The following is a 72,089-nucleotide window of genomic DNA, read 5'->3' as shown; positions in this document are numbered from 1 at the left end:
GGAGGGGAAGGGGACAGGAGGAGGGGAAGGGGACAGGAGCAGGAGGAGGGGAAGGGGACAGGAGGAGGGGAAGGGGACAGGAGCAGGAAGAGGGGAAGGGGACAGGAGCAGGAGGAGGGGAAGGGGCAGGAGGAGGGGACAGGAGCAGGGGACAGGAGCAGGGGACAGGAGCAGGGGACAGGAGCAGGGGACAGGAGGAGGGGAAGGGGACAGGAGAGCTGCCGCGGTGGGAAGTAGGGAGCCATGTGGGGACCAGAGGGATCTCAGGGAAGGAGCAGAGGGGCCGCAGCATGGAGAGTACTTACCCTCCAACAAATCTCTGGGCAAAAAGAATGGCCGTTCGTTGGGGGCGGGCTCATATAGAGCCTGGCCACGCGCCCACAAAGCCTGGGAGCGCGCGCCAATCAGCTGTCAGGTAGGGGGAGTTTTTTTTTTTTTAGCGCGAGCAGGGAAATTTCAGCGTGAACCGGGGAATTAAAAAAAAAATACGTGTGCTGCTTGGGCCAATATTTACTCGCCTGGGGGTTAAATCCACCCGCTCCGGGCGTGTAAATGTATAGGATTGTCGAACACTGATTATTGGAGTCCTTGATTTGCTCCCCATGACCATGTGAATGATGAGGGTTGTCAGTGCGCACACTACAAAATTCTATCCCCCTTGAGAGAAAATCACTCCTGGAAGAAGCCTTGATTGGCAAAAAGGCCATCGCAGTGTCTACAGCGGGGATTCAGCCTCTCCTACTGAATCTTCTCTCTCTTCTTTGTGAGCAGTTTAGCAAGTAGACCAGGCTGCTCTGCGGATCGAGGAGCGGACAATTTTGGGTGATATGGATACATTATTTTTCCTCTCTCCTACCTGCCATATGACCTAAGTGATATACACCTCTCACTCCTTGTGACATATCCAAGACTTATATCTCAGCACAAAGCCGTTTAGTTGTGTTACTTCAGACATCAGTGGGGCACCGCCCTCTTGCATATAGTTCTTCATACTTTATATGTTATCAGCGATTACAGGTGGGGATATACTGCTTTTTACATACTGCTTTGTATCTCTCATGGACATCTTATGTCATTATTACTTACGGATTATATATTCTATTCAGCAGTCTCCAGAGTTCAGTTATGTTTAAAATTTGTTTGCTCTCTTTACATCTGTAGGATTCAATTATCATGCTGTGGATCCTGACTTTATGTATGCACCTTACCAGCTTGTTATTTCTGTTCATTGGAGCATAGGTGTGTTTTATTCCATCAAGTCATACAAGAAGAGATAGCTTCTGCTCAGCCTATATATTGTGTATTATATGAGTGGTGCATCTAGGGATAAATTTTAAAGGCAAAAGAAGAAGTATTCCCAGATACAGATGCACTCAACCACTCAAATAAAGGAGTCAATAATCATAAACCTGAATGAGATGGAAATCTGTCTCCACTAATATATAAAATAATAGTGTATTAATTATTTGAAAGCAAAAGAATAGTTAAACCTAAAATGCTTTTAGCGCTTCAAGACAAATAACTAAGTTTAGAAAATGTTTTCTTGATATACTTATATGTCTTGTTACTGAACTTCAAAATAAAATACTTAATCCACTGTCTACTAAATGCCTGTATATATTGGGGTAATCCCATTGACATAAAAATGTAAATAAGTGCATAAATATAGTAACGTGATAGTGAAGGTCCTATGCACTATCCCTGGTATGATAAAGGGAATAAAGGGAATTTAACCCCTTAGTTGCATAGGAAATTATAACCCTTTATTCCCTTTACCACACCAGGGATAGTGCATAGGAACTTCACTATCACTCCTGGTGAAGGACGCAGTTCCGAAACGTGCAGAGGTTACATAGGGGTCACCTGACGTGCATACCCACTGGCTCGAGCGGGGTAGCAGAGGAGTACTGGCATAGATACCATCATCATAAGTGGATACAGTCCGGACTGATTTTTCAATATCTACATATGGTAAACCTGCCTGTCTCTTGGTTTTTTCCTGCTCCCCTCAGTGTTAGCTTAAGTTAGGTCTCGTGCCTGCATGACACTCACTGCAGATAGGGAGTAGATTTACTTTGATTGTGACAATCTTGGTCTAGTGCATTTGCACTTATTCAATGTTTGTATGTGTCTAATCACTGGGAAGGAAGGGCTCTCCATTGTATGGAGAGTGTGTTTTTCAAATTCCCAGTGGTGCATACCATTTTAATTTTATGGGGTCAATTGACATCATATTTAGTGATTTTATTATTAGCATACTCTATATAGTGAGCCCATGCACTAATCCCTGGTGCGCCTCGTGTACATTCTGTTTTTTTGTTTTTTTTTTCCGTTTTTCTGAGACTCCCCGTATAAGGGCAGTCTCACATATATAGAAAATAGCTAAATAGGTGTACTTCATAGACAAAGTGCACTACAGAATCCCTAATAGTGGCGCACTGCAGAACTATATAATAAAATAACAAGGTCAGACAATGACTAAATATTGTAACAGTTAAAAACATACATTTTATTAATTAACGGCTATCAATTTTCAATCAGTAGTACTGTACTGCGCACATCCCGCAGCACACCGTATAGCTCCGCCAGATCTAAATACGTTATAAATTCACAGATTACAGATATCGTGGATGTTGACTAAGAGGTGAACTAATGCAGAGTTTAACAGTCTTGTCGGCTAAAGACCCAACGTATGTTTCGTCGCGCTTTGCGACTTCTTCCGGGGTGGGAGTTGCCGCGTCTATGTCGGCCCCTTTATAAATTCTTTATACATATAAAGGAGCCAATATAGACGCGGCAACGCCCACCCCGGAAGAAGTCGCAAAGCGCGACGAAACGTACGTTGGGTCTTTAGCCGACAAGACTGTTAAACTCTGCATTAGTTCACCTCTTAGTCAACATCCACGATATCTGTAATCTGTGAATTTATAATGTATTTAGATCTGGCGGAGCTATACGGTGTGCTGCGGGATGTGCGCAGTACAGTACTACTGATTGAAAATTGATAGCCGTTATAACATGGGTTAGCTCCCACTTCTAATACCGATATACACGAAGATGCATTGTGCACTGATTGTGTCCCTTAGGGTGATGATGTGAATCTACACCTATATTAATAGCAGTGATCCCGTTTAAATGTCAACGGGTTTCACCTATATAACTACTGTAATTCACTCTGTATCCTTGTAGAAATCTATCTATATAAGAACTACATAAAACTCTAATGAAATATGAGACGTAACTAATAAATACTAAGGAATTGTTATGTAGGTTTCAAGATAGAAAAATATAAATGCACGTGTACAATATATATATTCACGGATGAGAAAAACTATAAGCTCTTACTCTGCTGATACTTACCATCGAGAGATCTTTCAGTAAGCTGGCTGTTTTCCCTTTACAAACGGCATCAGGGAATACACAAACGGTCACACAAGACACTGCACACGGAACATAATGCGCATGCGCAGTAATCACAAAGCACCGATCCGTAGCAAGCATTAGTTTATGGCTTTTCACTTTATGCACGACCTTACTAATAGCAGCGGATATGTTGTATATCAGTATACTCACTGCTTAGTCACTTCATTTTACGCTACTATACTATAGTTCTGAATTTAATACTACTATTCACGCATTTAGAATACCTTTACCTATAGCCACCGCTCTGTTAAGATCTTTGGTATTTACCATCTACTTTATGTGGATTTAGACATAGAGGGACTTTGTATATAGCTATACATCCCTTTCTTTTGGATTTATATCTATTTTTAGTATTAGTTTAAAAATATTAATAAAATGTATGTTTTTAATTGTTACAATATTTAGTCATTGTCTGACCTTGTTATTTTATTATATAGGTCTGCAGTGCGCCACTATTATTGATTCTGTAGTGAACTTTGTCTATGAAGTAAAGCTATTTAGTTAATAGTCTCACATATAGGAGCGCTTGGGGAGGCGCTCCGCACACAGCAGCAAGGGGATTGCAGTGTTTAAAGAAAAACGAAAAAAAGTATTACGGAAAGTATGAGCGCAATTCCTTGTTGCAATTGGGTAAACTAAACAACTAAACAACATATTCTCACCTTCCTTGTCTCTGTTTTAACACCCTTCCAGTGCCTCTCTGCTCTTTCTTTTAATTTTTTATTTTTTCCCAATCCCTGTCTAAGTCGAAGAAACCTTTGTATATCCGTATTGCTTGAACTGAGGAAGACAGGAAAACTCTCGAAAGTGTGTCTTATGACATACATTTTTAGTCCAAATAAAAAGGTATCACCTAATACTGAAGTGGCTAATAAATGCACATATACAGTAGGGTTTAAAACCATCTGCTAATCATATTGCAGTTGCTCAAACATTTAATTGCCTTCTTTCCTATCCGGTAATTGAAAATATACATTGTAAATCTAATATCCAAGAGTATAAAAAGATCTTGCCTCACAAAATATATTGGTGTTGCAGAAAGTTAAATTATTTTGACATGTACAGAACATATTTTTTATCATTTAAAAAGTTTAGATATTACAATGTCCCACATAGTATAAAACAAAAAATATAAACAATGAGCCTCCTTCAAAATCACCTTTAAAATAAGAACAATAACTTTTTGGGAAGAATTGAAGTTCCCCTTTTTAATGGAAAGTATGTAATTTTCTGTCATATCTAACAGTTATGGTCTTCTACCCCTGGCTGTTCAGATAACGACGACATTATAAATATATCCAAAGAGGAACAAAGGGAATGTGTGGAAAACTAACACTATCCCATAAAAAAAAAAGACGAATAAAGATTATAACTGTCCAATAAATCTGGCTACAAGATGAAAAAATTCTAAATATATAAAACAAGATAATTAAAAAATATATAACCAAGTATCAGCAGATAATGAAGGCAACTATTTAGACTTTGAAACATGAATTGAAACACAGTAATACTGCTTGAAACACAGTAATACTGCTTGAGTCTCTTCTACTTTCTTTTTCTCCCACTGTTTCCTTTCATTATTTCTACTTCCTGCACCCATGTATTGCACATATGGATTACAGTTTTAATACAGTGACAGCTGTTGCTGCTAATGTGAATGTGGGTCATGCAGGGAAATTAATTAACACTATAAAGTTTCCTACTGTATCATTCAACATCTTGCTGTGGCATGACATAAGAATCATTATGCGAGTCTGGGCCGTACAGCTTGTGACTACTGTATCCGTTTTTCAGCATTATGACTCTGCCTGTTGGAATACCTGGTGATCTTCCATGTTATCGCATTAACATATTTACCACTACATTTCTAATTTCTTGCTATTTTTCAAGAATTTAACTAGCAATAGGAAATTTACCAGAACTTCTCTTAACTATTGACAGTGTTTCTAGTTTCAGACTACGTAAACCAAGTTATACTGTACGAAGCTGTATAAAAGCAAATGTAGTTTCCAATAAGGATGAAGTATTCATAAAAATAAAATTGTGATTTATGTATGTTCTTTAACATGCCATGACAGTGGCCTCCATTCACTTAATGACAGTGTTTTTATTTACATTATAATACTAGTGTACGGAGCAGGGGGTCTCCGGAGCTGAATCGCATTGATTTCAGCCACAGGGACCCCCTGAACACCGAAATACAGGCCCCGTTATGGGGTCTAGGTGTCATGGGAGACCAGGTTATTTATACCTTAAGACTGAGACCAATCATTACGCAAAACAAGGTAATTAAATAAATTATCATTTACTCGGCATAAATTCGCTTACATACAATAATACACAGAAAACAGACAAAAAGACACACTTACTTTGGAACAGGGGTTGAAAACTAGACTTTCCTAGGTGCAGGGAACACTATAGAAGAGTTTTACCCTGACTGGGACAAAGCCCGGAGACTCCTGGAGCCCAAATCGGCATGAAATTCCACACACCACCGGTACGTTCACTTCTGAGAACTTGGTCCTTCCTGACTGCGAGTTACTCCAAATCTCCTGGTACTCAAATCGGCATAAAATCCCAGCTGCGTCCGCTACGATCGCTTCTGAGAACTTGGGTGCAAAAGTCGGGACTTAGACTCTGGCGGGCAGACTTCTCAGGCTTGAAATTGAAGCCGGTTGCTCTGATATTCGCGCAGAAGCAACTTTGAAAAGCCCGCCCACGCTCTTATTATGGGGGACTCACAATCTGATTGGCTCACAGATTCTTATAGTATTCTGAGTTTCATTCACAAAACTCAGCAGCCAATCAACGCGTGGGAACTTTCCCAAGCAACCTATCAGAGCCAAGCCGGCTAGATAAGCCAGGTCAGCGTGAAATCCGAAATAGCCAAGAGACATGCACAAGCCTGTCACATTTCCACCTTGCTATCTCAATGTCATCCACTGGAACAGGCTCCACCAAGTCTGGTAGAGCAAGTGGCATTCTGGAGGATTGTCATTGATCTCCAGACCTGGTACTCCGCCTTTCCCAGCTGACCAAATGCTATTCACACTTCTGGGCATCCTCTGTTGCTTTGAACTCCGATGTCTAGCAGACTCACCAGCGCCATGGGTTATTTCGGGCAGCCTGTTTGGACATCGGTTCCAAATGTAAAAAGCACATTACATAACATTAAAGTATATTTGTATACACTTCTGAGTCTCTGGGTATAGGGAATAGAAAAGGTTAAATGTTGTACATGTATTTCTATTTGCCTTATTCCCCACACACTTTACCTTGGACTCAGCTTGGACTCTCAGAGTCCCTCCCCTCCAACCTTATATACAATTGGGGCACCCCTATACGGGTTTTGGGTCACCTTGGCACTAGCTAGGGTACTCCCCTTAACGTAGGGATTACCTCAGCTACAGGAATACAGTATATGTTTTATCCCTGTGCCTCATTCTCCTTTCTGGGCTTTGCTGAAGCAGGGTACCCTAATGGTGAGTCATGTTGCATTTTCAAGGAGTGGTATTTCCGGGACAATGTGCTTACATGTATTCGAGAATCAGGCATGATTCCCGGGTACATTATAGGGGAACTGACAACTCCGGACCCCAACCTCCTAGGCATATTCTGACAACGATTCCTCCTCAAACCCCCCCTTGAAACTCATACCCTAGCAATCCCTGCTTAATTGCATACCTGGAAAGGGAAAAACGCACAAAAATATTTTATTACACTCAGTATAACAGAATGGTACATTGTTACTGAGCCCAAGAGGTAACTCTCTTAGACCCTTATAGACGGATCAGGGGTAACCAAAATTGGCTTAGCCTTTATTTGAGAAGCTGGATACCCCATACAGTCACAGCCGGTTTATCCATTGCATTTAAATGTCCGGTCACATGGTGTGTTAGATTTAAACATTGCTCCTGGGATACCTGTACCCCATACCGGGGACTGGAACTCAGGAACCCTGCTCCCTCACACTAGTATTCAAATTTAAATAAAAACAGCTTCATTACCTTAGCGGCTAGTTAAACCTGAGTACCCTGTTTATCGGGTTTATCGATGAAAAGAGTAGTTGCCCCCGGGGTGGGTTGTTAGGCCTGCCAGGAAGGTTGTGGGAAGAGTTTACCCCTTTACTACCATAGTGGTGTTAACCACTATGGTAATTAATTGGTTAATCACTCCTGCTACCCACCCGAGAGGCCTAACCACCCACCCTTGGGGCAACAACCCCCTTCACCCAATCCCTCTACCTCAAAGAAACATTAAAAAAAAAACAACAACCTTACTACGCACCTCCTCTAACCCCAACAACCCTCCTCAACAAATACAGTACAATAATGGGCAAAAATACTATTATCCAAATCTAGATAATAGCTAATTGTCCATTAAAAATAAAACATTATCCAGCCAGCATAAATTAAATAAAAGTTTTACTTACCCCTGTCAGGATGAAGGCCATCTTCATCACCATCCCCAACATCCATGTCCTCCGTGGTCACCAAGAGGACATTAAAATTTCAAACTAATGGCCACTAACCCCTTAATCACTTTAGTGATTAGTAACCGCTATAGTTATTTAGGGGCTAACCGCCCTCCACTGCTACCCACCCGGGTGGCCTAACCACCCTCCCTTATATTTGAAACAATCTCTGCTTGCTAGCACTTCTGGAAAGGCAAAATCACAAAAATACTGTATTGTCGTATAATTTACAGTCACAGCAATGCATAGAGCTGACACTCTAGGACCTTAAAACACGGATCAGGGGTAACCAAGTGGGCTTAACCTTAGTTATTGAGCCTGGTTACCCACTCATCGTCACATGGGCAAATGAGCTATTATCCAGATCTGGATTATAGTAATTTTGTCCATTATTGTACTGCATGTGTTGGGGGTAGAAAGGGTGCCCATTAATTCCCATTGGGGCTATCTTTGCTCTAATTGAGGGTGTAGGTAACCACACTACCAATGAATTTGTGTATTGGCTAGTATTGTGTTTTAATGTTTATTGTGGGTAGCGGAAGTGGGTGAAGGTGGTGTTTGTAAGGTAGATTCAGAACGGTAAACACAAAAAACAAAACTGTGCGCTACTACCTAACTACCTATAAAGTTAAAATGTATAAATATATACAGTGCAGTGACTATACCATCAATTTAGTGATAAAAAATTAATAAAAAATTAAACCACAACTCCCACAGTGAGATAATTATACATTAAATAATAAGTGCCACATAACCGTGTTGTGGATAATGGCGTCTGCAGCTGTAAACGCAGGGGTGGCTCAGCACCCCACACACACTAAGAGAATGGAAACAAAAGAAAACAGCGCACAACGCCAAATAGTGAAGCAAATTCAACAATATATTATAGAATTAAAAGGGGGTAATATATCTGCGTACATGAAAAAAGTTGGGAAAAGGCATGTAGTGTGTATCACACTGTTTACCACTCGGCAGCTGTTAGCTGTAGATTCAGGTGCTTGCTTCCCTCTGCTGCTGCAGCTCAGTTGATTCTGGGGCAGGACGTCAGTCTTTTCACTCCCAAGGGGATTTCCCTTCATGCAGCCAGGTTCAGCAGCTGGTACTGGGGCTCGGTGAAATCGCTCCTGCTTCCTGGCCGATATGAAGCTGCTCCTGTACCTCGGCAGGTGTATCCTCTGCACAGAGGTTAAAACGCAGCTTGCTGGGGTGCCCTCAGCGTGCCACGATGCCGCTCCGTCGCGGGACGCTGTGTAATGACGTCACTGTCTACACAGCAGTGGTGGATTCAATAGGGAAGTTTGAACAGTCTTACAAAGTCTCTCACAAGTGTCCAAAACAGCACACAGGATGAAATAAAAACAGGACAGGCCAATACATAGACAAAGGCCAATGTAAGCAGATATAAGGCAATAGAATGTTACATCCAACTAGTTTCGTAGAATTAACTACTTCCCTGAAGGTGAGGGCACCCCAGCAAGCTGCGTTTTAACCTCTGTGCAGAGGATACACCTGCCGAGGTACAGGAGCAGCTTCATATCGGCCAGGAAGCAGGAGCGATTTCACCGAGCCCCAGTACCAGCTGCTGAACCTGGCTGCATGAAGGGAAATCCCCTTGGGAGTGAAAAGACTGACGTCCTGCCCCAGAATCAACTGAGCTGCAGCAGCAGAGGGAAGCAAGCACCTGAATCTACAGCTAACAGCTGCCGAGATTCAGAACGGACCTACGAGCCCTGAAGAAGCGTTCATTCGTGAAACGCGCGCGTCGGCCACATACCTACTCCTGACACGCGGGAAGCCCTTTCATTTGAATGCAGCATTGACTGATATGTTCCTAGCTGCGATACTGCTGGCGCCTCGTGTGCTGTCTATATACTTTGTTCCTCTGTGTTATTAGCACACAGTAGGATCTTGTTTAACATAGGTCCGTTCTGAATCTACCTTACAAGTTAGGCTTGCCCTCGAGCACATCAGCGCTGATATATTCATGATCAGCGCTGATGTAGGGGGCAAAGCATGGCCAGATATCACTGTGCTGCCTGCCTGTATGTTTAAAAATGTTTTACTTACCTGCTCGCTAGGAGGTTCGTGTGGGCTCTGAGTAAACCTGACCACCTGACATCTGCCTCCATCGGGGCCCTTCTTCAAACAGCTGTTACATCCCGGCTGGGTAAGGAGCATGAACAGAGCTGTCGACAGGTTTATTGATCCTGCCGTGATACTTCACGGATGAGCCACTCAGCAGTGCTTCATATAGTACACCGCCTGCCTAAACCTACTGACTAGGTGGACATTTGGGTTATTTTGCACTTATGTTATATACCCACCGAGTGTCAATATATACTGCAGCTTTTATCCTGCGCAGAGGCTATACACTATTAGATGCCTAGGACTCTATGGAGACTCTCTCTCATTATTAACACAGCTCCTAGTACCCTCTATGGGTGTGTGCATTAACCCCTACAGACACCCTAGACTTTGTTCATTGAGGGCTCCATGGAGTGCAATCACTAAGTGCCTTCTCCAGTTCTAGGACAAGCAGCTCTGAATGTGGGTATGTAAGCATACAGCAGTTATAGGTGGATACACACAGCAATTGCTGTGTCTGGCATAGTTATTACCTCTCACTAGTTATATGTCACCACAGATTCAGAGCACATACAGTACTAGCTCTGAGATATACTTTTATATGTGGATGGACATTTAGTTTATGGTGGTTACTCTACGGACGTATTTCCAAAAACAAGGAGGCTATATATATAGCCACAGATCCTGAATATCCATAAAGGATCTCCATATGTATACATCACTTAACTACCCTTGGTAAAGTTACCAATGATTACAGTCACGTGCTGTTTAACACATTCTCTGATTTTAAAGCCCATTTTTTTATTCATTGTTTATTAATAAAATTATTTTAATTATGTCACTATACATTCAGTTTGATAGAGTGCTGGTATATTAGGTTTCCTCTTGTGTATCCTTCTTACTCCAGGCTACTGCAGTAATTGTTGCAAAAAATGAAGAAAAATATGTATTTACTCGGGGGGCCCTTTTAAAATCCAAGGGCCACCTCTAGCTTTTGATATGAGAAATTTTGGGGGGAAAATAGTGTAGGCTTTTATTCAGCTGTTTTCAGCAACATCAAGTATAGACTTTTCCTAGGCCATGTTCCCCAACATACAGTAAAGTATAGAAATTTTATTGGCGAAAGTTCAGCTCTTTCAGGTATTAAAGTCCATATACGTCTATAGATGTTGTGTGTGTGTGATATATATATATATATATATATATACACACACACACCCTTGGCATCAAGCACACTAAGATACTGTATGGCTGTATGGTCTGTTGACCCTAGGAGTCATGGACACGCACATATAGTCTGTATGAAGACCACGGAAAGACAGAGAAACAGTTCCTTTGCTAGATTCAGATGGGATCATTAGTAATCCTGCCTTCCTAAAGATAAGGATTAACCACTGCCTGACTACAGTGTTCCAAACAGGTTCCATAGTACACACACATTTTATCGTACCACACGTTCCACACAGTGTAATTCATGTATCTATTTCTTCTTAATTATTAATAAATAAGAAGATTGTATTATTGTTAGAAGATTGCCTTTTTATAAGATTGAAAAACATTGTATTATTTTGCAAAGTCTTTTCTTTTTCTCTAAACTGTCATTTACTGTACTATAATTAAAACATTTCATACTTTAAAAATACTATTTATTCATCAGATGTTTTTATGGGAATAAGTGGTGGGTTTCATAGAAATTAATGGGATATCATAATGTACAACATGAATGGGAATAAGGGATAGGTTACATCACATTTAGATTAAAGACACATACTAGCACACTTCAACTACCTATCATTACTGCAGAGTAGTACGGCCGCCGCAAAATATTTGAGCCTGAGGAAGCCTATACGTCGGCGAAACGCATTGCTCTAAGTCACCAGCTGAATTTGACCCAAGAAGGCTTCCGTAGCCAGATCGCAGAGCAGCCTTTGCAGCCCAGCAGGACAGGTTTTTCTCCCTGCATCCCGGACGCGGGACGGGCGCAAACAGCTGCTGACACTCGATCCTGGACTACGTGAGGAGGCCAGGGGTCCATCCTTTATGTATGTGAGTCCCGTTGCTGTTTTTAATTAATTAATAAATGCAATTTTCTTTGATCACTAAACTGAAACCGTGCCTCACTTATTTTCCCACCCCCCCACGTATCACAACACTTGGGGGAGAGCCTGGCTGACGCCTGGGATTAGGGATTGAGTCCTTTGCTGACCCGAAAACTGAGGAAAGCCCCCATTGCGTGGCAAACAGATGTGGATGGGTTAAATTTAACCCCAAATTAACCAAACCCATGCAAAAGCTCACACTGGGCCGTATGAGTACAGCTATATATATATTTATTTATTTCCCTTTACCCTATCAATATACATCCACTATTGCTGGTAGAGGCGGAGCTCGCCTTCAGAAAGCTACCACTAATTGTGGTTGCTTACACATGGCCGTGTAAGTACTATATATACTACTTACCCCCATCTCACCTAACCATTGGAACTACTGTCAACATTCATTGTTATTGTATATGCCTGTCTAACCCCATGCTCCCCCATTGCTTGTTTGTTTCGATAAAAATTATCGCCAGGATATTTAAAATGACGTTTTTTTGGGTGTTGCTATCACGGTATTCAGAAAGCTCGATTACCTGTGATAGCAAAATTCCCAAAACGGGCGAGTTGCTGCCAGCGAGATCATCGAGCCTCTGAAAAGGCCTAAAATGGCAATTCATTTCTGCTGTAGAGAAAGCGGCTCCGAGAGACCCGCCTCTCACAGCTGAAATGTCGCCCGAAATATATTTATTTAAATATACATTTCTTTCATAGTGTATATGTGCAGGCGGTCTCCGGAGCTGAAACGCGTTGGTTTCAGGTCCAGGGACCCCCTGTTTCCCGAGATACAGGCACCTTTATGGAGTGCCGGTATCTCCTATGCAAGTAAAAGTCCCAGTCACGTGACGCGGGACATTTCAATGCAGAGGGATACTGGCACCCCATAAAGTTGCCTGTATCTTGGGAAGCATGGGGGTCCCCGGACATAAAACCAATGTCGTTCCGCTCCGGAGACCCCCTGCACATCTACACTATGAAAGAAATTTATATTAATAATTATTTTAATAAACATCAATACACGCCCCCCCCCCCTCCGCCCAAACCCATACAGTACAGTAATGGGCAAAATAACTATTATCCAGATATGGATAATAGATTATTTGCCCATTATTAAACACTGCATTAGCATACAAAAATAAAGTAAATAAATACAGTTATACTTACCACAACATCAGGTCCCTCTGTCATCTTTAGCAAGAAAGCATATACAGTATACAGTACATAATAAAGACATTCTAATGGCCCCTAACCCTTTAATCACCTTAGCGGTTACTAACCGTTATAGTCATTAAGGGGTTAACCCACCCTGACCCGATACAAACCCGGGAGGCCTAAGCACCCAACCCTGACTGACTATACCCACACTGTACCCATTGAGTAGTATAGTGGTACATCATACCCATATAATAATAATATGGGCATGATAAGCCACTATAGCACTCAATGGGCATCCTAATTACAATACATTAATACACAAGACACACAATAATAAAACATAACTAAACTCCAAAAAAACACACTTCACTAAATAAAAACAGTAGCCAGCTAATCCAATCAATACAAGCAATAACAACATCAACAATGAATTAATTAAACCATAAACCAATAAAACCAATTAATTCCTAAACCAACTCAAAATGAATAGTAACACTAACCAATCAAAACAATTAATTACTACAACATTAATACATGTAAACAGTAAAATAGAAAGAAAGAAATTCTAACAATATCTGAAATAAACATAAAATGCATTAGCTAACATAATACAACATTAACTACAAACGAACACCAATCGCAAACCTTTTAATAGCATTAAGCATGAAAAAAATATATATCACATCCACATTATAAATTGAAATGAAAAAAAGCAACAGCAATACAAAGCCAGATATGCCCCCCAAATATTGTCATAATAATGTATTAATCTGTACCCTAAAGTGGTACAGATTAATATATTATCAGTCCATGTGCATCCCCCAAAAAATCTAAAAACACATCCAATGAATAAACCTGTAAAAAGAGACATTTACAAAAATTCAATATATTACTTACCATTAGAAGCGGTAGCCCTCCGACTCCCGGGGTAACAGGAAGCTCACGTACCTTGAAGCCCTCTAACAGCATCCGATGCCATCTGCCATGAAGATCTGGATCAGGTACCCCAATCTTCTTTTTTCTTTCTGTAATCACCTTCTTCTATCTTCATCTGTCACCATTCCTTGATCTTCTTTATCTTCTATCTTCATCTGTCAATCCAAAAAGCCCCATGGTAAATCCCAACCAATGTTGTCTCGTCATCTTCTTGGGCTCAAATGAGGCGTCACGGCCTGAAATAGGGCTTGTGACGTCACATTTAGCCTCCAACTGGTTAACAGTCACCTAATTGGCTGTTAAAACCATGTTCTGACTTTAATTTTTTTTTTACATGACGTCACTTAAAGGGAATGATGCCAGCCAATCAGAATGGCTGTGCTTCATTTGCCTTTAAGATGACGTCACGAAGCCGGCGTCACATGGTATTTCAGCCAATCAGATCGTGGGAACCAATTCCACACTCTGATTGGCTGAAATACCTTGTGACACCGGCCATGTTGGATTTAGTGACGTTATCTTAAAGGGAATGATGCCAGCCTTTGAAGTAACGCATACTTGAGCATATGAGTTTGATTATTAAAAAAGATAAGTTACACCCAGTATCAAAATATTTTGAGACCTGTCAGAATGGAAGTTTGACTAACTTCAAATGTGTTGCACTGGAATCTATTAAGCCACACTTTAGGGGAAGAGATAGAAGCAATTTGCTTCACAGACGTGAGGCTTTTTGGATTTTTACACTCAACACGTTAGTACCTAATGGGTTAAACATTGATTGAGATTTAAAAAGTTTTTTATAAAGTTTTTTCTTTATGACTTATTTAGTAGTTTTTTATAACTTTTTTTACATTTTTTACATCTTTTGATATATAAAGTTTATAGGATTCATTCTATTAACATCATGATAACATTAAGATTAAATGATCATTAATTTTCCCATTCAGTATTTTTTACCATGGTACTGTGTTCCAGTTTGTTCACTATCTGTTATTCCAACCCAGAGTGTCCTTCATAGATTCCAGATGTAGTCAATTCATATATGTTGCTGCCTCTTTTGATGATTCCTCTTTTTTCTCTATTCTTTTCTTTAATTTTATGCATTTCGTTTTTTTTTCATATTAATTATATATGTAGTGTTTTGCTCTAAATGATTTTTTTTAATGATATGATTGATATTACATGCCATTGCATTTAAGATTATGTATCTTTAGTACATCATCAATGATCTTTACTTTAGATCTATTGTATTTTCCACTTTTGCTTATGTGGAATTATGTATTTTGGATATACCATTATGTTATAATAATATTCTGATATGTCTAGCTTGCTTTCATATTCAATTAACTTCCATTAGGGTCATTCATTTGGCTAGTCGCTATATATATATATTATGGACGCCACTTATGAAATGCATAGAATTCATTTTATTTCATTTGCTTTATTATTTTCTTTCATTCCTATGTTATTGCTTTTCCTGTTGGACATCTGTACTTTTTGTGAGATGTTCTGTTCTTTTGCTTTTTCTTTCTTTCTTTGCTTCTCTGTTCTTTCTGTAAGCCAAAATTAATTAATTATTTACATCAGCTGTCTTGTATGACGGGGAGAGCTTTAAATACCCAGGACCTCCCCCACTTCGTCACTCCTTTAGAAAGCGCCACAGTGGGTGTGAAACGCGTGGGAGAGTAGTTAGTACTGTTTGTTTTTTTGTTTTTTATGTAGTTCATTAAAGCTTACTTTTTAACCTCATTTTGCTGGTGAGTGCCTAATATTTGTGTCATGGAGCGGCTGGATAATCGATTCTTACCTTGTTCTGTTGCTGTTTGAGAGAATCTGTTTCACCACCGCAGCTGGAAGGAGGGGGATCAAGGTGGTGTCTCATCGTGAGTAGAGGGTACTCCACACTGGGCATAGCCGGGGCTAGGGGAACTTAGTGATTGCATATCACCACCAATTGTCCCCACTGTGTTCCCCCCTTGGTACCCCCATTAATCTGCTATAACTCTGAAACTGCAGCCCTTTCAATCCTTATTTTCCGGTGTCAACTCCTATTACCATATTATTGCCCAGAGGCATTTTTCCAGACCTCTTAGAGCTTGTACACGGTTTTGTTCAATGTATTATATGGATATGATTGTTTGTTTTTTTCATGCTTAATGGTAATAAAATGTTTGCGATTGGTTTTCGTTTTTAGTTAATGTTGTATTATGTTAGCTAATGCGTGTTATGGTTATTTCAGATATTGTTAGAATTTCTTTCTTTCTATTTAACTGTTTAAATTCATTAATGTTGTAGTAATTAATTGTTTTGATTGGTTAGTGTTACTATTCATTTTGAGTTGGTTTAGGAATTAATTGGTTTGATTGGTTAATGGTTTAATTAATTCATTGTTGATGTTGTTATTGCTTGTATTGATTGGATTAGCTGGCTACTGTTTTTATTTAGTGAAGTGTGTTTTTTTGGAGTTTAGTTATGTTTTATTATTGTGTGTCTTGTGTATTAATGTATTGTAATTATGGTGCCCATTGAGTGCTATAGTCGCTTATCATGCCCATATAATTGTATAGACCAGTGGTTCCCAAAGTGTGCGCCATGGCGCCCTGGTGCGCTTCGGCTTGGCTAGAGGGGCGCCGCTATCAGGGCCGCCAGCAGCGGGAAACAAGGGCTGCTAGTTAACATTAAAAAATAAAAAAAAACCTCTGAAAAAAAACCTCTGAAGCCGGCGCTCTAGAGTGAGGAGCAGGCTCGTGGTTCGTGTGTCCTATTAACTAAGGACTGTCTGGTTTGCATTACTCCTGATTTGCCTCCTCTCTTTGCTGTTCTCTGGTGTTCTCAGTTGTTGCTAGTTCACTAATACATTGTAGCTGTTTGCATGTAGTTTGTCCTTGAATATATCTATACAAAAGTGTTGTTGCTAGTTCACTAATACATTGTAGATTTTTGCATGTAGTTTGTCCCTGAATATATCTATACAAAAGTTAAACTGTGGATTTATTTTGCCAATTAGTTTAGGGATATTGTATGTGTATTTAATTAGAATATTACTTAGAATTTGTGGAGGGTCTTCTATTGTTTTTACTTAGGGTCAGTTCTGTTGTTGTGGGTTCTGGGGCTAGGGAAGTACCCTCTTGTCCCCTTGGGACTGAGGGGAATGGGCCTGATGAAGGGACAAGTCCCGAAACATTGCCCCCCTATACTCCCCTGTTGTAACCCACTTTTTTTGTTTTCTTTGTTCCCCTTCCACCATTCACCTCACATTCCCTTCTTTGTCCCATCCTACTTTTCCTTTATCCCTTATCCTCCTGTACATCCCACGTATGGCCCTACCTATATGTTATCTGTTCTCCTAGTGTGCCGTTGTCAGTTGTTTGACTTATTTGTGCACTGATTAAATTTTCAAATTGGTTATATACCAGTGACTTTGTATCTATTATTATGGTGTGCTGGATTTTCTTCAATGACCATATTATTATTATATGTGTATGATGTACCACCATACTACTCAATGGGTACAGGGTGGTTATAGTCAGTCCGGGGTGGGTTCTTAGGCTTCATGGATGGGTGAAGGGGGTATTAGTCCTAAAGATGGGTGTCTAGACCTTGCGGGTTGGTAGCGGTTGGGTTAACCCCTTTCTTTCATTAGCGGTATTAACCGCTAAGGTAATGAAGGGGTTAAGTCCACCAGCAAACCCCCCCCCCCCCCCGCAAGGCCTAAACAGCCACTAAGGGCCAAATTCCCCATTTACCCACCCTCGCTAGCCACAGTAAGCCTGGCATGGGTGTTTAACCCCTTCATTGCCTTAGCGGTTAGCCGCTAAGGTAATGAAGTTGCTGTAAATGCATTTTTCCTGCATCGGATGCATGCCGGGGGGCTCCGGAGCTGCAATTAATGGCTATCAGCTCCGGAGACCCCCGGCATCAATCCGAGGCAGGAAAAGGGCCTGATTTTTTCTAAGTCCCAACACATCGCAGCTCATCGAGGCATCTCCCACCAATTTACCAAAATTTTGTGGTGTATTGGATTTGGGGAGTAGATCGCCTTTTAGGGCTGCGATAGGCCAAGACGGCCGACTCGTGAGTATCTGAATCGCGCGAGTTTATTATCCTTCCGAAAATGGTCGATAAGCGCCTGATCGCCGCTCAATTGGCGATTTTCTTTGGATCATAAAATCTTGCGTTGATACAGGCTGTTATCGAGCACTTATCAAGGCTTACTGAATACGAGTAGCCATTTTCGGCGATAAGTGCTCGATAAGGGCCTTATCAAGGCTTTCTGAATGAGGCCCATGGTGTTAATGTTGGGTAGGGCTGAGTTAGTGAATGGGTGTCTATTGAGACAAGGTCTCAAAAGTAGGACTCTACCTTTAGTTCAAAATAAAACTTACATGTTATACAATGTTATAAAACCAGCATTAATAAACAACATTAAAATTAAATAGTACATTCTGAATAGCAACAATGATCAAAAACATTCACAAAGAAACTTGTATTAAAATAATGCACATGTACATTAGGGGATTCGCAATCATAATCACAAGAATATAACGACAAATGTGGCAACGGGGCATTGTGGTGACATTATGCTGCATAGGTATCATATTTAATGGAAGAGGTTCATAGGATAGTCTGCAGGGTAAGTAAGTACACTATATTATACGGAACACTGTTTCTTCTCTCATGTTCTTTTCATAGCCGCAGTACTTTTTAATATTTCTAATTTTGTCTTTTCACAGTGAAGGAATTCGGCTGGTGTATGAGATCAACATGGACAATGATGAATGAATTGCTGCAGAGATGAGGATAATTATGCATCCAAGCATGATATGCAAGTCTCTGAGTGTAGTATCAGACTAATACATTTCGATTTTGGCTGGACCTTTGGGCGTATGAGGTAAAGTGCTGTACTGTAAAGTTTGTTTCTGCACATTCAAATTGATATGTATGAATATTGCACCATATTCCAATTCTAACCACTTTTTTAATTATAATAATGATTATTATTGCGGAGGGTATCCCATGATAATGGATGTTAAAAAGATTAAAAGAGTTGACAAAGCACATGAATGTATTGAGAGTGGAGAAAAGTTTGAAGATGTTATATTGCTAATAAAACATCTGTTGCCCTGGAATGATTTTCCACAATGGCATTCAGAAAAAAAAATAGTTTGTCCCTGAAACCTTAACCTAATCATCCACTCAAGGTTCCTGTGTGGGGGGAAAACTCTAGACTTGGCCAAGGTCCAGGACCTATAACTATATTTAATTGTTACCGTGGTCCTTTTCCAATCAAAAGAAACAGTGTGTAATTTTTAATGTATCTCTAGGTATCGTCGAAAAAGCTTACTTCCAAGAGGTCACTATTGCTTAGACAGCACAACCTTACATTTCAGAAAAACTTCCCCTCTGGTCATAGGTTCTTCCAAGACAGCAGCAGAGGCAGCATCACAGGCAGCACCAGTGTTGATCCCAAAAACACTGTCATGCACCACCTCCAATCCTTTCCCAAATACATCTTCACCAGGAGCCTGTATCAGTCAGTATTGTACTGTAGTTTCACGTGGCCCGTAATTGTGCTTACGTTTGCACCTCTAATTTAATTCCTACATTAAACAATATTTATTTATTGTTATGAGCAAGAGAGAAATAATGGATTGCACATTTAGGAGATGGCCAAGTGATGGGCACCCACATGACATTCACCGGCTATTTATGACACCCCGTCTGAAGGGTGATCATACAGACCCATGTTTTTTATCACTCTAACTGCTGCATCTGGGCAATAGAGGGGTGTCACAATAGTGTTAACAGTTTAATTAGAGTCTTGAATGGGACTTCTGGCATGGTTTTCTCTACATTAAATTATTTAGAAAGCCACAGAGATGGACTTCCGGTATGGCGCCAGAGCAGTGAGGCACGATCCAGAGTAGCTCCGTTTGCTCCCGAGGAGAAGTGTAAAATAACTGCTAAGAAAATCGGAATTTTGCCTAAAAAAATTCACCACCAGAACAGGGACAAAAAATGGACTATAATATATGGAGAAATATTTATCCAAATCGAAAGAGATGACTACAAAAACCCCAACAACTGACAAGAGGGAGAAAAAGAAAGGGAGTCAGAAAATGGCCGACAGCCACGAGGATCAGGGACCTGATCAAAGGGAGAAAGAATGCGACGCCCCAACCACCCAGACCCAATCTCTAAAAATTGACTACAATACAATAGCCAAGACTGTGGTGAAAGAACTTTTACCTAAATTGGAGGCAAATTCTGCGGAAATTAAGCAAGGCATTAAAGATCTTAGAAGCGATCTCGCAGCACCCGCAGGCAGAGTGGAGGAAGTAGAAAACAGAGTGAGCACCACGGAAGAAACCCTGAGCTCTTTAACAAAAAACTTGGAAGAACTATAAAAAAGAACAGAATAATCGAGGAAAAAATGGATGATCTCGAAAATCGCTCCAGAAGGAATAATCTGCGGATTATCGGAGTCCCTGAATCCCTCGAGCAAAATGATATCCTTCACTTCTGTGAAAAATGGCTGCCAGACAAACTTAAGCTCACGGGCAAAGACCACAGCCTAAAAGTCGAGAGAGTGCACAGAATGGGCCAAATAAGGGAGAACCAAAACTCCAGACCAAGACCCATAATTGCTAAATTCTTGAACTACAACGACAAAGTAAACATCATTAGAGCCTTCAAGGACTTACAACAACTAGACTATGAAGGGAACCGGCTGATGATATTCCAAGACTTCTCTATGCTAGTCTCCCAGAAAAGAAGAGAGTTCGTGAAAGTATGTACCAGCCTGTACAACCAAAAAAGAAAATTCGCTCTCACTTACCCGGCCACACTAAAGATTTTCACGGAAGAGGGTATAAAATTCTTCACTTCTTATCAAAAAGCTGAGCTGTTCATGGGGTCCCAGCTGAAGATCCCAACGACCAACGAAACAGTGACAGATGAGACTATACGCCAACATCTCCTTACTCCTGTATCCCCCCCACCCCCCCTGCCCACCTCCCCCCCCCCTCCACCCACCTTCCCCCACGCCCTGCCGCTGGCGAGCTATGTAAGCAGTGGGAGAACAGCGAGAGAAACAGCCGCTCACCTTCTTACCCGATGACCTGAGACACCGGGAGAGGAGGACATCTCGTTGGGAGCCCCGCCTCCCCCGCCCCCCATGCGGACGAGTGATCCTAAACTGTCAGGTACTGAACGGGGTCGGGGGACGCGACGGAACGTGATACCCACCGGTCGGTCCTCGCGGCCTCCGGAACTGTCCCCGACCCTACGAGACCCGCCAGGGTGCCCTGGTAGAGCTGATGCCGAGGTGTCCCCTTGCAGAGACTGTCGCGGTGACCCCGCGGTGGCCGAGGCGAGCTGGAGGTGTTGTGGGGGAGGAGGGAAGGTGATTGAATACGCCATATACTAGCCCTTGCAGGACAGGGGAGAAATTCATCCCCCAGCTTGATCACTCTCACCCCTTGAGACAGCACTCCTCCCAGCCATACACAATCCCCCCTGGTATATATAACTCTTGCCGTGTGTCCCCCCCTACCCATCCACACAAAAAAATGAGAGCAAAAGGAAATGCTTAACTATGTGTGCCCTCGCCCCCACTCCTGCCCCCCCCCCCCCCCATTTTTTTTTGTTTTTTTTTTACCACCCATAAATCCCACTACTATCTGTCTTAATACTCACGGAAACAAAGGTAAATGCAGAAGCTCTAAGGAAAGCCAAAGATAAATATTATCTGTGTCAACCCACATACCCCCCCACCCAACGCACAACCCACTCCCTCATCCCTACCATTACCCCCCCCTACCCAACACTATCCCCCTCCCCACCACCACCCACCTCCCCCCTACCCATCCCAACGACATATGTATATCCCTGATCAAAAACGGAAAAAAAAAACCACAAATGTTACTGCAACCAATACAATGGTATAGATATAAGGTTAAATGTATGAGGTGCTAAGAGACCGAAAGGAAACCTATACCTGGGAAAGGAAATGTACCAAATCAAAAACTACTGTGGTATAAGGTTAAATGTCAAAAATGAAATAAGAGTAAAAAGGAATGTTTACCTGTATATACCCATGCCCCCCCTCCTCCCCCCCTCCCCGTCACTACCCCCCCTCCACCAATCCCATCACTATCTACTCCATTGCCATAGTACGCATGGAAAAAGGGCAAACATAGAAGTTCCAAAGGGGACCAAAGAAAACTGCTATCTGTATCAACCCACGTACCCTCCCCACCCAGCCCATTCCCCCATCCTCACCACTACCTCCTCCTACCCAACACTACCCCCCTCACCAACACCCCCCCTACCCATCCCAATGACATATATATGTATCACTGATCAAAAAAAAAAATGTGAAGAAAAAATACCAAAGTTATTGTAACCAATGTACTTTTATAGATAATAAATATATGAGATGCTAAGGGACCTAAAGGTAACCTATACCTGGGCAAGGAAATGTACCAAAGCAAACACCACAGTGATACAAGGGTAAATGCTAAAGATGCAATGAGAGTATTAGGAAATGCTTATTTATGTGCACCCTCTTCCCCCACCCCCTCTGGACCACTACCCCCCCTATTGCTCCCAATAATACACATATCATTAACATAGTACACCAAATAAGCAAAAGCAGAAAAGAAAAGGCACCAAAGTCACTACAACCAAGACACAGCTTTAAATACAGATGAACACAATAGTTCCCAAGGGAGCTAGAGATAACTTCTATCTATAACAACCCAAGTACCCCCCCACCCTACCCAATTCACCACCCCATCACCCCCCCCTACCTAGCAATACCTCCCCAACCTACCACCCCCCCTCCTTCCCATCCCAATGACACATATACATTAGCGATACACCTACCTCACCCCCCTTCTCTCTTCCCCAATCCCTCCTCTTCTTCCCCTACCCCCCATCGCTTTCGCTGCCCATCACCCCCTCCCCCTCCCTATCTTTTACCTCCCGTCCCACCCCCCCCCCCCACAAAGAAACCTCCAAGCAAACACTAACACTCCAAAATGGGTATAAAAGGGAAAAAAAAATACATACTTATAACCCCTTTGTCTAGCATCTTAATAAAAAAGGTAATTAAGCCTCCTAAGGAGCACGGTAGCATGAACAAAAATAAGAGGCCACACAAGAGGAAGGAGTGTGACCATCCTCTCTGGATAAAAGTGAAGTACAATACATCATTAAGTTGACAAAGTTCAGAAATGTTAATGTTAAGTTCCAAGTTAAGGATCTCTCCTATAAGATGAGAAACTCTATAGTACCCGAACATAATAGGGAAAGCCCAAAACTAAAAATTAGATATAAAAACAAATGGGGTGAAGTCAACAGATGGAATAAAAAAAAAATAACACTTGAGATAACACAAGAAACAATACATAAATGCCAGTAAAAATAGCTTCCTGGAATGTCAAGGGACTAAACAACCCCATCAAGCGTAAAAAAATACTGAATAATTTGAAAAAGAAGAAAGTAGATATTGCATTTTTGCAAGAAACACACTTAGACATTATGGAATCTACAAGGCTACAAAGAGACTGGGTGGGACAATGTGTATTCTCTCTGGCAATCCATAAAAAAGTAGGGGTCGCCATTCTAATTAAAAAAAATATTCCAATAGAGATTATCTCGACAGAGACAGACGAAGATGGCAGACTGATAATAGCAAAAATTAAAATGACTGAAAGAGAATATATCCTAGGCAATATATACGGCCCGAACGATCATAATCCACTATTTTTCCGAAACCTAACACAAAGAATCCTTAAATATAAAGGCACCATTTTAATACAGGGAGGAGACTGGAATGCGGTCCAAGATGTATTTATGGACAGATCTAGCTATAAAAAGGGAACTCCACCCTCAAATATACAAACAAAAAACATGTCGCAAATAAAAAGCGCCCTAGGCCTTGTTGATGCATGGAGGACCTTTAACCCCACAGGAAAAGAAAACTCCTTCTACTCTAGTGTCCACGCGACCTTCTCCAGAATTGATAGTTTCCTATCTAGCGAAGGGCTAATAAATAAGATATCAAAAGTAGACATTGGAGAAATAGTAATCTCAGATCATGCCCCCATATTCATCGAAATTGAAATGAACATAGATATGAGAAGCCCAAACACTTGGAGATTCCCAAACTATCCAGCACAGTAAAAAATTCAGAGAATTCTTGCGAAATAAGTGGAGAGAGTTCGAAATTGATAATGAAGCCCACAAGACCGATCCAGTACTGTTCTGGGAAACCTCAAAAGCAGTCATGAGGGGCCAAATTATCTCATATTTCAGCAGATTCAAGAGGGAAGCCAATAAAGGCTTTAACCAGGCAAGCAAGGAACTAGGGCAAGCTTACAAAACGCTCAAGATGAAAGACACCCAAAATAACAGGGAAAACTACTGGCAGAAAAAAGCAGCTTGTGAACTCTGGTTAGAAAAACAAGAAATTAGGAAAAATACAGCTAGAGAGACCACATTCTTCAATCACGGGAACAAATCAGGTAGACTCCTGGGAAACCTCATGAGAGGATATAAAAACATAAAACCTATTACGAAAATAAAAGATTTAAATGGAACAATAACCACAGACCCAGAAAACATTACCTTTATCTGTAAAAAATACTATGAAAAACTATACGAAAAAGGAACTATCAGTGTAGCAAATAGAACAAGGTTCTTTGAAAAACTTAAAATCCCAAAAATCAACGCAGACCAACTAGCGAATATCAATGCCCCTATAACACCCAAAGAACTTACAGACACTATAAGTAATTTAAAGACTTTTAAGGCCCCTGGACCAGACGGTCTGTCAGGAGAATATTATAAAATACTCAAAGAAGACATAAACGCCCCACTGAAAAACATGTTCAGTTACTCCTAGAAGGGAAGGGCGCCCTACCCTCAAGCGAAATGGCCCATATAAAAATCATTCACAAGCCCGGGAAAGACCCTCTTCTGCCAGAGTCATATAGGCCAATCTCCTTGATAAACCAAGACATCAAGATATTTACAAAAATAATAGCAGATAGACTAGCTAAAATACTTCCAACTATTATTCACCCAGACCAATCGGGTTTTATAAAGGGAAGATCAGGAGTAAGAAACATCCGAAAAGTAATTTTAGCCATTCTCTGGGCACAGAAACACAAGATAAAAAATGCGGCTGTGGTCGCTATAGACGCCGAAAAGGCGTTTGACAACATAATCTGAGACCACGTACACTTTATGCTAGACAAATTTGGTTTCAGTGGGAACATCACCTCTGTCATAAATACTCTATATAACAAACCAAAAGCCAAGATAATAGCCGCTGGCTGCATTTCAGAGCCCTTCTCGCTCCACAGAGGGACGAGACAGGGATGCCCACTGTCCCCGCTGCTATTTAACTTAGCAATAGAACCGCTAGGACATTATTTGAGACAGATGACTGAGTTCAAGGGTATAAGGATGGGCAAAATAGACCTGAGACTAGCAATGTTTGCCGATGATATCCTCCTGTTCCTGGCAAACCCAGAAGAATCGGTAGGAAAAATACTTGAGGCCTTATCAACATTCGGATCATTTGCGGGCTTCAAAATCAATGTCTCCAAAACTGAACTCCTATACATTAATAAACCAATAGGAACCAGAGATACAGCTAAAATACCGATTAAAATAACAACGACCCCAATAAAATATTTAGGGATAAAATTAGAAGCAGATCTGACAAAATTATATGAAAACAACATCAAACCAGTAATTAAAAAAATCTTAGAAGAACTAAGGTCATGGATGGCCTTCCCACTATCCCTCTTCGGAAGAATATGCGTTATTAAAATGATATCTTTCGCAAGACTATTATACCCATTACAGACCCTGCCCCTGCTACTTAAACATAAAGACGTCAAAGAATTAAACAAAGGGATAAATAAATTTATATGGAATGAGAAGAGAACTAGAATAGCCCTAAACAAACTACAGATGACAAAGGAAATGGGGGGAACAAATATCCCAAATATTAGAGAATATAACCTGGCGTGTATTCTAAGACATGTGGGAGATTGGATATTAGACGGGGAGTTGTACTCCTCACCGGAAATTGAGAAGCAATTCTCCGATCAATATTTGCTACCCAAGATCCTCCACATAGAGTGGAACAAATTACCCCAGGAAATCAGGTCAAATGTACTAATCAGAGACACAGTCATGACATGGAGAGCAACTAGGAAAAAATTCAATTTATCTCACTTGTCCTCTAAATTCCTACCTATTCTAGGAAACAATAAGTTCCCCCCAGGGAAAGATAACAAAAATTTCCAAATGTGGGATAAAAAGGGGATTAAATGCCTAGGCCATATCATTAACGAGGAAAAACAAGATTTCCTGTCTTATTAAGAAGTGGCAAAGAAATATGATCTCCCTGAAAATCAAATATATCCATACATCCAACTGATAAATTATGGCAGAAGCCTACACGACTATAAAAAACATATTCTAAAATATAACGCCTTCGACAGCCACTTTTTAAAGGACAACACTCCGAAGCACTCCTTAGCAGAAATATATAAATTAATCAGAGACAAGGAAATGGAAAAAAACAACAGCAAAAATGTAAAACGCCTGGCAACAAGACTTTGAGGAAGTGCAGAACATGGAAGATCTGGTGGTGGGATACACCAGAACCCGTAAATTAATAGTGTCTGAAAGCTGGAGAGAGATGCAATTCAAAATCATGCACCGAGCATATATACCTTTCATGAGACAGGTGAAAAATATAGACGTAGATACTACTAAATGCCCCAAATGTAGACAAGAGAGGGCTAACCTCAAACATTGCTTCTGGGAATGCAAAAAAATCTCGAGGTTTTGGGATCAATTATTAAAATCTATCAAGGCGGTGACAAACGTGGAATGGGAAAAACACCCGCTACCCATGCTATTCGCTAACACGGAACCATGGCAAATTAGGATAAATAGAAATAACAAAGCACTCCTTCCAACAGAAATGATCCTCCTAACTGCTAAAAAGGCGATCATGATGAAATGGCTGGAACCAGAAGCCCCAAACATGGAATTAAATAAATCCCTATTAACTAAGCTCATAACTATCAACAAAATAAACGAAAACCAAAAAGAGAATACCTCAGGAATTAAATTCCGAAATAAATGGGAATTAATCATAATATCCTTCCCAAAAAAGGACCAGACCAAATTCCAGGAGATACCAGAACAAGAAAAACATTCACATAAATTAGCCCCCCTTCTCCCCCCCCCCCCCACCTCAAAAGTAACAAATAAAAAACAAACATATTAAAATCTGAAATCCAAACAACAGAAACCAAATAGATCCTACTAAATAAAATAGATAGAGAAGATCCATTCAAAACTACCGCCTGTTGGCGATGAGTTTATTAAGCGCTCCTAGTTTTGAAGGAGGGTCAAGGGCCGTTAGAAGCCCAAGTTAGAAGAAAATGGAAAAATCAGGTAATACTTGTCAAGAGCCCATTGCAAGAGTCCATAGCTGCAAATTAAACAGAACTCATGCAGCTTCAATTTATCATTGTTATGCAGTATATAAATATATAGAGATATAAATGTATAGATTTGAACAAATAAATATGTATGTATACGGATGTAACGCGATGGGAAAAACCAATACATGTACCTAATTGTATGACTTGTAAATGTATACACCTGAATAAAAAAAAGATATTTAAAAAAAAAAAGAAAGCCACAGAAGCCGAGCTATTCCTTCAGTGAATCGGTTACACAGGTTTACAGTAATGTAGTGAACACTACTGTGTATATATAATACACAACTATACAATATAAGAATACATTCTGCATGTTAAGTGTTTGTACTGATTGTACTGTGCACTATAGTTCAGGTTTTGCCAATTGAATGGAACGCGTACATTAATGGATGTTTGCAGCTGCTGTAGTTCTCTACAGTAATGATACTGTAGGTGTGCTAGTGTGTCTTTAATCTAAATGCAATTTAACCCACCTCTTATTCCCATATACTGTTTCAATGTGAAAAAAACTTCAGATGAAAAAAAAAGTATTTTTAAAGTATGACATTTTTATTAAAGTAAATTAAAGTAAAGTAGACCTTAGAGATAAATAAAAAAAAATTGGGAAAAAATACAATCTTCTTACAATAACACAATCTTCTCTAACATCTTCAGGTTGTCTCTTGTACAGTTTCATCTGTAAAATAATAGGGAATAAATAGAGACAATGTGCTGCTTTAAACTGTATGGAACACATACTGTATGCAGTTCATTTGTGCAGATGCGGTTCAATGTTAACAATATGGAGCACATATACGGATGCACATACTTCCAGTATATAAATTGTATGGCATGCATATGTGGTTCTTTTATGTGCATGGGTGGTTCAGGTTTTGCAAATTGAATGGAACGCATACATTAACTTAATAATCCCTTCCCGCTTATGTGTTTCCTACATGAACAAGGTGTTGCCGTGGATCAGCCTGGTGAATCTGCAACAATGGATGAAAACAAAGATTAAACAATGATAAAAAATAAATTGCTGTGTTAAAGACTGTACACATTAAAAAAATGTCATGTTTTATTCATCTGTTTCATTCACTCATTAGTCAAGCTCACAGTCCTCTGATGCAGTAAGATAACATTGATTTTGTCTTGAACTGTCTTCAATTCTACACTAGTGTATTTATACTGCTACCCAAGCTCATCTAAAATAGCTTTAATCAAATTGTTCGAAATTGCATTCTTACCCTTGGATTCATCAAAGTTCACATGTCTTGCCCACTAGGAATAACATTCAAAAGTGACATGGTGTTGGAAGATGAGCTGGGCAAATCGCCTTGGCTGTCCCTTGATGTACAGTATGTAGCATAACTTTGTTATGTTTCCCCTTGTATTTTCGCAAGTGGCAATTCATTTATTGGATCCCCATGGACATTGATATTGATGCATCTTTGCCTTCATGGTGCCACAGGTTTGCTTTGGAACACAGGCACAGGTAAATGCTCCAGTATGCCACTTTCCTATAGGTGGGGTCCTTTAGCATGAGGACATATAACCACAATGTCATCAACGCTGCATGGGTTGTTCAGTTGGCTTTCAACCATCCAGGTATTGCATGGAGGTACATGGTGGAGAGTGAGAGGTTTCCTCTTGATGTCTTGATCTCTCCTGGTGTTGTGCACCTATAACCACATAGAAACCCGCCATGAACCTCTCTATTTTTGCCATCATCTCCAAAAGGAGGTGCATATTTCCTTACATTGTGTCGGCTCTGATCCAGATGAGGTGGTGGGCACGATCAATGGAAGGTCTGGCCAAAGGTGTGTCTTGTACAGCGGCATCATAATAGTACATTAAAAAGTAATTTGACATTGCCAATAGGCCTCTCACCAAGTTCGAGTTACAGCTAGGATGGAACTGGGTCTGGAGTCTCATGAGCAGTGTCTGGGGTAAGGTGAGCAGGGTTCACGATGGGTTTAGCTGGGTCAGGGGCGAGGGGAACAGGGTCTCAAGTCAGGTAGCTGTGTCCTGTGTGAGGTTAGCAGGGTCCGAGTTGGGCTTATATGGGTGCATTGGTGATTAGGTAGCTTTTGTGGAAATATGAATGACAAGGGTTTTGGCCATCTACAGGTGTGCCGACGAGTATTCTAAAACTTGCCTTAAACTTCCCTTGGAAAATCTGGGGCTATCACTCAGGTACATGCTGGGTACATGCTGCAACATTTAAGTGACATTTCTGCAGAAACTAATGGCCCATCGGATTAACACAGCAGGGGTCCCTGGCAGTCCCATTCAGTTTGAATGGGACTGCCAGGGACCCCCGCTGTTAATCCGATGGGCCATTAGTCTGTCTGCAGAAATGTCACAAGAATGTTGCAGCATGTACCCAGCATGTACCCAGCATGTACCCAGCATGTACCCAGCATGTACCCATCATGTTCCTGGGTCTTGTTGGTGATTGCCCCAGGTTTGTTTTAGAATACTCATCGGCACCACAGTACTTCTTTTTCCACATCGGACCCGGATTCTTCCCCTTTTGAGTTTTTGGTGCTGAATTTTTTTCTTTTCCCACATTGACACCGACATTGATGCTCATGGGATCAGTGAACAATATATCTTCCAGTACCCATCCAGCCCCTCATAATAGCCCTTACCCTGCTCCAGCCATTATAAGAGTTCACTTTCCTTGTCCTCATCAGAGCCACAGCTGTGCCAGGGAGGTCAGCCCTGCTCCTGCTACTCGCTGAGCAATAGCAAGAGGTGCGTGTTAGCTCGGCCGGTGTTCCTCTACAAAATATAAAGTAATACAGAGTTTTAACACAACAGTATATTGTATATATCATCTGTACATAAACACACACAACAAATATGTTATGCAATTATTGGACTACTGTAAGTACCGTATTCACACACTTACTCTGGTAGTGAAAACTACAATCTAGACATGCTCCATTGTGTCCCAGTACTCCTGTGGGAACTCCCAGTGCCAGGAATAGAAGGCTGGTCGGTGGGGTCCCGGAGGGCTCTGAGGTGTGATCTAGTCGTCTAGCTGACATCATCATCATCATAATAATAATAAATGGTTTACTAGCCCTTCTAGACATTTCTAGTGCTTGGGCATAGGCAAAGATATTCAGTGTGCATTTTTCAGACACAAAACTGAATTACAATCACAAAAAAATAACTAAAAATTATGTTTGCTGACCGCAGTCGGACCCCAGACGAACCATCAGGACCAAAATGTTCACGCGGCTATAATATTACACCTTATCATGGTACCAAAAACAGTAGGTCTGGTAATATCTGTATGGTTTTTTGCACAATTAGTTTGACTGCTAACAAGGAGTGAATACTCTTTTTTTAACACAAGAGACAGAAATGTTGTTTTCTCAATACCCTAATAAGAATTAATCAGAACCTAAAAGGTATCCTAAATTTGTATTTCACAGTGTCAACTACGTTACTGTATCTTACCTCATGATTTTGCTATTGGACATAAAATTTAATTTTAAAATTTGTGTGACAAAGGCTGACGTGTGTGTAAGGGATGTGTGCAAAGGTGTGCTAATGGAGACCGTTTAGGGGAAATTAACATAATGTGAGGATTTGCCATCCTGGTAGCTGGAACCCACCTCTCCATCTTACCCCCTCAACCTCGACAGGCACTGAAGATGCGCAATACCACGGCGGTCCCGTTTCGTGCGCACTCACGGACGGCGCGCGATCAGTCGCCCCTACCCGGGTCCTGCCTCCAGTCCCTGCCCCCACTCTGACGTGCGGCGCGTCCGTTCGGGCAGCCTCCCCTCCGGATCTGTTCCCAGGCTCCACCCTCGCTCTGACGACGGACATGCACAGTGCACGAGTGATGCGTGAGTAGGTTGCCACCCCCTGACGTTGGTGATGCGTGGACTGGTCTCCCCTGGACCTGCCTCCAGGCTCTGTTCCCACTCGGATGATGGGCATGCGCAGTGCGCGAGTGGCTCACGATCGAGTCGCCTCCCCCTGACGGTGACGCTCCACCTCAAACCTAATCTGGCTGCACAATAGGGAGCACCTGCGCTACCCAGCAGCCTATGTGCTTCTTCCTTCTTACTCCGCCCTGGCTTACCATTGGAGGGAGGCTCCTTAACTACCTGCTCCGCTCAGCCTCTCATTGCTGAGCATAACCTTGTGTGACGCCGTGCCTTGCTGCATTCCTGCCTTGTGCATTGAGCCTTGTCTGTCTTGATCCCGCTGCTGCCTGACCCTGCTTCGCTTATTGGACTCCGCATCTCTCTTCTCCTGACCCGGCTTACGTACGACCATCCCGAACTCTCCAAACCTGACCTTGGCTACTCTCACAACGACCATCCTCCGTCAGAGGCGGCTCTCTCTGTGCAGCTCAGATTGAGAGAAAATTGCAGGCGGGAGAACTTCATCTCAGATGATGTTGCTACTTCGTCGTTTTGGCATTTTCAACGCTGCATGGTTTAAGAGGGGTTCTGAATTCCGTGATAACTCAAATGAAAACTGTACGGCGAGAGCAGGCCAAACCTTGCAATGGAGCAGCAAACTTATCAAACCTATTGTACTAGAATATACCCCCTAGAGTATTTAATTGGCTTTAATATAACTTTTCTGTTGAAACAGGGGGAGATGCCCATAAACATTATATTTTTATTTATATATCTTTAGTAAATGTTCATGTAAACAGTATTTGCTTCTTTTCGTTCATGTACTTCATGTTTTATACATTCTGCAAGTACAGTATATTGTGGTACAGATTCTGCAGTCCTACTCAGCATATTTTAAGCACCAGCCATTGCCAATATCCTTATATTTATTTATTAAATGATTAGTGCAGACAGTTTTTTTCAATGCTTACAAGTCTTGTTTTATTCATTTCCACTCCATAATTACAGTGTACTTTCTCTCTCATGGATGTCACACAGGTCCCTATCTTGTATTTGATGTCCAATTATTTACATTTCTATGATGGTAGACATTAAGGCAGCTTACACAAAATGTTAAGTCCAGTGAATTATTGTCAGTATTTTGATTAAAAAATGGGTATTTAAGCTCTGTACACAAAGAAAATTTGAATTTAAATGACAAAGTTCTCCTTCTGTGCATGACACTAATCTTATGCAAAAAAATGTTTAAAAGCTGACTTTATATAATAATAGTTTCATACAAAGAGTTTAGAATGATAATCAGATAAAAATGCATTATTACTTGAATTATCTCATACTGCTTAAATTAATGCTACATTTTTCAATTAATTGTATATATTTCAAAGATAACTGTATATCAAAGAAACATTTAGCATCTTATAAAAAATATGTAAGCATTACTGCAATACTAGTCAAATTAAATAGTTGCAACTCCTGTTTACAGTAGATTACATACAATAAAACAGTCTTAGATTATCCTTTGTTCATTTTTAAATGTTATGCATTGGGTTTTTAAGTGGTTATTTGGGGTGTGAACTATTTTTACACAAAAAGAAAAGAGATATTTTTTGAAGACAGAAAAAAATGTAGACAGGACCTCATAAGAAAAACATAATTAAAGAATGTATAGAATTGTGGCACATTAGTCACAGGAATAACATTATCATACACTTGAAACCAAATAACTTTAATATGAAAATATAAATCAAGCAGTTTAGAGACTGAAAAATACAACTACTTTAAAAGCTATCACATTTCTAATCTGCAGGAAGAAGGGATGGTGGAAATCTAACATTGAAATTAAATAGTGTGTGTTTGGAGCTTTGAATAGGATTTTAGCTTCCAAACAACTGCAGCTACACACACACACACAAACTCTGCAGCATACACACACAAACTCTGCACCTACACACATACACACACATACACACACAAACTCTGCAGCTACACACACGCACACACAAACTCTGCAGCAGACACACACACACAAACACACAAACTATGCAGACACACAAAAACACACAAACTATACATCAGACACACACAAACTCTGCAGCTACACACACACAAACTCTGCAGCAGACACACACACAAACTCTACAGCAGACACACACACACTCTACAGCAGACACACACACTGCAGCTACACATTCATACACACACAAAAAACTCTGCTGCACCAGCAGACACACACAAACTCTGCTGCAGCAGAAATCACATACAAACTCTGCTGCAGCAGCAATCACACACACAAACTCTGCTGCAGCATCAGACAGGCAGATACACAGTAGATAGACCAAAATTGCAGCTACAAACAAACTCTGCAGACAGACACATACTGCTGCGGCCGAGTTTATTCGAGCATTTGCCCGTTCTCGGCCGCAGCAGTAACCTGGCGCGCGCCGGAGGGTGCCGGGCGCACGCCGAAGACACGGAGGAGCGCCCTCCGATCGGGGCTTTCTCCCTCCCGCTGCCGGGTCTGCCGGGTCCCCCGGAACCCCCTGCCGCCGTCCCCCACATCGCGGGACACCAGGGCTCCCTCGGGGAGCCCTGGAGCGCGTGCAGGGGGCGCAGGCACCCGATGACGCGTGACCGCGCGTCGATGACGCGCGGCACGCCGAGGGAGTGTGGCTAGCATGCCGGGGCATCCCCAGGCTTGCGGAGCTAGCCGCACTCAAATAAAATGTGCCGCCTCTGTACTTTGCAGCTACAAACACACTCTCCCTCCTCAACACAATGGCTCTGTGCACAGCAGGAGGGAGAGAATTCAGTTCCTGGCTGCTACATCCTGCCCTGTCTGAGAGCTGTTCCTGCGTCCTGACCAATCCCCTGCCCTGTCTCAGAGCTGTTCTGACAAAAAGAAAAACTGATTGACTAGAAATAAACACTTTGCAAGCTGCCAAAAATTCCGGACATTACTGAATGAATAATGTCTGCAATTTTAACCAATCAGAGAGCAGGGATTTCAATAATGCCAGTAATTGTACAGCTTTAGCCTGTAAATTCTATTACATACACTGCATGTAAGGGAGAAACAGTACCAACAAACATTATGTATTGCCCAAATATGTACAATTTAGATATATTAACATTTATTATAGTGATAAATAATAATACATCTATACAATATGATTATGTTATATGCCAAAAAAATACAGCTTAAGGAGACATCATGGACTTTTTTTTTTTACATAATCTAAGTACAATGTGTACATATATAAATAACATTAAAATTTAATAAATTAAATGTTGATATTTTAGATTAAAGCAGGTTTTCTGTTTTAATTTAACTATTTCTATCCTAAATATAAAAGGCATACATTTGAATTACAATAGTGAAAATGATTATATATATACAGTTGTGTGAAAAGAAAGTACACCATTTTTTAATTATATGGTTTTACATATCAGGACATAATAACAATCAACTGTTCCTTAGCAGGTCTAAAAATTAGGTAAATACAACCTCAGCTGAACAACAACACATGACATATTACACTGTGTCATGAGTTATTTAACAAACATTAAGCCAAAATGGAGATGCCATGTGTGACAAACAAAGTACATCCTTAATGCTTCCATAGGAATTAAGATGCTAAGTAGCAGACAGGTGCTGCTAATCAAATGCCCTTGATTAATTGATCATCAGAAAGTGTGACCACCACTATAAAAGACAACGTTTTAGCAGTTTGCTGGTCTGGAGCATTCAGATGTGTGGCCGCAATGATCTTAGAGAAGCAATTGTTGCTGCCCATCAATCTGGGAAGGGATATACGGCCATTTCCAAACAATTTAAAGTCCATCATTCTACAGTGAGAAAGATTATTCAAAGTGGAAAATATTCAAGACAGTTGCCAATCTTCCCAGGAGTGGACGTCCCAGCAAATTAAGCCCAAGGTCAGACCGTGCAATGCTCAGAGAAATTGCAAAAAACCCAAGAGTTACATCTCAGACTCTACAGTCCTCAGTTAGCATGTTAAATGTTAAAGTTCATGACAGTACAATTAGAAAAAGACTGAACAAGTATTGTTTGTTTGGAAGGGTTGCCAGGAGAAAGCCTCTTCTCTCTAAAACGGACATGGCAGCATGGCTTAGGTTTGCAAAGTTGCATCTGAACAAACCACAAGACTTCCGGAACAATGTCCTTTTGACAGACGAGACCAAAGTGGAGATGTTTGGCCATAATGTACAGCGCCACGTTTGGTGAAAACCAAACACAGCATATCATCACAAACATCTCATACTAACGATCAAGCACGTGGTGGAGGGGTGATGATTTGGGCTTGTTTTGCAGCCACGGGACCTGGGAACCTTGCAGTCATTGAGTCGATCATGAACTCCTCTGTATACCAAAGTATTCTAGAGTCAAATGTGAGGCCATCTGTCCTACAGCTAAATCTTGGCCGAAATTGGGTCATGTAAGAGGTCAATGATCCCAAGCACAACAGCAAATCTACAACAGAATGGCTGAAAAAGAGAAGAATCAAGGTGTTGCAATGGCCAGTCAAAGTCCAGACCTCAACCCGATTGAAATGCTGTGGCTGGGCCATAAGAGAGCTGTGCATAAACAAATGTCCACAAACCTCAATGAACTGAAGCAACGTTGTTAAGAAGAGTGCGCCAAAATTCCTTCACAACGATGTAAGAGACTGATAAAGTCATACAGAAAATGATTACTTCAAGTTATTGCTGCTACAAGCTATTGAATTATAAGGTATACTTAGTTTTCACACATGGCTTCTGCATTTTGGCTTTATTTTTGTTAAATAAATCATGACACGGTGTAATATGTCATGTGTTGTTGCTCATCTGAGGTTGTATTTACCTAATTTTAAGACCTGCTAAGGAACAGATGATTGCTATTATGTCCTGAAATGTAAAACCATAGAATTCTACGAGGGTGTACGTTCATTTTCAAACAACTGTATATACTTAAACAAACTATACCAACAGTGCGAACACTGCGCAAACAAATAACTTTTATCTATGACCGACCTCCAAATCATATGGTACTGGCCTGTAGATGCTGATGTGCTAGCAGAATTGTTGGAGTTCATAAACTGTGTGTGTGTTACAGGCCTGGTTCTTCACAAAGATCAATCTGTGATGGCAATATAACTGCAGTTTATATCCTTTGTGTGTTAGCTCATCCACTCAAACCTGGTTTAATTCCTGCACAGCTGGGCTCCCTAATCTCTCTCTGTAGTAGTCTCTGTCTGCCTGCTTCCCTCTATACTTTCACATCCTGGTCTCTGCTGGGCCAGGCTGCATGCACTGGTACAGTTGGGCAACTCTTTCTCTCTTAGGCAGTTCCCTCTCTCTTAGGGGTCCTGCATAGACTCTCTGTGCAGGATGGGCCGGCACACCCTCACTCCCCTGGCTCCCTTTCCAACTGTCACCAACTATCATTCAACTTGCAAAGCACAGTCACATGGTACAGTGAAAAATAAGTCAAAGTTGCCATGTCCTGTGCTGATAGCAGACACAGGGGGTTACACCCCCCCCCCATGCTGTAATGTTGATGTCCCCATCAACCAGGATAAACCAACAATACATTTATCTAATCTAACAATTAAAACCTATGTAGGTACATAACATGATAGGCACAGTAGATCTGACACTCTCCCAGTTTTGACAGATAGCATTCTTGTTACCCCAGAATGTTCTACATTCCCCAATATCTCCTATTTCCAGAACCATGGGTACTACCCATCGAACAGTACTAAACATAGGGACCTAAGTCAAAATTCCTGGTAAGTCTTAGGTCAGTCTCATGGGGGTCTAGTCTACCTCGTAGGACATGAGGCTAATGCCGGAGGTCTGATGTCATTAATAGTCCTTTCTTGCAATGACAATGATGACCACTAACAAGCCACTTTCTTAACCCTTCTTGTTTGCCAATATAATAATGAGACATATTTTTATTTTCAATGTATAGTATACTGTTTGTGTATGTATATTTACCCTGTGTTAACAATTCCATTCTATTTGAACAAGTCAAAAGGGCCCTATTTACAGTCTCTACAGTTAATGAAATTAAAACAAATTTGCTATTCAGATTTCCTTTTGAATGCATGGGGAAATTGTTGCAAAGTTTACAAATCTTAGCTAATTTATTTTAGCAAAGATTGCAAATTTCGTCTGAACTTCAGTGACAAGTTCTCTACGGAGAACTATATTTTTTAAGTCGTTTTTTATTTCTTATATTGTTGTAACTTTTGGCTTAAAATCACGTAGACAGTGTGCATTATCTTGAAAGTATCCCAGAGTACTAGTTATGATCTAGTACTAATATTTAGCAGACCGTGGAAATGACTCAGAGATGCCCTGCTAAATGTCAGATCATTATAGTTTTATGGATTGAGTTTGATACACATAGTAAGTGCCAACTCCTCTCACAATGGCTACTGGAGAACTCCTGTGGAGATGTATATCTTATTTTTGCTTTTCAGCAGTTCTCAGTAGATTTTTAAAATACATTTTCCATCTGGTACTTGTGCTGTGTTTTCCCCTTATGATTTTTTTTTGCACATGTCTACTTGCTAATGAGGAAAAGCAAACTGAAGTGTAAGATTTGTTTAGAAAAAGTAATAAAAAAGAAAAGATATTTTAATTTATTTCCAGATAAAGTTCCTGAGCAGAATATGGTATGCAGCACATTTTTTAGTTTGGAAATAACACATCATGGTGCCAATATTTTATTTTCAAATCAAGACTTATAGCACAAAACTATATAACTATATAACTATATAGATATTTTTCTCTGATTTTAATCCCAAGTGCCTTGATTGATTGATACAGTATTTAATATTTACTGTACACCAAAAACTGCATCCTAGATATTTGTAATTACTTAATTTATTAATAGATTGAAAATATTTTAATTAGTAATAAAGTATGAACAACAAGAAACAGAAAACACAAAAACATATACAATACAAACAATGATTCCCTGGCGCACTAACAGATATTAAACCTGACAGCAGAGTGCAGTCCCATGAATCAAGTAGATGATATTGGATGAGATCTACAGTCCACACTGTCCCATTCCTTTTAGATTGAAGACTTGTCTGGAAATAAAAACAAAACAACCATTGCGCAGTACCCTATGGTCAGTTCTCTACACCCCCACCGTTGCTATCTACTTACTTAAAAATAGATAGAAATGTGCCTCAAAAGGTTTCTTTGCTCTCCTCCCGGTTGGCTCCAACTTGTTGCTGCTGCTGGTGACGTGATCTTTACTTCCAGCGTCAGCACCGCCATACACCGTGTGGGAACAAGAATGGGCGCCAATAGTGTGATAACATAACATTTATTGATAAAATAGCAGGGTAAAAAACATGCACTCACATGCTGTAATGCCATATGTGCGTCCTACAACGTGCCGTCCGCTTACATGGGAGGATGCCGAGGGATTGCAGGAGGAGGCTGGATTCGGCGTGGGTCCCCGCTTCGTGGCCGCGACTCGGAGCGCCTATTCCCTCCTCAGATGACTTTCCCCGCCAATCAACCTCTTCTCCTCTCAATGGGTATGCACGTCGCAGCACGTCCTGGAGGCTCCACCCTACGCGCGTTTCGTGACTCTGACGTCACTTCTTCAGGGGTAATGGAGCCGTGGGGGCACTGTAGGTTATTTATATCCTTGTGCATTGCTAACGAGGGATTCCCATTGGGTAATTGTCCTCACTGGGAACTCCCACTGATTGTCCACTTGTAGATAATGAAGGGCAATTTGTATACAGCTAACTTAACCCCTTCATGCCTGGACAGTAACAATCACAATATACATACACTCCAGCATATTCGTGAAACATACTTATAAAAATGGCAGTAGGCTATAATTAATATATTCTAATGCCAATACATCTTATACATAGAAATACATCGATAAAAATAATCTGATTCCATATAAAAATATAAATAAAAAGTGGATAGCAACATTATGGCTTATAATTCCAAATTGTATTTTGAAAGATAGCTATTAAGCTGACTCCCTGCCAATGCCGGCATAGAGGACCCAGAGGTGGAAAGAGAATATATTAGATTGAAACATAAGATAACCTGGTTATGCTATATCCAACATCAGCAGTATACTATATAGACCTAACTATCTCTCAGGAATGCTGCCAGGTCGAATTCAATATTTAGTCCTCTTGGGGTCATGGTTTTAAGGGTATATATCCAGTAGCTTTCGCGTCTGGATATAAGATTTATTTTGTCACCCCCCCTCCAATTCTGCTTGGGACATTCAATCCCTTTACAGATTAACCCTTCAGGATTTTGTCCATGCTTACTTTTAAAGTGGCTGGAGACACTGTGTGTCTCCAGACCCCTTTTAATATTGTAAACATGTTCTGCAAGACGTCGTTTCAATGGTCTACCTGTTCGCCCTACATATTGTAGTCCACATGGGCACTCTAACAGGTAGACCACAAAAGGAGTCTTGCAGGAGATGAATGATTTAATGGGGAATTTAATCCCCGTAACATTGGATTGAAATTGATTACATTTGGAGCTATATCCACAGCCAATGCATTTACCACATGTGAAAAATCCATCTAATTCCTTTAGCCATGTTGTATTATGTGCTTTCATGGAATTGAACGGACAACTTGGGGATAGTTTAAGTTTTAGATTGTCAGCTTTTTTAAAAACTATCTGAGGATGTTTGGGTAATATTGATTTTAAGATTGTATCGCCCTGTAGAATGCCCCAATGTTTCTTAATTATTTGTGTTATTTTATTGGACATTCCATTGTATTTGGTGATGAAGGGAATAAACTCAACACCATCTGATTGTTTTGATCTCTTATTATCCATACAGATAAGGTCATCTCTATTGACACTTTTTACAGTCTCTAAGGCCCTCATAACCGTATTGGGATTATACTCTCTCTGAATGAACTTATCTTTAAGGTCATTGGCCTGTATCTCAAATATTTCTGGTTGAGAGCAATTCCTTTTAGTTCTTAGGAACTGGCCCTTGGGAATATTGTCAATCCATCTATGGTTGTGATGGCTGGATGCCAGAAGGTACGTATTAGCATCTACCTTTTTGTAAAAGGTCTTGGTCTCAATAGACCCCTTCTCAATGAATAATGTGAGATCCAAAAAGTCTATACTTGATGGGCTGGTGTTAAATGTGAATTTTAGATTCATATTATTATTGTTTAGATATGTTTGGAACTTCCCTAGATCTTCTGTGCCTATGTATCTGGGGTGGAGGCACAGAAGATCTAGGGAAGTTCCAAACATATCTAAACAATAATAATATGAATCTAAAATTCACATTTAACACCAGCCCATCAAGTATAGACTTTTTGGATCTCACATTATTCATTGAGAAGGGGTCTATTGAGACCAAGACCTTTTACAAAAAGGTAGATGCTAATACGTACCTTCTGGCATCCAGCCATCACAACCATAGATGGATTGACAATATTCCCAAGGGCCAGTTCCTAAGAACTAAAAGGAATTGCTCTCAACCAGAAATATTTGAGATACAGGCCAATGACCTTAAAGATAAGTTCATTCAGAGAGAGTATAATCCCAATAAGGTTATGAGGGCCTTAGAGACTGTAAAAAGTGTCAATAGAGATGACCTTATCTGTATGGATAATAAGAGATCAAAACAATCAGATGGTGTTGAGTTTATTCCCTTCATCACCAAATACAATGGAATGTCCAATAAAATAACACAAATAATTAAGAAACATTGGGGCATTCTACAGGGCGATACAATCTTAAAATCAATATTACCCAAACATCCTCAGATAGTTTTTAAAAAAGCTGACAATCTAAAACTTAAACTATCCCCAAGTTGTCCGTTCAATTCCATGAAAGCACATAATACAACATGGCTAAAGGAATTAGATGGATTTTTCACATGTGGTAAATGCATTGGCTGTGGATATAGCTCCAAATGTAATCAATTTCAATCCAATGTTACGGGGATTAAATTCCCCATTAAATCATTCATCTCCTGCAAGACTCCTTTTGTGGTCTACCTGTTAGAGTGCCCATGTGGACTACAATATGTAGGGCGAACAGGTAGACCATTGAAACGACGTCTTGCAGAACATGTTTACAATATTAAAAGGGGTCTGGAGACACACAGTGTCTCCAGCCACTTTAAAAGTAAGCATGGACAAAATCCTGAAGGGTTAATCTGTAAAGGGATTGAATGTCCCAAGCAGAATTGGAGGGGGGGTGACAAAATAAATCTTATATCCAGACGCGAAAGCTACTGGATATATACCCTTAAAACCATGACCCCAAGAGGACTAAATATTGAATTCGACCTGGCAGCATTCCTGAGAGATAGTTAGGTCTATATAGTATACTGCTGATGTTGGATATAGCATAACCAGGTTATCTTATGTTTCAATCTAATATATTCTCTTTCCACCTCTGGGTCCTCTATGCCGGCATTGGCAGGGAGTCAGCTTAATAGCTATCTTTCAAAATACAATTTGGAATTATAAGCCATAATGTTGCTATCCACTTTTTATTTATATTTTTATATGGAATCAGATTATTTTTATCGATGTATTTCTATGTATAAGATGTATTGGCATTAGAATATATTAATTATAGCCTACTGCCATTTTTATAAGTATGTTTCACGAATATGCTGGAGTGTATGTATATTGTGATTGTTACTGTCCAGGCATGAAGGGGTTAAGTTAGCTGTATACAAATTGCCCTTCATTATCTACAAGTGGACAATCAGTGGGAGTTCCCAGTGAGGACAATTACCCAATGGGAATCCCTCGTTAGCAATGCACAAGGATATAAATAACCTACAGTGCCCCCACGGCTCCATTACCCCTGAAGAAGTGACGTCAGAGTCACGAAACGCGCGTAGGGTGGAGCCTCCAGGACGTGCTGCGACGTGCATACCCATTGAGAGGAGAAGAGGTTGATTGGCGGGGAAAGTCATCTGAGGAGGGAATAGGCGCTCCGAGTCGCGGCCACGAAGCGGGGACCCACGCCGAATCCAGCCTCCTCCTGCAATCCCTCGGCATCCTCCCATGTAAGCGGACGGCACGTTGTAGGACACACATAGGGCATTACAGCATGTGAGTGGATGTTTTTTACCCTGCTATTTTTATCAATAAATGTTATGTTATCACACTATTGGCGCCCATTCTTGTTCCCACACGATGTATGGCGGTGCTGACGCTGGAAGTAAAGATCACGTCACCAGCAGCAGCAACAAGTTGGAGCCAACCGGGAGGAGAGCAAAGAAACCTTTTGAGGCACATTTCTATCTATTTTTAAGTAAGTAGATAGCAACGGAGGGGTATGTAGAGAACTGACCATAGGGTACTGCGCAATGGTTGTTTTGTTTTTATTTCCAGACAAGTCTTCAATCTAAAAGGAATGGGACAGTGTGGACTGTAGATCTCATCCAATATCATCTATTTGATTCATGGGACTGCACTCTGCTGTCAGGTTTAATATCTGTTAGTGCGCCAGGGAATCATTGTTTGTATTGTATATGTTTTTGTGTTTTCTGTTTCTTGTTGTTCATGCTTTGTATACATGCCTTGTGGATAGGTTTGTTTATTCCTTAGGCAGCCATTCCCCATTCTACTAAAATAGTTTGTGAGGGATCGCATACAGGGTTTCCCATATAGGGGATCTCTCTTTATTTGTAGAGCACCTATTTATTTCAATAGTATATAGGTTAGGGTTTATAGGTTTGAGCGCTGATTATATGTTTTTCGTTTAATTTTTTTTTTCACCACAAGTAATAAAGTATGTTAAATATATATGTATATTTAAAATAACCTATCAATCAAATTCATATTTCATTAATTAACATTATTAATTAAACAATTTTAATGGAGGGAGGAAAGAGTTTTTTCGGAGATTGACAGAAGTTTCAGATCAGGGAGCATAGAGGAAGAAGTTTTGTATGATGAGGAGGGCATTTTAAAGGGGGGAGTTTAGAAATAGGGAGCAGGGATGGGAGAGTTTTGGAGGACGGAGGAGGGATTTTAGGAGCAGAGAGCAGGTATGATGTGTTTTTTTGGTGGAGGGTGTTAAGGAGAATGAATGCCAGATTAAGCACCTCTATTGAGAAAAATGTTTTAAGAAATTACTCTTGAATCTCTTAAGAAAAAAAGAAATCAATTTAAGTACTGATCAGCAAGTGTTAACATTATTTAACAATTAAAATATACAATACAATAACAATATGTATACTGTACATGTGAGAATATGTGAGAAGATCATACATACATTACATACATCAAGTGAATTATATATTAAAACAGTGAAATACTGTTGTGCAATAGTAATCACTAACTTTCCCTACTGTATATTCCAGAGTTACAAAAGTTTCCCTTGACAAAGTACAAAACTTTTCGCAACCTTTTAGTTCCTTGACTAAAATCCATAGGGGAAGAACAGAAATATATATAAATGGAAAGAGAAGTAGCGCCACTAGATGTCACAATAGTATTAATACCTCAAAATAAAACCAGAAAGTACTTACTATTAAAGGAATATAACTCCTTAAAAACAAAATTGAATTTTGTTTGAGAAACAAATGGTAAGATAGTACCAGTCCTTTAAAGAGTCCCAGGTAGAAAGTCCAATCTCCAAATTCGGGCTTAGGCTGCTTTCAAACAGGGAGAACCACCTCCAGTGAAAATCTAAAAGAAAAAAGAAGAAAGAGCACGGCCCATAGTGTAATATTGTTACACATTTAATATAAAAATAGAGGGAAGGGGAAGGAAAAAGCCTCACTCACAAACATAGCATAGTAATAAGCATTTAGTGAACTTTAAAAGTCACCACCAGCTGGAAGGGTCCTCCAAACGATTCCTCCAAGTAAGTACTTGTAGTACAGGAAAAGGATCAGCCACCTGTCAGGGATATTGTTTGCTGAGCTGCCGGTAATGAACAAAAAGACACTCCGGTCTCGGAGCCCTAGGTGACAGGCTGAATGCAATGTACACCACGCACTACCAGCCAATTGCAGCAGGTGCACGGTAAATTCTATTATTTTATTTTTTATCTCACTATAGTGAGTAATTCTGAGGGTAAATTGAACACTACCATCTTTAGAAAACCGACATCTACAAATAGTCTGTTACAACAGATAGTCATCATCCTTCCTACCCTATTAATAATGTCCCCACAGGTCAATTTGTAAGGCTAGGAAGGAACTGCCCCACGATATCCGAATTCAAAGACCAAGGGGCTAATATGCAAGATCGCTTTCTTGAGAGGGGTCATAGCAGAGGTGCAAATAAGATGTGACGGTGCTGATCTCAAATTAGGAAGGGAGGCAAATAAACTGACCACAGCCCAGGAACAGAGTCCTGTTAGGGTTTCCTTAGTTGGTATGGAAGCAGGGGTAAGAGCTGGCGGGAATGGTGCGGAGTCTAGGGTACAGGCAAAAGGTCAGGGCAGGTGGCAGTAGTGCAAAGTCCATGCAACAGGCAAAAGGTCGGGGCAGGAAGAAAGCAGCACGGTCTGGGTCATGGTCCGGGATCAGCAACAGGGAATCCAAACATGTGAAAGGGTAATGCGTGACAGCGAAGATAAAACGGAGTTGGAGCAAACAGAACTTTGCTCTGCGACTGCCACCAGGAAGTGCAGCTTTATATAGCAGGCTGCCAGTACACAAAATGGCCAGTTTGAACATAAAGGGAAGGAAGTTTGGGAAACTTGAACTGGCAGCAAAACCCAGCAAAGATAGCAGAATTCGAACATAAGCAAGCCTATCACAGGGCTCTGAATTCATCAAGATCTAGACTCTTGACCATTGATCAGTGGAATTAACCAGAAGAAGGGCACAATCAGTTTTATAAGTACGTTTAATAGCCAATGGAGCACATCTTAAGAAAACAATGGCATCTTTTGTTGGAGGATGATGATCTGAAACAAGTATTAAACCTTTCTCCAAATATGATTTATAGACGGAACAAAATCCACGTGATAGATTAGTACACAGTCAATTTAGTATGACACCGAAGAAGACATGGCTTGTTACTAAATCTCAAGGATCTTTTGTTACTAAATCTCAAGGATCTTTTGCATGTGAATGCTGCAAGGCCTGTAACATTATGAAAAAGAAAGTTTCAGATTCAAGGAATCAGACTACGTATAAGATTCGAGACTTCATTAACTGTCAGGCTACTGGTGTTATATCTAATAAAATGCGACTGCGGGGTGAAATAAGTGGGTAAAACTTTCAAACATCTTTAAACCCGTATTTTAGAACACATCGGATCTGTTAGGAATTCTAAAGACACCCCAGTGGCTAGACATATTGTCAAGATACACCATAAATCTGAATGCCAGGGACCCCCGCTGGGTTAATACAATGGGCTATTAGTTTGTTTGCAGAAATGTCACAGAAATGTTGCATCATTACTGGGAGATTGCCCCAGATTTTCAAAGGCATGTGTTCGGATACTCGTTGCTGCATCTATAATTCCTATGCTGTGCTTTAAAGCTGTGTTAGCAGCGAGCATTAACTTATATGGGCTCAAATGTAAAAATGTTTTTTCAGACAAAAGGTGACACATTGGGTGCTCATTTGCATGTCATTTCCCAGAATCCCTTGCTGCAGTGGAAACACTGTATGCTGGGGATAATGGTGAAAGGCAGGGTTGCAGACCAGCCTAAGACATGTGAATGTGCTCACAAGTGATCTTTTTATTTGCTATATGCAATACGGTGGAGGTTTCTTGTTGACTTTTTCACCCACCATAACTTAAAATGTGATGGTAAATCCTACAGTCTTGAAAATTGCAAAGCCAGCAGTACAACCAACTTCACACTGATGATACCCATTAAGGTTGAAACATGTCTGTGAATGGTTTCTCTGGCTTTGCATCTGATTCCCCTGCTGTGCTTTAAAGCTGTGTTAACAGTGAGCATTAGCTTACTGCACCGACACACTTTATTCGAGCAAATACCCAGTATGTACCTGGCAGATACCTGGAATGCGCCGCTCCTCACCTCTGACAAGCCCCGTTGCGTTTGCCTTCCCAGCCTGGGTTCATGCCTGGCTGACGGGCGGCTGATCTGTTAAATGATAATGATTAGGATTTAATAGGCTGCAATGCTTCGCGTGTCTACCAGATGGCATAAATTCATGAATTATAATGCAGTATATATATATATACTGTGCAGTATTGCAGCCAGCGGGAATAAAATGCTTTAATCCCTGCCTGGAAAATAACCCAATGCACTCGGGCAGAAAACAGTCACAAACCTCAATACACCCGGGTATACCCGAATTCGTGGGACTAGCCGAGCTCGAATAAAGTGTGTCGCCAGTGTATATGGGTTCCATGTAACAATGGTTTTTCACACAAAAGGTGACACATTGCGTGCTCATTTGCATGTCATTTTCCAGAATCCCTTGCTGCAGTGGAAGAAGTGTATGCTGGGGATAATGGTTAAAGACAGGGTTGCAGACCTGCCTCAGACATGTGAATGTGCTCACAAGCGATCTTTTTATTTGCGATATATACACACACACACACACACACACACACACACACACACACTTTGGCTGGATCTAATATGTTGTGTGGTTTAAGTATGCCTGTTTTTTAATAGGTCAAATGTTTATATATACAAACACACACGCACACACACTTTGGCTGGATCTAATATGTTGTGTGGTTTAAGTATGTCTGTTTTTTAATAGGTCAATTGGTTTATATTTGGTAGAAGCATCTCTGTGTTCCTTTTTCTTTAACTTCTTCAGTTTTTGCATTTTTGTTTTTAGCCCTCTGTTTTGCCTTAAACCTTATTGTGTGCTATTAGTTATGTATATATCCTTGGTTGGTATCTATGTATTATGCACTAGACAGGGACATTACCATTTGTCTCTGTCATATCCTATCAGCTAGAGCTAGACATATGAGTCACTATACGCCCCCTGTAAGAGCTAGTATTTAATGTGGGTTAACCTGTCATTCTGACTCCCTCCCCTGATGAAGCGTGCGTTTCATGCGAAACACACATCGGGGATTGATGATGTCACAACAGTGATGTCCTGAAGCGAGGCACCACCATCTTGGTGCAGCAGCAGCAGCAGCAGACTTGTGAACGGCTTGTATTGTGGGCATACGAATTACACTTTGACATACTTACAAATGATCTATGATTACATTGTATCACTGGACATTGAATCAGAGACTGATGTGTCTTATTGTGTTTGCCCCATATGTGTTTATCTTTGTATGGCTGCTTACACTATTGTATGCTGGTTACATTCTTTCATCTAGACACACACCCTATATTGCATTCTACAATAGGGTTGCACATTTAAGTAAATATCTATAGAGACTGTATTCTGCATGTTTTATATTGGTTGCACCTTTTGGCACATACAATTATGTACATATATTCTGTGCTTGTTACGCCGGAGTAGCCAACAGACCAGATCTGTCCCAAGAACTGAGGTGGCAGGTATGAATACACACACCGACAGAGCGAGGGACGTGTCCGGGTTGTGGTATTAGATGGTGCCAGGCCAGATGGGGTGTATTGCGTGAATACTTGCCGGTACCGTTTTCCCAGAAGAATGGTCGTTGCCATTGCCGAGATCAGGGGTAGGAGACGTGTTGCAGGGTACATGCAACTACACACGCGGGTTTCTTGACAAGGCTTATTTATTTAGCCTTGCAAAATATACAGCGCACAAAACAAAAATAGCTTTTCACCAGCAACAAAAGGAAAATGGCTTTACTTCAGCAGACAGACAAAAACAGTTTCTATTTAGCAGAGAGTGTATATGGCAGTTGCCCTTTTCCATGCAGGGGACAGACAGTTCACAATTCATCTACTTTTCTAATCAGACCTTGTATCAGGAAATCTCTCAGCAGCTTACTCCTGTCTCCTCAACTGACAGCCTCCATGTGTTTACAGCCTGGGGTTTAATACACCTTGATTAGGCAGCTGGGATCCAACTATTGTCCTGAGGTTCCCAGCTGAAGTTAACCTAGTCAGTGCTGCATTGCAGACTAGACATAGGTTTTCCAGGCATATAACTGGTGGCTTTTGTTTACCCTGTCACATTCCTCCCCTGTTAGTGGGTGGCTGGGGCTGCGCACGGCTGAAGCCCGACCATCTACCCCTTCTCTAGAAAAGAAGTCAGCATTTGCGTTCTCTTTTCCTGGCCTATGCTGAATCTCAAATGAGAAGGGTTGGAGGGCCATATACCACCTAGTCAATCTAGCATTGGAATCCTTCATGCTATTTAACCACTTTAGTGGAGCATGATCCATCACCAAAGTAAAATGGACTCCTGCCAGGTAATGCCTCAAAGCCTCAATTGCCCACTTTACTGTGAGGCACTCTTTCTCAATCACTGAGTATTTTTTATCCCTTGGGAACAATTTCCTACTCAGGAAAAGGATAGGATGTTCAACTCCCTCAAACTATTGTGACAACACTGCCCCTAGCCCTATCTCTGATGCATCTGTTTGCACTATAAAAGGGCTGTTGAAGTCTGGGCTTCTAAGGATGGGACCCTCTTATAGACACATTTTTATGTCCTCAAAGGCTCTCTGACAATCCCTTGACCACACCACTTGTGCAGGGGCACACTTTTTTGTGAGGTCCGTTAAAGGGGCTGCCACTTCCGAATAGTTGGGGATGAATCGCCGGTAGTACCCTGCTAAACCCAGCAGAGAACGTACCTGCGTTTTTGTTTGGGGGGTCAGAACTTCTTTCAGGGCAGCTACCTTGTCGGCTAGTGGCCTTACTTTTCCACCTCCCACTGCATACCCTAAGTATTTGGTTTCTGCTTTACCCAAGGCACATTTCTTAGGGTTAGCTGTGAGCCCTGCCTCTCTTAGAGATTTGAGGACCGCTTTCAGCCTATTTAGATGGGCCCGCCAGTGTTTACTATAAATGACAATGTCATCTAGGTAGGCTGCGGCATAAGTCCTATGGGGCCTCAGTACCTTATCCATGAGTCTCTGAAATGTGGCTGTCCAAATGGCATTGTCACAAACTGGTATAAACCCATGGGAGTGGCAAAGGCTGTTTTGCATTTGGACTTTTCCTCTAAAGGTATTTGCCAGTATCCATTTGTCAAGTCCAACGTATATATATATTCCGCGTTACCAAGGGTGTCAATTAATTCATCCACCCTTGGCATCGGATATGCATCAAACTTGGATACCGCATTGACCTTTCGGAGGTCCACACAAAATCTTACCTTCCCATCGGGTTTAGGGACCATAATTAATGGACTACACCACTCACTGCATGATTCCTCAATCACACCTAAGTGTAACATTTCTTGTACCTCCTTCTCTACCAGAGCCCTACGACTTTCAGCCAACCTGTAAGGACTGGAACGTACTTTTACCCCAGGTGCTGTCTCGATTGCATGGGAAATTAAGTTAGTTTGTCCTGGTAAGTCAGATAAAACATCCTGGAATTGAGTAATCATTGCTAACAAGTCCCCTTTTTGTTCATAGGACAACTGTTTACCCATTGGGATTTAATCGTCACTCACGATGTTCTCCCGTGGGGGCTGAGGACCCAAGTCCGTTTCCTCCTCCACCGGGTGGATGAATAGAGACCGCTGCATCTTCCAGGGTTTCAGCAAGTTCACATGGTAAATTTGTTTACCCTTCCTGGACCGCGGTTGAGCGATCTCGTAATCCACATCACCCGTACGGCGGAGTACTTCGAATGGGCCCTGCCATTTGGCCAGGAGTTTACTCTCGCAACTGGGTAACAATAACATCACCTGGTCTCCTGGGTGAAACACTCTCATGCGAGCATTCTGATTGTAATGTCTCTCCTGACTGTCCTGGGCTGATCTAAGATTCTCCCTGGCAAAATGGCCGACCACATCTAGGCGCTTCCTAAGGTCTAGTACATATTGCAGGGTATTCTTAGAAGGGGACCGCTGTTCCTCCCAGGACTCCTATAGGAGGTCTAGAATACCCCGGGGTTGGCGGCCATAGAGCAATTCAAATGGAGAGAATCCCGTGGAGGCCTGGGGAACTTCCTGTACTGCAAACATCAGAAAAGGGAGAAGTTCATCCCAGGCTCTCTTCTCTGAATCTACAAATTTCCTCAGCATCCCTATTAGAGTTCGGTTAAATCTTTCCACCAATCCGTCAGTCTGTGGATGGTAGACCGATGTCCGAACAGACTTGACCTCTAGTAACTTTAAGACATCATGCATTAGTTTAGCCATGAAATTTGTACCTTGGTCTGTCAACATAACCTGGGGAAGTCCAACCTGTGAGAACAGTTCCAACAACTTGTTGGCTACTTGCTTCGCCGTTGCTGTTCTCATGGGGAACGCCTCAGGATATCTTGTCGCATAATCAACTATGACAAGGATAAACCTGTGTCCTTTCGCAGAAGGTTCTAGTTGTCCTACCAAGTCTACCCCAATCCTCTCAAAGGGAACTGACACCAAGGGTAGAGCAACCAAAGGGGCTGGTTTTTGTCCTTTTGGACTAGTTAACTGGCACTCCGGACATGCTGCATATAGCTTAGCAATATCACTATGCATCCCTGGCCAATAGAATTGGGATGAAATACGGTCCAATGTTTTATCACTGCCCAGGTGACCACCCCAAGGGACAGTATGGGCTAGAGTGAACACAGATTTAACAAACGCCTTGGGAACCAATATCTGTCTGGTGACCTCCCCTGTTTGTGTCTGCCTATTCACCCTATATAGGATATCCTTTGATAGCTCAAAATGGGGGAATACTATCACCCCTCGTGCATCTAAAATCTGTTCGTCAATTTTCACCACCTTGTCATACTGTCAAGCAAGGACTGGGTCTTCCCTTTGTTTCTGGTGAAAGTAAGGGAGGTACAGGTCTGGTTAATCTCCAGGGCCCACATCCCCCTCCCTTTGGCCATCCCCAGCCATCACTTGTGACCTCTGACTACTAGAATGGTCACCTTGAGACCCAGATTTCTGCAACCAGTCCTATTTGTCCAAGCGTCTTTGCTTCCGAGTCTTTTGAACCCGGTGTCTACTGGGAAAAAGGTCTGCCGAGAAGGGGAACAGTTTGCCTGGGTTCTCCTGAGCCCTAGAAGGAGGCTCCTCGTGAAAGACTGGGGCCATTAGGTCCGAAAAGAAAGGCCAGTCCCGACCGAGCACAACGGGGGCAGGGAGGTAAGCCTCCTGACCTTTTACCTGTAGCCGGATTTTGGCCATCGGATAGCGTTTTACATCGCCGTGTATACATTCTATGCTCCATGGGGAGTCAAAAGAACACACGTTGGGCGGTAACAGTTCCTGGAGGACCAGAGTTTTCCCAGAGCCCGAATCTACAAGGGCCTGGACGATTTTTCCCCCAATCAGTGCTGGAAGTAGCCAGGGCTTGTAATTTTCCTTAGTAAAAGTCGAGGCAACGGTTCTGCTGAATGAACAATCCATCTGTGGACAGTCCACATACCTGTGGCCTTGTTCTCCGCAGGCAGAACATGGAGAGGGTTCTTTCGCAGGTGGGGGCTGTGGGTAGCACTCCGCTGGACCGGTTACTGGAGACCAGGCATCTGGTGGGTCCTATGGGCGACGTCCTCGGAAGTTCCTCTCACTTTGCGACGAGCCGACATCCGGAAGGAGATGAGGGTCTCTACGGGGACCAGCATTTGGACTCCATCCTTGCTGGAACGACTGCTTCTTCCGTTGGACTTGGCGGTTCCGTGACGGGCCGTAGGTTCCCCATTCATCCGACCTCCCTCTTTGGGCATCCGCAAGTACCGGTGGAGTCGGGTCCAGGACACTCGCCTGCTGCTCAGCCCCAAGGATGTTCTCCTCGAGTCGGACCGCCAAATCTAGGGTTTCAGCAGCGTGGCGTTTTACCCACGAGCGTGTGGAAGGGGGTATTATTTGTAGAAATTGTTTCAAAACCACCTGCTCAAGAATTGCCTCCTTAATGCACTCCTCGGGTTGTATCCAGCGTGTACATAAGTCCAATAATCGCTGAGCGAGGACCCGGGGTCTCAACTTAGCGGTGTACTTCATGTTCCGAAACTGCTGCCGGTAGGTCTCTGGGGTCAGACCTAAGCGATCCAGTATGGCGGCTTTTACTTGTCGGTAGTCCATGGCCTGATCTGCTGTGAGACCCTGATATGAGGCCTGGGCTTCTCCTATGAGGAGCGGGGCCAAAGCAGTTGCCCAGCGATCTGTAGCCCAGCCCTGACCTTCGGCAACTCTTTCAAAAGTCAGTAAAAAAGCCTCTGGATCCTCGTCCGGAGCCATTTTCCTCAGGAGTTCTGGACTATCAGACCCCTGGAATTGGGTCAACAACTTGGAAATCCGCTCATCCTGTGCTGTTTGTAGTCTTTCATTTCTCTCCGCTTGCAGCTGGGCCTGCTCGCACAGAAACGCTTTCAAAATTTCTTCCATTCTTGTGTGTGTGTAGGTGGCCCTTTAACTGCAGGAGCCTTTTGAAAAAAATCAAATCCCACCTCTGACACCATATGTTGCAGGGTACATGCAACTACACACGCGGGTTTCTTGACAAGGCTTATTTATTTAGCCTTGCAAAATATACAGCACACAAAACAAAAATAGCTTTTCATCAGCAACAAAAGGAAAATGGCTTTTCTTCAGCAGACAGACAAAAACCGTTTCTCTTTATCAGACAGTGTATATGGCAGTTGCCCTTTTCCATGCAGGGGACAGACAGTTCACGATTCATCTACTTTTCTAATCAGACCTTGTATCAGGAAATCTCTCAGCAGCTTACTCTTCTCTCCTCAACTGACAGCCTCCGTGTGTTTACAGCCTGGGTTTTTACACACCTTGATTAGGCAGCTGGGATCCAACTAATTGTCCTGAGGTTCCCAGATGAATTTAACCTAGTCAGTGCTGCACTGCAGACTAGACATAGGTTTTCCAGGCATATAACTGGTGGCTTTTGTTTACCCTGTCACAAGATGTATGGAAGTATCGAGATGAGTGCCATGGTCGAAGGGAGCCAGAAGGTACGTAAACAGAAACAATCCGAAGTCGAGAGCCAAAGGGGGTAGTCTGCCAAGTCGCGTCAAAACTGAGAGTATCAAAGAACAAGCACTGTGAAACACCCATACAAAAACTATGACGAGCGTGGAAGCACAGAACAGAGAAGGTATATAAAGCTGGAACAGCCAACCATGAGAGGGGGCGTGCCTGGAGGAGCCCAGGGAGCTTCAGTGCATTGGATGCTGTTCTTAGAGCTCAGGTGACACTCAGCTAGAGCCAGATTGTAACCGTGCGGTGTTTGGGGGCGGAGCCTGAGTGGGGATAAGTTCAAGGGCTTTTGTGTGTGCACTGTAAGTCTGATGTGCACATGAGAGGAAACAACGTGGGGTGCGCACGTGCGCGTGGGGCGGCGATTCCACGCTGATGGCTGCGGCACAGTGCGTGGAGGAAGTACCTCGTGGAGCGTCACACCATGCCGAGGGGTAAGTGATCAAGCTGAAGGGGGCTTGCATGGTTGTAGTGGAAGGGTCTGAGCATTGTAAGGAGAGAGCCCTGAGCTCCACCTGAGGCGGTGTGTGCTCACATTCCTAACAGTGCTATTGAAGGTACCAACTGTGATTGCATAGATTTTTATCTTATACAGTTCTCTGTGTTTTTTTTGTATGAGAGACAAACTTTGCAGATGTATATATGTAGAGATGTATGGGTTACCACTTTATTGTGTGGTTTTATGAGTTCTCTACAGGAGTATCTACCATACTTACCTTTAAGTCTGGGAATTTTTTGTGCGCTGATGTACCATTTATTGATTTGATGTGATGTTGTCATATTTACCAACTACTTCCACCACCTATATATTTATGTACGTGGCCTTATGATTAGGAAGAAGAGGTATATATTTATTTCACACATGATGGCGTTTGCCCCCGATGAGGATTTTTAGTACATTACACATTATATGTTCACTTGTATTTTTAGTACTATGTGGACAAATATGAATTATATGTCAGCTGATGGTTAGCCTCTGGTCATTTGACCTACAGTAGAGATATTTTACAGCTCATGGATCAATTATCCAGTTTCTTTCTTTCCACAGCGATTGCTAGATATAGGATCTTTTTAGGTTCTTCTTGAACCTACCTTGTTAAAACGATAACTATGGGCCTCATGCAGTAAGCGACGAATATGTGAAATCGGCAAGCTTACCGATTAGCCATGTTATTGGCGATTTTCCCTCTCCGTATGCAGTAAGTGCCGAATCCCTTCAAAATCAAGACGAAAACAAATCCGCCCACTCTCACGATGATTTGCCGATCACACACAGGTGTATCGGCGTGCGTGGCGGGGTGGTGTTACGTTCGCCAATCAAAAATCTTGCTGAATCAGGCGAAGCCAGCAAGTATTGGATAGCGCGCCATATTTAAAGGCAACGTGTACTGTTAATCATTCTCTGTGTTGTTGGGAGTGAGAGAGAGAGAGACGCACAGAGCTGGGCGATTTAATATTTGCATATTGACTGAGAGACTTGTTGTGTATTGTGAAAGCTTTGTCCTTTGTTTTTTTGTTTACATCTTTGTCTTGTTTTCTATGTGGAAGTGTTTCGTGTGATTGGCTGTACATTTGTTTTCTGTTTTTTGTGAGTGCTGTAAGTATGCCCGCAAAGCGTGGGAAGAGTGATGCTGGTGTGAGTGGTAGTGCTACTCGTGCGAGTACACGTCAGAGTGAACGTACTGTTCAGGGGAGTGATGTTGCTAGGAGTGCGAGTGCTGTTGCTGGGAGTGGGAGTGCTGTTGCAGGGAGTGGGAGTGCTGTTGCTGGGAGTGGGAGTGCTATTGCTGGGAGTGGGAGTGCTGTTGCTGGGAGTGGGAGTGCTGTTGCTGGGAGCGGGAGTGCTGTTGGTGGGAGTGCGAGTGCTGTTGGTGGGAGTGCGAGTGCTGTTGGTGGGAGTGGGAGTGCTGCTGGTGGCTCAGTTGCTGATGGGGTGTCTGGTGGTGGCGTGCTTGCTGGTGGCCAGCTTTTGGAGTCTCTTCCATTGGAACAAGGAGAGTCCAGTCAGCAGCAGGCAAGCTCTGAGCCTAAACGTGCTAGGAAGAAACGTGTGGAGCATCCACGTAATCCTCGCTTCAATGACCAGGAAAATACAGCTCTTGTCACTGGGATTCTGGAGCACTATGACAGTCTCTATGGACATTTAGTAGGTAAGTGTACCTTTCCATTTAATCTTCAAATACATGTGATCCTAGGTCATGTGAGTTTTGTTAATATGCAAATATGGGTCCAGAATATCTTTCTATGTTAATTATTGTGGAAACACAGCTTTTTATCATGCGTTACAATGACAACAAAACTCAGGCGGTCAATTTGCGATAACTGCATACAATATTAATGCAAGCTTGCTTACATGTCTAGGTTTAGTAGTGAATGCTCATGTGCTTCACATATTACACCTAAAACAGCATGTTTGCTATCTCTTGGAACAGCTAGCAGTGTAGGAAACTGGTGCTTCTATTATTATGAATTAACGTCATATATTTTGTTTGTATTTCAAGCGCGGACAAGTTCATCAAGAAAAAAAGAAATGTGGGACACAATAATAATTGGTGTCAATGCGTGTGGGAATCGTGTCAGGGACAAGGTGAATTGTCGCAAAAGATTTGACGATATTAGGGCAAAATTAAAAAAGAAAATACAAGACCAACGCGTGCATGCTTCTGGCACTGGAGGTGGCCCGCCACCACAACGTCTGATCTTAACTCCATTGGAGGAGCTGCTTCGGGGAAAATGACTTCCAATCGTCGTGGAGGGTTTGGCCGGTGACAGGGACATCGGAATTTATCCCTCACAATTTCCACCAGGTGAGAAATCTTACTGTACTAGGCGTGTCGTTGCTTACAGTTATTTAACATATTTCCGCTGCTTTTTATACTGTCTTCACAATATAAGCATACCTACATCTATATATGTATATGTCTGTTTCTCTCTCTCTCTATATATATATATATATATATATCTCAAAATAGACATATATGTTGTAGTCCTACTAAAAGCAGTAACTAATATACCACGTGCCATTGCGTGGTCATTTACATGTGAATTCCCAAAATGCATTGCTGCAGTGGAAGCAATTGATGGTGGGCGAAGATGGGGAACAACAGGGTAGCACACATGTGTAAATGAGAAATTATTACTAGCTACTGGTACAGAACATAAATATGTATAATATTATTGTGTATATTATTTATTTTACTCCTACAAACACGACATTACTGCCTATTCTAATCATGCATCGAATATATTGCATGCAACAGCCTACAAACATCACTTGCTCTAACAAATGTATAGTTGTTTATGAAAAGGTCCATTTTTGCTTTATGTCATATACAGACAGCATAATGAGGCACACGTAGCATATGTTATGTCATTGTGTTCATAACTTGCACACTTCAGACGACTATTTAGCTCCTCTACCATTGTGTTAAAGCAGCTGCAATGAATATGTCATCACAGCATACACGTCAACAGAGGGGGTGGGGTTCAGCACACACCCAAATTACAGGGTCATCTTACGGGCAACTTAGTTCACACCATTTTCACCTGTTTGAAGTAATTGAAAGTTCTGGCTGATTAGGGTTTTTTGGGAAGGGAATACCGTTCTTACAACCTGACAAGCAAAACTGAAGGTAATCACACTCATTTGAAAGCTTAACTCTAGGTACTAAATCCCCCAACAAGTCATTAGTTATCAAACCGTACGTCACACATTCGTTCACTCATATCTATAGTTGAACTGATATCAACACCACATTATCACACACTGCATGTGTTGTGTTGTTGAGTGGCAGCCACATTCAGGCTTGCCACAGCTTCTATTAATGTACCACACATATCCTGTACCAAAAATGAATATTTTAGCTATATGACCACCTTCATGATAACCATTGTGAATGTTCATCTCATGATATTTAATTACATTATGATACTGATATGACTACACAACATATGATTTGTATGTACAAATGTAATCAATTTATCCTAACGCATTACTGCAGAAACATAGTATGTTGTATGTTAGGGAACTCAAAAGTTCTAAGTACACAGGCATGTACATTGTTATTACAACTATTTATGTTCACTTTCACACACACATTTTCGGTTAAGGAACTGATGCTGTTAGTTACTCATAAATACAGAACATACAATAACTGTTTGTTCAATATTTACACATGTAAATGTACAACTGATGTTATTGTTATATATAGTTGCCCCTGGAGGACATGTGTCACCTGAGACGGAACAAGTGTCTTCACCTGGGTCATGCAGCTCAACACACCTAGAAGGTGAGTGTATGAGGTGGTGGCCATATAATATGTGCACTTCTATATGTTATGTTGTCATGTTCATTATTTGTTTTGCACATGTTCTTTAAATAGGATTACTTAGTGTCAGTGAATATGAAGTTTAAGACAACATGTATTGTGTTTGTTATGTTAAGTATCATGTAGGAGTTGTGAGTTTAGAGCAACTTTTCATTCATTCTTATTTCATACATTATTCGTAAGTCAAGGTAGTTTTTAATGTGACGTTAGAAAACGTATGGAAACATGTTACGTGTTACTTATCACACAGTATAATTACATAGTAAAACAGCACAGATTAACATGCCATTTCATAATGTGTACATTTATTTTTAGCACATGATGATGATGATGATGAAGATGATGATGATGATGATGATGATGATGATGATGGTGATGATGATGATGCCGCCATAGACACCGAAATGCAATCAAGTGACCATGAAGAGGTTCCCATTGAAACAGTTACACAGCCAAATCATCCATCAAGTAACACATACGATGCAATAGTAGCTTCTGAGGGAAAAATTGTTGAAGCTGAAAATCGTCGCCATTCAGATCTGATGACAGTGCACGAAAGGATGATATCACTGCAGGAAGAAACGATATCACAATTGTCACATCTCCACAGAGTCTTCATTGAAGTGCCTAAACAATTGCAAAAAATAAACACGTCATTAGAAGCATTAGTTGTTCAGCAAAATCAATCACTGGCCACAAGCCCTGCCCATGAACAGTCACTGGCCACAAGCCCTGCCCGTGATCAGTCACTGCCCACAAGCCCTGCCCGTGAACAGCCACTGGCCACAAGCCCTGCCCATGAACAGTCACTGGCCACAAGCCCTGCCAGTGATCAGTCACTGCCCACAAGCCCTGCCTGTGATCAGTCACTGCCCACAAGTCCTGCCCGTGAACAGTCACTGGCCACAAGCCCTGCCCGTGATCAGTCACTGCCCACAAGCCCTGCCCATGAACAGTCACTGGCCACAAGCCCTGCCCATGAACAGTCACTGGCCACAAGCCCTGCCCATGAAAAGTCACTGGCCACAAGCCCTGCCCGTGAAGTGCCACAGGCCACTCAAAGTGGCTCTGTTGTGACTAAAGTTGTAGCTAAACGAAAAAGAAAAATCCAAGAGACAACAAGCAGGCCTGTGACGCTCTCAAAAGGAAAAAAAAAAAAAATGTTATAATTAAGTAAATATGTCTTTGGCCTTGTTTTGTTGACTTCAGATTATCTAATGAATATTGTATGTATGCTGAAGACCTGTTGTTTCCAAACATTCAAGTATGTCATTGTACATGTGAAGTTTTGGAAAGGTTAACAGTTCTAATGAATGGTGTTATGAATATTTATGTATTAATCATCTGCTCAGTAATGGTCCACCAGGACCCAGTTGCTATGTTTAGAGAAGGTGCCATTTACTTACCTGCAAAACATTGTATTTGTGTGTGTTACTTGATGTAATCATTGCATGTAAATATTATTCACATGCAATTAAAAACACACATCTATTTAACTGCTAACATCTTTCTTGTCCGTGTACAGCAGGATTAAGTATTAAATATTACTTACCTTCACCTTGCTTGAACATTCTAATGTTGTCCTTTAATAATTTATGAGTTCTGTTTTCAATAACATATCTGTGAATGTTTAGTAATATATATGTAGTATGTATGGATATATGTACACACACACAGTGTGTGTGTGTACAGTATATATATATATATATATATATATATATATATATATATATATATATATATATATATATATATATATATATATAAATAAATATATATATATATATTATTTGTACTATCTAAACTGGTATACATGTATTTTCACAAAACATACACTTAATGCTTCCTTGTGAAAACACAGTATTGTAATAATACACGCCTAATGTTTGTGAAATATACTTACTCTGAGCCTATAACAGTATGGGCCTTAAACAATTATTAATCACTTAATTCACTCATGTTTATCACCATTTAAATAGGTTTCATACAAGGCCTACTTACTGCCATCAATATGATCTGTGTAGAACTGGATTACATAAATATATTATTGGTTGTAACACTACAGGCCTTCTAAATTAAAAAAAGGTGTTGTTTGATGGTAAATCACAATTGCTCACAAGCCTATGCAAAAGGCCATACAACATTGTAAGCCTCTATTATTTAAATCTTTAAATAAATCACACCAATATTAAAATCCCTCTTTACATATAAGCCATTAAATATTGTAATATACACACACATTAAAAGTTTGGTTTTACACACATATACATATGTATATATATATATATATATATATATATATATATATATATATATATATATATATATATGTATATATATATTGTAATATATATATATATATATATATATATATTTATATATAATATATATTTATATATATTATATATTTATGAGAGATATATATATATATATATATATATATATATATATATATATATACATATACACACTTACTTAAACTCTGATGCAGTCAGGGAGTTAACCAGACTGAAAAATAGACACTGAAATGTATGGGAAAAAAAAGATAAAAACATTTGCAGGTGTGTGTGTGTATTTCATTATATGGCTGTGTAAGCACTATTTTCATACAGCGGACAATGTTTCTTTCCTCAACCCACAATGTTTTTTAATTAAAATTGTACAGTTGTTTTGAGAAAGTAGATAAAAGTAGCTTAATGTGGCATTCACACTGAAATGCCTATCAGAAACCACAAATGTGAACCAATTATTTGTAAAACTCCAATTGGTGGTTGAAAACAGGAGTAAAAGAAGAAACATTTTCTGACCTTGAATGGAAAGACACTAAATAGATAACATTCTAATAGTTTCAGCATTCTGAGCAGAGAACATTGAAGTAGAGTCACATTTTCTGTTAAGCTGCAATGGCTGACGATAGCATTCAAAACAGCCATCCACACAAAGGCTATAAAATGATGATAGCGGAGGCGATCGTCTCAACAGCGGAACAGAAAGCCAACGTGGGCCAAATCTATGATTTGATTAGAACAAAGTATACTTATTACCAAGAACCTGGGCGGGCGCGAAATTTTAAATCCTCTGTAAGATTCACTTTATCAACTAATGAATGTTTTGAACGTGTGCAGGATAACCTACAAGAAAGGTATGGTTTTTGGCAGATTGCTAAGGAAAATAAAATCACCGTGGAACACGGCACATATATTGTGCTAAATAGCATATTTCTTCCTAATAACAATAGCAATGGATCCGCTACTACTGTTCCGTGTGAATCGATACCTGCTGCAATATCTGCACCCTCCATTCCTGAAACACACATTCTACAAGAACATAACTACTATGATTTTTTACCAAGCCTTTCTGCTGCAAACGCATTCGAATGGGTAACCGAAGAAATGAACCTACCTCCGGACCAATTGTTTGAAGAAGGCAGTGGCGATTCCTATGAGCGCCTCATGGAGGAGATGTGTGTCATACCGGATTCAGCGTTTGGGTCAACCATGGATGCAAATGCATTGGTTTTCTGGAGCGACCAGTTGCAGGCAGACGAAGTGTTACTTCTACAAGAATGGTAAATATAACAATCGTTATGCCTTGACTCAGCGTAAAAAGTTTTTTTTTCTTTGTAACCACCATTTTTACTTTAAATGCGTGGATACAGCGTAACATTGCAGACTGCATAACATGTAGCGATCACAAACACATTGTTTCCTATTACAATATAGTAGAACCAGAAAGATTAGTACACATTGCTCACGGAATAAATATACGTACTTTTCCATCCCTTTAAACATATTAGCAACATGTTACCATAACTGTAACACACACCTGTTTTTTTATCATGCAACATCTTAAAAAAAAACCCGGTCGACCACGTATGACGTGGGACCCTTGTCATGTGCCAAGGCGTCCTTTAAAAGGATTACGGATGTAAGTCCCGCCCCCAAGCGACGTGCGGGCGTCAAAGCCTATTGGCTGTGTTGTTTTGTTATAGTTACGGTAACTGCACTGTGTCATGCGTGCGCGTGTGTGTTTGTGGGCGTGCACGGGGCGTTAGCCGAATGTTAATTGAGTGGGAGGAGTGTTTGCGTGCGCTTCACGCTGGCTTAACATGATGTCACACGTATTGCATTTGCGCATTGTGTTATCGGCCGTGCTTTCTGTCCACACACGTCTGTTTAAAAAGAATACAGATGTAGTCGTTTAGAACGAATGTAGTTTCTCCTTCATTGTATTAGAAAGAAATATTTTATGGTTAATGGTATTTACAACATGTATTGAACGCACAATGTACGCATTGTTTTGCGCATGCGCTAACACTTAGTCGACCCAAGCGTGAAGTGCGTGCGCACATTAAGATGTGCGCGCACATTTTTAAGTATACACCCAACGTTAACTTCATATACATAGTTATGCGTGCTACTAATTTTACAAACTAATACATAATGATGTATAGTTGTACTTCTAACATATAACTGAGTGACGTGTGTATCTACACAATCATATAGAGATGTGTAACGCGTTGTCACGGATACATATATAGTAAGGTGCCATCTTTGACCATCATGTGTTTGCTGTATTTCAGAGATGTCGGGCAAAATACAATCGGATCAATGTATGATCTCAGAAGAGTCTAACTTTATATGAGATGATTGTGAGGAGGAGCCACCGACTACTATACTACATATGGAACTAATTTTATATTGCTTGCAGCGCTTATTAACAAACAATTAAAAATGTAATACCCTTATGCCTATATTGCATAAGCACTTAATTAACATAATGATGTTGCAAAAGAGTGCAGCTAGAAATTTTCTTGACTGTTCTTTAATTACTACTAACATTTTATGGCATGGTGTGTTTTATATATAACAACCATTCCCACTATGCTAACAAATTTGTGTATTCTATTGTGTAATGGAAAGTATGACTGTCGAAACTATGTCATAATAATAATAATAATAATAATAATAATAATAATAATAATAATAATAGCATGTTCTTGTATAGCGCAACTAGTTGTACGCAGCGCTTTACAGAGACATTTTGCAGGCTGAGGTCCCTGCCCCGTGGAGGTTACAATCTATTTTTTGGCGCCTGAAGCACAGGGAGATAAAGTGACTTGCCCAAGGTCACAAGGAGCCGACATCGGGAATTGAACCAGTCTCCCCTGCTTCAAACTCTCTGTGCCAGTCTGTGTCTTTACTCACTGAGCCACTCCTTCTCCCAATGTAAAGGACACTTACAACCAACTAGCCATTTATTGTTAAAAATTTCTTGTTACATGGGTATGTTGATGAAATGGTTTGGGACTGTAGCAAAGAATGTTATTGGCAAGATGTTGTGGTCCCCTACAATGCATGATGTTATGAATATTACATCAACATCATGTAATGAAGTACGTTTATGTGTATATTTCATGTACCAAACTAAGTATAGTTTACTGTGTTCATTAAACTTTCTAAACATAAATAGTACAGTCAATATGATGATATAAGCTACCATAATAAACCTGCTGTTATCATTTGTCGGTGTTATACATGGATCATAAACAAATTGATACAGACACAAACAGTTGTCTTAAAAAGTGTGCCTATGCTAATGTGCATGTGATTGACGTTTATATTTTGAGAATACTTGTTCATTATCATCATGATAATGATGAAGTGACGTCAATGACATTCCAAATATATTAATAACATTGTGATTGTGGGTAATTATGAATGCAAAATTACAGTAACATTTTTGACACAATTGTGGTTTTGATTACAGTGTGACACTTGTTACATGTAGGTCACATCAACACACGTGTGACTTATACATACACATGTGACAATGTTTAATTAATGTTGACAAATAATTTATAGCATTAATAATCACCTACATAGCTAAATATAAGATGTACAACGCATTGCTGTGATTACAGGCATTCATGCATGGAGTGTTATGATCAGTCAATTGCATCCGTGATTAATGAGCTCCCGTAAGTTAAAAAATATCTACAGTTATCCCCTTCTCTCCAAACACCTCTATATTACATTAATGGAAATTATAAGGGAACATACATTAAATGTGATGCAATGGGAGTAATCATTTTATAATACAATGCACATTAAACCTCATTAGTAGCTAAATGCATGTACATAATACAGAAAGTACATGTATGTAACATTTATCGTTTACCAATATGTTGGATTTTTACTTCAAATAATTATACGAATATTGAGGTAGGCACATCTTATGACAGATGTCAGCAAATATACATACCATGATCAGTCATACTGGAGATATACCTATAATGCAATGGAACAATATATAAAGCAACACAGCAAAGTGTGTATTTGGTGTTAAATGTGCAACACCATGTATATTTTATGACATTCAAAATGTAAACCAGCCTGGTGTACACATCATATGGATGTACATGTTACACTGCAACAATAACATTGTATGTAACCATACTGCAAGAATGAATGACTATGGCCATACTATGTGTATTGTGTTTGCATAAGGAACAACACAAAGCTAAAATATTACTGCTTTGTTACACCAGTTGTATTCACATTCACACAACTAATTTACAATGGAAGAGGGATTATATAACCTGTGCAACAATAACATACCGGTGCCACATCCCTTTGTGCACACAGCAGAGAAAAGAAAGGTGTGCAACCCATATTCATCTGTGTCCTAACAGAAGGTTATATAAAGAAACATTATTGTTAATATAACATAATTAATCTATAAAAGTAGTACTAGGAACATATATGTTTTTACTTACAAGAAAAAAACGAATTGATGAGATTCTGGCGTGTCTGGCCACCACTGGCTGTTTGTTCATTTTCAGCAGCTACATGGGTGGGATGCTCGTCTACCAAAGGCTCAGCTATGTCTGATTGTACATTGTATCTGAGTGCCACATTGTGCAAAATGCAACAGGCAATTATAATATCAGACACTTTTTGAGGCTTGTATAGAAGAGCCCCACCAGTTCTGTCGAGACACCTAAATCTGGTCTTGAGTAGGCCAAATGTCCTCTCTATAACAGATCTTGTAGAGATATGGGCTGCATTGTACCTCTCCTCTGCTTCAGTTTGAGGGTTTAGCACCGGAGTTAAGAGCCACGGCCTAATTCCGTATCCTGAGTCACCTATAATCAATGGAGCACACATAAGCTTACATTAGTGATAAGATTCTACAATGAAAACATTCCGAAAGAAAAATGTGTTTTGTGTTACAACATCCAAATGTGTACTCACCCAGCAGCCAACCATGTTCAAAATGTCCCTCTTCGAACGCATGGAAGACTGAAGAGTTCCTCAGGATAGAGGAATCGTGACTGGAACCAGGGAATTTGGGTACCACATGCATTATCCTCATCGTGGCATCACATACCACCTGTACATTCAGTGAATGGTAGTGCTTACGATTACGGTAAACATGCTCACTCTGACTAGGTGCAATCAAAGCAACATGTGTGCAATCGATTGCACCCAGCACACATGGTATCCCTGCTATATTATAAAAGCCATTCCTGACTTCCAGCCACTCTGTCGCCTCTGTAGGAAAATGAATATAATTCCTAGCGCGTCTATTGAGTGCATAGAGAAACTGGGTAAAGGCCCGCGAGAATGTAGATTGCGAGACCCCGCCCACTATGCCCACAGTTGTCTGGAATGACGCGGAAGCAAGATAATGTAATGAGCACAGCATTTTAACAAGCCCAGGGACTGCACGACCTCTGGCTGTCAAAAAATCTAAATCTCCCCTTATCTCTTCATAAAGAGATAAGATTGCTGCTGAACTCAAACGATAGCGACTGACTATCTCCTCCTCACTCATCCCATCTAACAGGGTTCTCTCCCTGTACACACGCGGACGAGGCACAACTTGTCTCCTCTGTCTTCTCCTCTGATCTCCTGTCCCTCTACCTGTCCCTCGGCCTGTCCCTCTCCCTGTCCTTGTCGTATCCGTGTGCCTGTCCCTGTCACTGTCCCTGGCTCTGTCCCTCCCTTGCCCTATGTCATTCTCTTCATTAGCAAGCATGTCATGAAAAAGAATGTTCCTCCGTCTCCTAAACAATCGCAACATTTTGAAATGAGTAGCTGTGAATGAGCAGGTAATGGGCGTCCTTTAAATAGGTATGTGATGATGTCAGGTGACATAGTAAAAAGCAAGGTGTTACATTAACATATTAAAGTACTTGGCTCACAAGCTGTGTCCATATGATCAAAGAATTATTTGTTCTGTGTATTCAGCAGGCAATCATGATATTTGCCAATGATGTAACGTGAAGCTTTGTACAAACATTGTTTGAAAATTATTAGTGTAATATGCAATGCATGTAACACTTCTGAACGCAACAGTCAGTCATGTAAATAGACAAAAAGCCTGAGATTGACGTGTAAAATGTTTGCTGCAACATGTGTAATTAGCCATGTTATTGTCACATGTTCACAACAATGAATTCTCGTGTGCATATGCATACATTTATGTAATGAAGATAGTTGCTATTGAATCAGTTTGAAAGGTGTAACAATGATTAACTACTGTACATGTGTGTACAAGTTAGGTTGAAGTGCTTGTAATGCAACGGTTACAATGTGAACATGCAATGTGATTGACTGTCCAATAACTGACGTCATGAAAAAAGGGAGGACCAAAGTACATGTAAACATGAGAAGAAAGATGTACATGAACGTTTAAAGATGCGTTACACATTACAAGCATTGTGTAATGTAAAGCAACATGAATATACGGTGGATGTGTTAGATGTGTGACATGTGTAACATCATATAAACAATTGTCGCTCAGTTCAGTAAAATGTGTGATATGATGTGAGGTTCTCCTTTAAGAGTTGAGTATAGGATTTTCCCTTGACACATCATCACATGATGAGTAATGTAACAAGCAAATGATGAAAACATCTAAAAGTACAATGTAAATCAAATAATACACGTCAGGTGTGACACAATGCAGTTAAAGTCCCCCACACTGTAATGCTAATCACATTTGTATTGTGAGCAATGGAACGTAAACAGTACTATAATGTTATACGTCCCCGCTCCATTGACTCCATTGATGTGCAGATGAATTTTTTTTTCTAAGTGCCGTTCCGGCAGCCTTAGCGATCGTTCTCCCCTCCAACTTGCCAACTTTAGTTGGCGGGAGAAATTGGCCAGAACATCTCAATTTCTTAGTGCCGATCAGCCCCGATAAGCTGATTTTGCTACTTGAATACAGCCGATTTAAAAAAGTGGCGATAAGTGCCGAAAACAGGCTTATCGACAGCAGACTGGCCATAACAAAATTATCGGCTACGAAACCTGCCGAAATCAAGCACATATCGGCGCTTACTGAATCTCAAACCCAATTTTGCCTATAAAATGGCGAAAAAAGCCTTATCAACGCTTACTGCATAGAGCCCTATGTGTCCTATTGCACCCTGTTATATTCTATTACTGATTTAGTATTGGGTTGAGTGGTACAGTCCTCACAATTGTTATTTTGCACATTACTGTACTATATGTGTTGGGGTGGGCGGGGGTATTTATTTAAATGTATTGAAAAAAAATGTAAGATACAGGATTGGTACCGCAGGCCAGCAGGGACCTGCGGGGACCACCCAAGGGTCCCGGACACCTGCAGGAACCAACTGAGGGTCCCTGGACACACATGGGGACCACCTGAGGGCCTGCAGACACCCATGGGGACTTGAGGACCCCCAGACCAGCGAGGACCAACTGCAGTGACAACCCAACTGCAGTGACAACCCGAGGACCAACTGCAGTGACAACCCAACTGCAGTGACAACCCAACTGCAGTGACAACCCAACTGCAGTGACACCGATGGGGACTTGAAGACCCCCAGACCAGCGAGGACCAACTGCAGTGAAAACCCACAGGTCACAACCTGTGGGGACCACAAGATGACCCCATGACACTTGTAGGGTCCACCTGCTGCAACCTCCTGAGGGCCCCCAGACACCACAGGGGACAACCTGAGGGACCCCAGACACCCATGAGGACCACCTGAGGGCCCTGAGACACCAATGGGGACCACATGAGCACCCCCGGACACTCACAGGGACCACCTGCAGCGACCACCTGAGGGCCCTGAGACACCCATGGGGTCCACCCGAGGGCCCCCAGACACCAATGGGGACCACCTGAGGGCCCATAGACACCCCAGGACTACCTGAGGAACCTCAGACACACTCAGGGACCACCCAAGGGCCCACAGACACCCATAGGGACCACCTGAGGACACCCAGACACCCGCGGCCTCTGGTATCAGTCATTTGAGGGTGGAGGAGGTTGGTATTAATGTTGTTATGTTTTTAATGTTTATTGTGGGTAGCAGCTGTTTTAATATAAATTTTATTACTAGTGCAGATGAGCAGGGGGTCTCAGGAGCAGAACCGCGTTGATATGAGGTCCAGGGACCCCTGCTTCAAAAGACACAGACCCTGTTATGGGATGCCAGTATCTCCTATCCATTTAATGGTCCTGTGTCACGTGATCATGGGAATAAAATGCATAGAAGGTACCGGCACCCCATAACAGGGCCTGTATCTCGGGAAGCAGGGGTCCCCGGACCTCAAATACACACAATTCTGCTCCGGAGACCCTCTGCTCATCTACACTAGTAAAAATATTTTTATGAAAAATATTCATTTCGAACGAGATTTGCGCAGCTCTCTGCAGCTGAAAGAAATTGCTGGGTAAGGCCTTTCCATATAGGCAATTATCATGTTGCCGGCTACTCACCAGTTTTGCAAATGTTGCTATCACAGGTGTTCTGGACTTTCTGCATACCGTGATAACAACGCTGTCAAAACTGGTGATTTAAACGGACCGGCAATTTTTTTTTACGGCGCATAGTGCATAGGTCCCATATTGTTTTAGGCTTTGGTTCTTGGCTGAGAAATTAATTTTCCTGGTTTCACATGCATGCACATGCTGATAAGTCCGGCATTGTGATTTGTCTAGAACGACTTCACTGCCAATGTGAATTTCAAGTCGGAAAAAAAGGCATATCTTTGGGCTGAATTATTGTGGGATTTTAAGAAAATTAAAACAATTATGTAATGCATATTTTTTATATTTAATCAATTTTTACATTTATAAAATCACTACCTTTTTATTTCTCTATGAGGTGGTATAGTGCAGTATTCTCAGAATTGGAATGTGCAATTTATCCCGGGTCTAAGCCCCCCTCCCCCAACCCTCCCCTCCCATGCCCCTAACCCTCCCCTCCCATGCCCCCCCCCCCCCACCACTCAAAAAATATATATTTTTTTTGTGGGGGCTATATATTCAATTCTATCAATCACCACCTTTGTAGGGCTTTGTCTGCTATTCATAATGTTGACAGATATCTTCCCCGCACACACAGGCAATGAGGTGATACTGGGGTTCAAACCTGGTGATCTGAAATCGGAGGGGGAAAAATGGCGAATTAGTTGAACAGATATAAACAGTTTAAAACAAATAGAAACAGTTACTGTACACTGGAGCACTTACTCCGGCGGCATCTTAACCCAGTTGATTCCGCTTGCAAGAATATAGGCATAGAAGCGGTATGTTTACGGTCATTGTCCAGGAAGAACCGGTGACCCCTAGATGGGAAATCATGCCTAATGTACTTAACAATACGGTGACAATTTGCTCTTGGAAAAATACTTTATCCATGATTCCTGGACAAAGAGAAGAAAACATGATGAAAATACTGAACATTAGGTACAGAATACACTACAATAGTACAGTGCATAAAGCTACAGCATTTGACTTTGTGCATTACTTTACCATCAAATATGATTATGCACCCTGTCCATGTCTATAGATCGCACCCCACACATGCATCGTCAGTGGGTGCTTGGGCCGTGGCTTCAGGGATAGAGCTACAGTTGTCTCATCAGAGAAGATACCATCCTGAAAAGTCTCACCACTTTCGATCCATGCCTGTGCTTGGTCCACTTTTTTTTTATCTTGTTTGCCTCCCTTATCATAGGAACAGCTCTGTAATGACAAGGAAGAATTTTACAGGTAGAGAAAAAAAAACACACTTTTACCTACAGTAGTGTTCAACACTTTATCTGTACTGGTGTACCACACTGCACTAACTACGCATAGTAATTAAAGTATAAACCTTGTTCTGTCACTCTGTTCTGTCACTCTGCATAATATTGCATTATACTATACTTTATTATATTATAATAAGACACTTACTTGACACATCCATATGTCCATCCCAATTGGCGTCTCATCACACTGATGCTGGTCTCAGATGCTGTGATATTGTGACCTTTCTCTAGAACCATTTTGACTGTTGCTGCACAGAGCTCATCATTAGTCTGACTGATTTTATCCAGCAGATGCTTTGCCGTCCTACAGTTTAAAGGAAAAGAGAATAATTTGTTAGGCCCAAAAATAATTCAAAACAAATACTTGAAATATATTTAAAATAATACTTCTAAAAGTAGTACAGTAATATTTTTGCTTTAAAAGAAGTGCAAAGAAAACAAGTAAACAAAAAAATGCATTTTGTTATGCAAGAAGCTTTTAGAGTAATAAAAGCAGCAAACAGAAAAAAATGTATTTTATATTTTGTTAGGGTAAGGGGGGAGACAAGGTCAGGGAGGTAGGTGCCCTCAGTTAGTCCCTGTGTCTGGGTTAGGATTGCCTAGGGGGGAGCAGAGTGAAGGTGGGCTGCAGGTAGGTAGGCAGCAGGAGTCATCAGCAGTGGCTGAGGTGCTGGGCCTGGGGGAGGCTAGGCAGGGAGACACTGTGGAGCAGGGGGAGATAGGAGGTCAGGGGGTGTCAGGCAGCTGGTAGAAGCTAGGGATGGGCTAGGAAGGCAGGAGGTCCTTTATTCTGACTTGCCAGGAGTGACCCCCCTGACAGCTTCCCCAGGGTTCCCAGAGGTAGGGCTGTGGGTAGGTAGGCAGCCAGGAGCAGTAGCCAGGGCTAGGGGGTACAGCAGAGGGTTCTGTTCCCAGGGCAGCCAAGGGTAGCTACAGGGAGGAAGGGCATGCTAGCCCTAGCAGCAGTGGTGGTAGCAGGTGCTTGTTTCCTGGCCTTCAGTTTTGAGAGGGCAGGGGCAGGGCATCTGAGTACCAGGAACCCCGGTACAGGATACAGGGGGGTTGCCTTGTCCCAGGAGGCACAGGAGGGGGTAGGAGTCAGCATCCCAGGTGGTTACTGGAATCCAGAAGTGATGCCACTCGGGGTGGGGACTGCCCTAGAGCCAGGGGGAGGCATAGGTATAGCAGAGCAGCTACAGGTGGGCACAGGGCCATGGCTGGTAGGGTCCCTACAGGATAGTGACATAGCTCTTTCCCAGACTTGGTTGACGGGGAAGCGACGGTCTGTGTTTGGTAGCTGGTCTCTCGCTGGTACAGAGACATGCCAGTCTCTGGCCAGTATGCAGCCTGGTCTGCAGAGGTGCCCCTTCACGGTGGGCTTGGGTCACCAGGCACTGGATGGGGGGCAGAGGGTGGCAAAGGAGAATACCCGGTGGCCACGTTGGAGTCCTGCTCAGCAGGATCTGGACTTCACAATCCAATGTGGCCAGGACAATGTACTGGACAATGCCGGAGGACAATTTTGCCAGGCCAACCCCTCAGGACTTATCATTTGCTTCAAGGATGCCATTTGTGTCCCAGTGCCAAGGTGGGCAGCTGGGTCACAAGGCACCCATTGAGCAGGGGGAGGTGTCATGGGAGAGGGGGTTTGGCAAGGTATTAATGGAGTTACACCCCATTTGGCCACCCCCTGCTCTCACTTGGGAAGCGAAGTGTTAACTGGACTATGGTCCAGCAATGTGTTTTTACCTTGCTTCAAAATCCAAATGTGTATTCTCCTGTAAAAGTGTATTGTTCTCATTCCAGTGTTTGCACCAACACATACACTGGGATTGATGCAGGAGGGAAGGGGTTAAAGTTTATTCAGTGTCTATAGCCCTTTGTTCCCTTTTCCCACCTTTTCAGGCTCCATTTTGCAGCCTCCCATAGGTCGCCATTGCAGCTCCATGCATTCCAATGGCGGATCTGGCGGTTTGGGGCCTGTTTACAGCAAAGACCAGCAGGTGGCGTCCGAGAGGAGGAGCGGCGGTTTCCCATTGTAAGTCAATGGGGCCATTGACTTC

Source organism: Ascaphus truei, chromosome 1 (genome assembly GCF_040206685.1).
Source record: "Ascaphus truei isolate aAscTru1 chromosome 1, aAscTru1.hap1, whole genome shotgun sequence".
NCBI classification, from domain to species: Eukaryota; Metazoa; Chordata; class Amphibia; order Anura; family Ascaphidae; genus Ascaphus; species Ascaphus truei.
The sequence above is the reverse complement of the archived record's forward strand: the minus strand, read 5'-3'. Positions refer to the sequence as shown.